The sequence below is a fragment of the Sorghum bicolor genome, chromosome 2, assembly GCF_000003195.3.
Source record: "Sorghum bicolor cultivar BTx623 chromosome 2, Sorghum_bicolor_NCBIv3, whole genome shotgun sequence".
NCBI lineage: Eukaryota > Viridiplantae > Streptophyta > Magnoliopsida > Poales > Poaceae > Sorghum > Sorghum bicolor.
The window spans coordinates 19,812,741-19,883,977 of record NC_012871.2 but is presented as its reverse complement, the minus strand read 5'-3'; the positions used below and the strand labels follow the sequence as shown (position 1 = coordinate 19,883,977).

The following is a 71,237-nucleotide window of genomic DNA, read 5'->3' as shown; positions in this document are numbered from 1 at the left end:
TATTTCCTCGTATTATTTTCTCTTTTTTTTTAGAGCACTCATCTCTTGAGATAATATAGCAAGTGGTAGTAACAAGATAACTTGAGCATTTATTTCACAAGGGAAAACAGAAAATATTTTTGGTTATTCTCTCCCGGATTAGGAGTAGAATATTTTTAGGTGGTTCTGGAGATGGAATGGGTGGATATATGTGGATGGTACTTCCGGAGTAGAAGTAGCATAAATGAGTGAACGTGTAAGTGAAATCTTGATTTAACCACATGACAAGCTCTTAAGGGTCTACACAGCTTGACCACACTCAATGCTCATAAGCAGTAAATAATAAATGTGTGGCTCAAAGTCTAGCAAGCATGTATATATGGCTGTGGTAGGAATTTTAAGCTCTCATCATACAGGAACTCATCATGCAATATTTTAAAGATTTTCAAAGATAAAATTCTCCAGAATTCTAGCATCTCTAGGAACAGATAAATAGCAGCTCAACCTTCCCATATCGTATCCGTTAACAACTTAGACTTCAGATCAAGTTTTCATCCCACAAGTTTAGGTCTAGAGCAAGCCTTAAATTATAACTGTTATGTCTAAACTTGAGAGAGAACTTAAAATGTGCAAATTAGGCAGAGCAACTTTTCATCATATCCATGCTTAAGTTTTATTTAGATACAGATTAGCATAGCCACTTTATTTATTTATTAAACACACTAAGCAAAAGACATATATATAAGCATAAAATCTTTATTTGGTTTTCCCATAGTTATGTATTTTAATATTCTAAAATAATATAAGTATAAAAATAGATAAAAATACTTATCGGAATAAATGGGGGTGCTCTCCCCCAAGCTGAATTTTGACGTAATTTCTCTTGATGTAGCTAGCAGGTGGCAGAGGTGTAGTTGAAAGTCAGCAGCATTCTGACAGCGATTAGAATGTCCTCCGTCTGCTAGTCTTCTTGAATTCTGTGGAGCTCAAATAGACAACAAAGCTTGTGGAACTAATTAAGTGTTAGCTTAAATATATAGCCTTCATCATCTTGAGACTCCTTAATAATTATTACTCCCTGTTTTTATATTTTTTATTTTATAAAGCAGAAAAATATTTATTTTATTTTTATGCCACCACAGTGAATGTACGTATGGGTTTTATGCCACTCGTATACTCACATGGGGCTTACTGTTTTTCATATTTTTATTTTCTTTTTAGGATAGCATGAACATGTTTAACTAAATAACCTATTTGAAATAATTGAGAAGGAAAGGGTAACTACCAAGTTTACCTCTTGGTAAGGTGTTCGGTGTTTTTAAGTCCTCCGAACGGGACTCTCCAATTTCTTAATCGTCCTGAGGTTCGTTGAGTGGCGTAGTCGGTACTTCCGGCAGCGCCTCCTCTTCTTGTATAGTTAACTTCATTTTCCATACCTGACTCGGTGCTTCAATCTCCTCTGGATAATTTTGTTTAAACTCTACGTCTTCTGACCTTACAACTTCTCCTTCATAGTCTGCCCATCCGTCCTTGATGATCTGCCTCCTCTGGTTGCGGTTGCGTCTCTTTCTGACCTGCTTAGATTCTTCAACGATATAGTTAGGGTCAGTAAAATAACGGCGTACCTTCTCTGAGGGGAAGTGCATATGGACTTCTCTGGTTCCAATGTAGATAATTGCTTTAACGGTGCTGAGGAATGGCCTTCCAAGGATGATGGGTGGATCATACTCGTCTTCTCCCATGTCAACAACTTGAAAGTCTGTGTAGACAAAGTGATCGTCTATTTTGACTGGGACATCAGATACTATTCCTTGAACTTCTCGAAATGTCTGATCTGCCATCTGGAGCTGAATGTATGTTGGTCTTAATGGCATGGTCCCGAACAAGAGCCGATAGGTGACTGCGGCCATTATGTTGACGCCTGATCCGGTGTCGCAAATCGTCTTGTAGAAGTTGTATCCATTTATGGAGCAGTAAATGCTTGGCATTCCTGGGTCGTCCTTCTTGGTCAAAAACGGTGACTTCAGTTGGTGATCTTGGCCTCCATGGACTACAGTGACCATCTTAGCTGACTCGGTCCACACTTGCTTGTTCCTGTTCCTCCTGTTGGTCCTCTTCCTTGATTCACGTCTGGATTGATTTGGAATTTGTGTAGTCTTGTTCTTGAAGAAAAATGTCTCCTTCTTCCCTTTGACATAGAAACTGATCTTGGCAGCACTGGCGTAGATGATAGCTCCCGTGGTGTTCAAGAATGGCCTCCCTAAGATGATAGGTGCTCTCTCATCATTTCCGGTCTCTTCCACTACGAAGTCTGCTGGTGCATACAAGGTACCAACTCGGACACAAAGGTTCCTCACTATTCCTTTTGGAAAAGTTATCGTCTGATCTGCAAACTGCAAACACATGGTTGTCTCTAATAAAGGATATGTAAAGAATTTTTCATAGAGTACCCTGGGTATAATGTTGACGCTAGAGCCAAAGTCACAGAGTGCTTCTGGGAAGTCCACCATGCCGATGGAGATCGGGATGACGGGGCGTCCTGGATCGCCTCTCTTGACCGGCAGACGGTCAGTAGAAAATTCAGTGACGGGGTTACTCCAATTACCTACATCAAACGTGTCTACAAGATTTGCAGATTCTAATCCTTCCGGTTGTGATGGTATACCGGGGTTAGTAGTAGGAACAGCAGCAGCTATTTGATTTAACTGAGATTCAATCATTTTATTAAAGCTAATTTGATTCTTGATGGCAGTAGAAAAATTATCCATTCTATTATTTATATTTTCTAGTATTTTATCATTAGATGCCAATTTCTTAGATAGATTATCCATTAGCTTTCCTTGATTAGACACTAACTCTCTCAAAGGTGGAAAATTATTATTATTGTTGTAAGAATTGTTACCTTGATAATTACCTGAGTAGTTAGGCCTCTGTTGATTCCAACCTTGATTTTGTTGAGGACGGTTGTAGTAGTTGTTGTTGTTGTTGTTGATGTAGTTCACATCCTCAAGTATCTCAGGGCAGTGGTTGCCTGAGTGTCCAGTGTCTCCACACTCCTCACAAGTCATGTGAGAGTCGTAGATGTGCATAACTTCTTTCTTGTCTCCAGCTCTATCATCGAGCTTCTTCATGAGCAGGTCTAGCTTTGCAGACAGCATGTCTACCTCCTTCAGCTGATGCATACCTCCACCTCTCTTGCGTGTCTGGGTCCTCTCTTCATTCCAGCTTCGGTTGGACGCCATCTTCTCCACAAGAGCTGTGGCTTGTGGTATAGTAAGTGATAAGAATGCTCCTCCAGCTGCAGCATCCATGGTCTCTCGGGCACTGTTGCTGAGCCCATGATAAAACGTCTGCATCAATAGCCAACTCTCCATTCCATGATGGGGACATTCTAGGATGTAGTCTTGAAAGCGCTCCCATGCTTCTGGAACAGATTCATCATTTTGTTGCTGAAAACTTGTAATCTTCCCACGGAGAGCATTGGTCTTGCCCATGGGAAAGAATTTTGCCAGGAAGTTTGTTGAGCAGAGTGCCCACGTAGTATTCTTCTCCTTTGTAGCGTAGAACCACTGCTTCGCTCTTCCTAACAGTGAGAATGGGAAGAGGCGAAGTAGTATAGCGTCTTTGGAAACTCCTGCTATGGTGAATGTGTTGCAAATCTCCAGGAAGTGTTGTAAATGAGCACTAGCATCTTCGTGTGCCTTCCCACAGAACTGGTTGGATTGCACCATGTTGATAAGTCCAGGCTTGAGCTCAAAGTTGCCATCGATCTCTGCAGCAGGTCCAGTGCGGATGTTGTCCGTAGTGGGAGCTGAGAACTCGTGGATTGATTTGTTCGCCATGGCTTCGAACTCTGAAGACAAGTTCCGGTGATCTTCTTGATTGGATGAAGCTTCTTCATGAAGTGTTGATGATCTCTTCTTGAGCTTGGCCCTCGTCTTCTTGAATAATGCTTCAGGATCGTCAACAAAATTCCCTGGAAGATGTCTTCTATTCATACATTCCCCTGCATAAGATAAAATAGAAAAATATCAGGGTAAAACTGTATGAGAGAATAGATAAGCTCAATCATATTAGTGATGCGAATGATAACTCAAAATCTTTTATTCCATTCCTGATTAGTAATCAACCTTCCCCGGCAACGGCGCCAAAAATGCTTGTTGGGTATTCTTAACATCATTACTAAAAGTAGACTAAGTTCTAAATCTAGCAACGGTGCCAAAAATGCCAAACCTATCCCTCACACCACTTAAGCCAAGTTGTCATCCCCAGCATGATATGAGAGACGCGGTATTGAAATATGCAATTGCTCTTCTAAATAAATAATGAATGGGATCTGCAAGCGCACAGATTAATACCGATGTAGCATTTTAACCGGGAAGTATTCCAGATATCGTTATTTATATTTTTACCACTGGAAGGGATTAGCAATCATCACTATTGCTTACAGAATAGAATATGAGATTGAGCATCTATCATTGCATGTATAATTGAGAACATTATCTATAACTCATCATACAGGGATAAATGTCACATAAAAGATATATGAAATAATAATAGTGACAAGGATAACTAATCTGATCTAGCCACATAATAAATATGATAAGCACCTCAATTAGATACTCTAGAAAGTCATTAGCATGGTATTAGAACGAACTACAAGAATACTCCCTAAGTTATTCTTAACTATATAGTCTAGCATATCATAGTTAGTGCAAGCATACTTAGCAATCATTGTGAGACAAGACTACGCCCATGCATAGTGATATTAGCAAGGAATATGAGAAACATAACAATCACTCCACTGTAATAATGTTGCTCTGCCAGCCCAATACACGAGAGGGGGACTATATAAGAATCAATAAAGCTGTCACTATCACGAACTACCCCACGATCTGGCATATTGGGTACAATCGCAGATAAATACGGTATAAGCACCACGCCTACACAATATCTATCATTTACCCATGGATCCGATGGATAAACGCTATACGATCCTAAGCATGTATATAGATCGTATCTAACTAAGCCAAGTACATAACTATGATAAACTAAGAACAATATAATCTTGAATATGAGCAAATAGAGCAAAGTCATAAGCAATATATTGAAGTAGAACAAAGTCATATTCATAATATTGAAGAACAAAGATAATTAGAAAGTAATTAGAAACACAATTAGAGAATTACCAAGAATCCTCTTGACAGATCCGGAAACCAATCGAAGATTGACTCCTTCTAGTTCTGATCCTATGTAGCTATGCTAATCTAGATATCTAATTGATGTGGTGGCTCTAATCTTGATCAGAGGCTTCTTCTCCCTTGATGGAACAATGAATTAGGGTTGAGAGGCTCCCTCCTCCAGGGGCCAGGGGGTCTGGTTTTATAGTCCCTTCAAGTGAATATGGGCCCTTGGATCAAACCGACATAGATTGTATGGTTTAGATTCATCCTTTAGGTCGGTGGAGACTTCCCGCAAAGCAGAGTCCTGATTGGACTTGGACAGGGGGCGGGCGCCCAGTAGGACAGGGCGGGCGCCCTGTCTCTGGCCCCGTTTCGCCTCCGCTTCGGTCTCGTGGCTTCTGGAGTCTTCTAGATGTAAGATAATTGCGCAGCACGTTAATATCTTTACGTAATCCTGACATGTGGGTCTTTCTTCCATATTTCCTGATAACCCCCTGCAGAAATAGACAAACACCAAAACTCGTGGAATTCTGTCAGATAAAACCCTAAGTCTAGATCTTGATTTCATTTGGATCCTTTTCTTTATTTATTTGATAATTAAATTTGATACTTAAGGACCGTCAACACACATCTCGAACCACCAAAATCTTCAAAGCCTATCATAGCATCTAGTTTTGAGATAGACCCCGAATACATAGAATTTATTCAAAAACAACCTTTCTCAGGAGAAGGTGAGGAAAACCCATACACACACTTAAGAGAGTTTTATCGAGTCTGTGACCTCCTTCGCATAGAAGGAATGTCCGATGAGACCCTCAAATGGAAGCTCTTTCCGTTCTCTTTAACGGGAAAAGCTAGACATTGGTATAAACTCAAAGTAGGGAGTGTTCATGGAGATTGGAAGGAGTTATATAGTATTTTTCTTTCTAAATATTTTCCAATCTCCAAAGTGGTGGAACTTCGGCGTGAGATTCTTTCTTTTAGACAACTGGAAGAAGAATCTCTTGGCAAATCATGGGACCGCTTTATTAACCTTACTCTCACTGGCCCAAAACTTTCTATTCCAGAAGAAGTTCTTCTAATTCACTTTTTTGAGGGCCTTAGTAGGAAAAATAAGCAAACCCTTCATGCGGCCTCTGGAGGATCTTTCCACCACCTATCTGCTAGTGAAGCTTGGAATTTGATTGATTTAATGAGCGGAAAGTCTCCTAGCTTTTATATCCCTGAGAAAAAGAAAGAACCAGTTCCTAGACAAGAAGAAGAAGTTTCGATAGCCAGATCACAACCATTTCAATCCCAAACTTTAGCTATCGATCCTAAACCATCAATACCCCAAAATTCTCCAAGGGAGGAAGGAATTCCGACCTTAAATCTTTTAGATGCTGATGATTTAGACTTCTGGTTCTATAAGAGACCTTCAAGCAGGGATAATTCAAATCATTGCAATAATGTTTCTCTTAGAGAATGTCCTGGTTCCTATCATGAAGAAGTCGGGGATGACATATCAAGTGAAGGAGAGCAAAGCCATATAGACAATTCTATCTACTCCCCTTCCATGTTCACAAGTTCTAAATCCATCCTTGACCTTAGAGATCCCTCTTATCCCTCTTCTTTTCAGTCTCATGATGATCCTAGCAATTCACCAAGACGACCAAACCATAGGAGTCATGAAGACCATAAGGATGGCATGTCAAGTAATGCCATAGAAGGAGAGCTAAGCCATATAGAAAATTCTAACACCTCCCCTATTTTGATCACAAGTTCTAAATGGCTAGAATGTGTAAAATGGATGGATAAGGAAGAAGCCTTAATGGGTTCTGACTTTGGCTCAATTTCAAATGGTGAGTTCTTGACTCCCTTTGAAGATGAGATTCATCCAACTACAGAATAGGACATAGGTGAGACCAATCCAGGAGAAACTCCGAACATTCAGATTGGAGACGAAGATAACATTAATGAGCATGGAATTTATTTCATAGCCACTTCGTTTACTCCATGCTCATATGCAACATCTTCCCAATCTATTGGTCTCTCCGACATCACCACACTTGAGATCTCCAACCCCCTCTTCCTTTCTATTTATAAAAACTTTAAAAGGGCGGTTGTCGATGCATATGTCTATAATAAATATTGCAGATCTCGTTGAGTTGATCTAGATATAGGTTGGCGTCGGAGGGGAAACCACTTCGCCAACATAAACTGATGGTTTCCCAAGGACAAGCTTAGTGTCTTAAAATAAGCATTGATCAGATCGTAACATAAGCTTTTAATTATTTGCAACATTACCTTGTGTATTGAGCATATAAGGATAGTTGTAAAAAAATATTCCTTCGGGTATTCTTGTCACTAACCTTTCTAAGATTGGAGCAAGAAGATCGGATGAATGACAAGCACAAGGTATGTCCAACCAATCATCATAAAACATTGAATTAAATTCATCCAAACTTGAATTTTGCAAAATTCAAGCTTGGGGGAGTACTTTACATAAAAACATCCTTTGCCATGTTGCTATGCTGGTTGTCCCTACCTTTGAGACATGCTCAATTTGTTAAATACTAATCACACTACTTCATCTCTACTTGAGTAAATCTCCATAAATGCTGTCATGCTACCTTTGTCTATTTACTAGCAAGTGTTGGTTTGGAAGTACTCGCCATACTTCCATTGGCATTTAAATTAAGCATGGTGCTTAGGTTGAATAGCCTTCCTTAATCTGATTAGACATGGAGTCTAGTTTGGTTATTGAACTAAAAAAACTGCTTGAGTAGATATTGGTATATTTTGTCGGACTAACCCCTGCAGAAAAACTTTCGATATCGATTTGGGAAGTCCTAAGATAAACTCACATCAGAGACGAAGAAAGTGACACATGAAGTTCAACAATTAGCACAAGAAGGACATAGCTCATTCATCATAGAGAGATGATCCATGGAGGGTGCCACAAACACGATGCACAACCGCTAAGAAAGGAAAGCTTCCACAAGGTGATACTGTACCATCACTTTTCAAGCAAGGTAACATCCTAAGGTACTTGACTATCACTTTTATAAGCTTCTCCTTGGTTCTGGCGTTCATATAAATAAAAGAGACAAACGTGTATGATTTACAACTCTAGATTAACCAACCCAACTGATTCAACATGTTTAGTCCTTTAATCCTTGTTCTTAGTACTACCTCCATGATCCCACACTCCTAATCATATGAGCTAAAATGTTACACATTCAATCATTGAGAGATGTAAAGAAAAAGACATATACATAAATAGATTATCTTTCCATAAGGTTGAGCGATCTGATCTGACAAATGTTATAAGTGCTACACTCATGAACTTATCATCCATCAACTTTGTCTTGCTCACTATGCATAAGGTTAGAGAAGAACAAATACACTTTTGGTTCTGTTGGTGTTTTCCACCAACAGGGCCCATGCACTTGATCTCTGCCTTGTCTCTATGAGCAGGTACACTACGAGCACAAACACACTGAGCAAGATACTGCTAACACCTCACTTCGAACTGCTGGGCAAACGAAGAACATGGGTGACACCGTATTAAAAGGTGCAGACGTCAAGGTCCGCACCTGAATCAAATGACGCACCTAAAGAATGAACACGGTGAGAAGTCTTGTCAAGAAGACTTAAAACATTGAACCCTCGCTGAAAGGTAAGATTGGTAGTTATCCATATTTATCCTTTCTGCATTCCCTTTTCCCTTTAATTATTTACTTTCCTTAAATAGATTTTTAGTTAATCATGCTATCTTGAAAAGAAAATAAAAATGTTAAAAAATACTAAGCCCCATGTGAGTATACAAGTGGCATAAAACCCATAAGTACCTTCACTGTGGTGGCATAAAAATAAAATAAATATTTCTTTTCTACTTTATAAAATAAAAATATAAAAATAGGGAGTAATATTTATTGAGGAAGCTCAACGTGATGAAGGCTAGATATTTATGCTAACACTTAATTAGTTCCACAAGCTTTGTTGTCTATTTGAGCTCCACCGAATTTAAGAGTCAAGAAGACTAGCAGACGGAGGACATTCTAATCGCTGTCAGAATGCTGCTGACTTTCAAATACACCTCTGCCACCTGCTAGCTACATCAAGAGAAATTACGTCAAAATTCAGCTTGGGGGAGAGCACCCCTATTTATCTCGCTAAGTATTTCTACATATCTTTATACTTATATTATATTAGAATATTAAAATACATAAACTATGAAAAACCAAATAAAGATTTTATGCTTATATATATATACATCTTTTCTTAGTTTGCTAAATAAATAAATAAAGTTTGCTATGAATCTTAATAATAAAACTCTAGCATGGATATGATGAATAGTTGCTCTGCCTAATTTGCAAATTTGAAGTTCTCTCTCAAGTTTAGACATAACTGTTATAATTTAAAGCTTGCTCTAGATCTAAACTTGAGGGATGAAAACTTGATCTGAAATCTAAGTTGTTAACGGATATGATATGGGAAGGTTGAGCTGCTGTTTATCTATTCCTAGAGATGCTAGAATTCTGGAGAATTTTATCTTTAAAAAATCTTTAAAATATTGCATGATGAGTTCCTGTATGATGAAAGTTTAAATTCCTACCACAGCCATATATACATGCTTGCTAGACTTTGAGCCACACATTTATTTACTGCTTATGAGCATTGAGTGTGGTCAAGCTGTGTAGACCCTTAGGAGCTTGTCATGTGGTTAAATCAAGATTCACTTGCACATTCACTCATATATGCTACTTCTACTCCGGAAGTACCATCCACATATATCCATCCATTTCCATCTCCAGTTTCACCCAAAATCATTCTACTCCTAATCCGGGAGAGAATAGCCAAAAACATTTTCCTATCCCTGTTATTCCCTGTGAAATAAATGTTCCAGTTATTTTGGTTACTACCACTTGCCACATTATTTCAGGAGATGAGTGCTCTGAAAAAAAGAAGAAAAGAGAAGAAAAGAGAAAAAATAATAATAATAAACGAGGAAATAAAAAGGGGCAAGTGCCCGGAACCTCGAAAGAAAGAAAAAGTGAGACGAGAGGTAAAAATTGACAAGTGTCCGACAGTAGAATTAGGGGTACAAGATACCCACCTGAGAGGAAAGAAAAAGAAGAGCATCTCATTCTCCTCATAAAGTTTCAAAAAACAAGGAAGGTATGTATCCCCTCATAAGAGCAAAAGTAGAATTAGACTTTCACCATTGTTATCACCATCATCACTATACACCATTCATTCGCCACACATGCACATCTTGATTTGACTTATTGACTTGTTTTCTGGATCCATGGTTTGACTATGCAATAAATGTCTTGTAAGTATGTATTAGATGTCTCCCACCTATGAGCTCCAGATATTAAAGCCTTATTAGAGTAGGGTGAGAGAGAAGGCAATGTCACTATGCCTTATACCACAAATACCACATATCTTGAGAGAAGGCATATACCATCACTGCCTTGGTAAGGATCCAGAAATACCACAAAAGAGAGATTTAGAGAGTCATACAAGAAATCTCTGAATTTTATTTGGAAATCTACAAAAAACTCCAGAGCTATAGCTGATCAAGAATAAGCGACATGGCACTTGACTGGACTGTTCTATCTTTTAACCACTCAAGACAGAAGTGACGGTTACAAGTCCCATGGTGAAAGGTAAAGTAAGTAAGTTTTAAGTCTTGACAGTTTACTCTAACTCAGAGATGAGACCTCATTTAAAAGCATGTGTACCATCAATTTTTAAAGATATTGCAACAACTTATGATCCATAGCTGAGTCTATCCTTGCTCAGGGACGAGCAAGAGGTAAGCTTGGGGGAGTTTGTTGACGGTCCTTAAGTATCAAATTTAACTATCAAATAAACAAAGAAAAGGATCCAAATGAAATCAACATCGAGACTTAGGGTTTTATCTGACAGAATTCCACGAGTTTTGGTGTTTGTCTATTTCTGCAGGGGGTTATCAGGAAATAAGGAAGAAAGGCCCACACGTCGGGATTACATAGAGATATCAACGTGCCGCGCAATTATCTTACATCTAGAAGACTCCAGAAGCCACGGGAAGGAAGCGGAGACCGAACGGAGTCAGGGACAGGGCGCCCGCCCAAGTCCTTAGGGCGCCCGCCCACCTTTTTCGGCCAATCACGCTCAATCTCGCGGATTATGCTCCACCGACCTAAAGGATCAAGAATAACCGTTCAATCAATGTCGGTTTGATCCGACGGCCCAGGTTCACTTGAGGGGACTATAAAACCAGACCCCCTGGCCCCTGGAGGAGGCACCCCCTTGATCATTATTCATTATTCATAGACAGAGCAAAAGCTAGGGTTTAGAGATGAGAGCTCTCCTCTCTTCTCTAAACTAGAGTAGATCTAGATAGTAGCGAGATGGAGAGCGAAGGAGGATTAGAGGAGAGGCCGGCCTGTCGGTTCTTCCTCCGGTTGTACCTCGCCATGATCAAGCTCTAATCAAGCTTGCTCATGGGATGACTCTGGTAATCTACTTCTAATTCATTATGCAATTACTAATCATGTATGTTCTGGTTCACAACGCTTTTGAGTACTTCTAATCTATAGGACCCTATAGGCTAGAGTTGTAGTATAGGTGTAAGCGTGGTGCTTAGACCTAGATTACTTGTGGATATCCCCTGACTAGCTGGATCGTGTGGTAGGCCGCGTAGGTGACAGTTACGTTGGTCCCCTGTAGTCACCTCTCGTTAGCAGGACGGGTAGGGTTTATCGGCATATGGATAAGCATCCTTTGTGGTGTACTCTTATCACGTGGTTCGTCCCAGACATAGACATACCCCTTTAAAGTAGAGAAACCATAGTTATCCTCTCTATTCTGCTACCATCGCCCATATACTAGAATTGCTCTATTCTCTATTCCCATATTATCACTCACTGTTATCTTACCTTTAATATTGTTCTTATTCGATTCTATCATCTTTCCTATTTACACCTATCTATCTATCTTGGTTAAGTTAGAGCGTAGTTGGTTCTCCCGTTTCCCTGTGGATACGATAAAACCTTTAACCGGGTAAAAGCTTCAACGGTATCCGTGCGCTTGCTGATTATCTGTGTGCGTATAAATACCATAGTACACTCTAGTGCCATGCTGGGGATGACAACCTAGTATTCAAGTGATGTTAGCAAGTGTCAACACCGGCGTGCTGGAGGCCGGGCGCCAGGCCGGCGAGGAGCTGAAGAACAAGAGTCGGGAGGTGGCCGGTAAGAGCCGTTTCGCCCTTTTTAACTATGCAGTGTTCCTTTTCTCATGTTTGTACTAACTTCTTGCTTGGTTTTCTTTGAAAATTCGGTTATAGTGCTTAAAGTCAACACTAAGAAGCACCTCGACGAGCTGGTCAAGGATCGGGACTCCTGGAAGACCAACTATATCAAAATCTAGAAAGGAGTAGCCCCGGTGCTCGACTTGATCAGCCCCGAGCTCCCCGAGGACCAGCCCCGCGCACCGAGGCTGACCCCGGTCGAAAAGGCGCAGCAAGCGTGGGGTTGGCTTCAGCAGTTCGTCAAGGACGCCGGGGAGTTCGCCGGAGGCACGTCCTCAGCATGGTATGTGCCCACTACCCCCTGGTCGACTTGTCCCGGCTGGAAAGGGGATATCCCAAGGAGGTTGGTCCGCAGGAGGCAGATAACCTTCGTGTCGGCCTGCTCGATCTGTTGTCGACAGTGATCGGCGACATAAATCTCTGTGGGACGTCAACTCCCCCCAACCAGCCTGGATCAGATAGGTCAGCGAGGGAGTTGTCGGGGGCGTCCATTGCAGGAGATGGGCGGTCGACGCCTGCGGTCTCGACCAGCCAGACGCCGGTGGCCTCGACCCCTTCGGCGGGACAGGAGAGCCGTGCGGGTGATCAGCCCGAGCAGTAGGTCTGTAAAGTAGTCTGTAGGAGTAGACTAGAGGCCACCCGGAGGGGTGTTTATTGTAAACTTTGTGTATAAAGTTTGTAATAAAGCTTGATTTATGATGACCATGGGTTTTGAGCAATGTAAATTTGTTTGAGTGATGTATCACCGAGTCAAGTTGATGGCCCTTGAGGACCTTGTCGTGGAAAGTAATTGTGGCACTTGTCGAATGTTCTGTGTAACAAAAGGTATATAGCAAGAAAGACAAATTTAATTATTATTCATCACAAAAGATTTACAAATGAAATATACTGGAACATAGGGGTAGAAACGGCGCAGTTTGTTTATGTGCCAGGAGTTGGGCAAGCGTGTTCCGTCTAGGTACGCCAGTCTGTAAGATGTAGGGCGTGTAACTTCGGCGACCACAAAGGGTCCTTCCCAAGGTGTAGATAACTTATGCATTCCTTCCTGGCTTGTTTTCCATTTGAGTACCAAATCATCGACCACGAAGGAGCGGTCTTTGACGTTCCTGTTGTGGTATCGCCTAATAGCTTCGAGATACTTCGCTGTTTGAAGGCACGAAGTTAGGCGCTTTTCTTCTGTGCAGTTGATTTCGAGCTCTCTAGCGAGGTCGGCTGAAGACTGGTCAAAATGTTCGACTATTGGAGATCCAAAGACCACATCCGAAGGGAGCACCGCCTCGGCACCGTAAACCATGAAGTAGGGCGACACACCCGTGTTGCGACTAGGCTGTGTTCGGAGACCCCAGACCACAACCGGTAATTCTTTCATCCATCGTCCTGGTGCCCTATCATTTTTCGTATACAGCCTTTTCTTTAGAGCATCGATGATCATTCTATTCACTCGCTCGACTTGACCGTTGGCCCGCGGATGGGCTACCGACACGTACTTTATGACTATGCCTCTGTCATCGCAGAAGTCTTAGAATGTAGTGCCGGTGAACTGAATGCCCAGGTAAGTGATTATGCTGTTGGGAACCCCAAATCTATGTATGATTTGGTTGAGGAACTCCACAGCCTTCTCGGAAGTTGCTTTGACCACTGGCATGTACTCGATCCACTTCGAGAATTTGTCGATTAGCATGAACACGAATTTGAAGTTGCCGGGAGCGGGTTTGAATGGCCTGATCATGTCAAGACCCCAACAGGCGAAAGGCCAGGACGACGGAATCGTCTGGATCTCGTGAGCAGGTACGTGGGTCCGCTTGGCAAAGAACTGGCATCCTTCACAATGTCGGACAAGTTTCTCAGCGTCAGCGACTGCGGTTGGCCAATAAAAACCTGCTCGGAAAGCCTTCCCGACCAGTGTTCTAGAAGCGGCGTGGTTACCACAGGACCCAGCATGTATGTCATCCAGAAGCTTGACGCCATCATCTTGGGATATGCATTTCAGCAAGACTTCTGAACTTGCGTTCTTAAGCATAAGTTTGCCATCGACCAGTATGTAATTTCTAGATCGCCGGATAAGGCGCTCGTTCTCCGTTTTATCTTGAAACCCTAAACCGTCCGAGAGATACTTGATGAAAGGAGTGCGCCAGTCGTGGCTGCTGGTTGTCGGAGTGGTATCGTCGATGAGCAATGCTTCGTTGGGTGGCTTGTCGACCAGGTCTGTGCTGATGCTTGGCGTGTGAATGTCCTGGACGAAAACGCCTTGCGGAATCTGGGCCCGTGATGATCCTATCTTTGACAATGCATCTGCTGCTTGATTCCTATCCCAGACTACGTGGATGTATTCTATGCTATAAAAATTGGATTCCCACTTCTGGATTTCTTTGCAGTAGAGGTCCATCTTCTCATGAGTCGTGTCCCACTCCTTGTTTAGCTGATTGATGACTAGAGCAGAATCACCGTGGACATAAAGGCGTTTGACTCCCATTTCGACAGCCAGTCGGATGCCATGCAAACATGCTTCGTATTCGGCGACATTGTTGGATGCTGGAAAGAGGATCCTAAGGACGTAACGGAGTTTGTCCTTGTTTGGTGAGACAAAAAGTATTCCGGCACCAGCTCCATTGATATTCAAGGATCCGTCGAAGAACATTGACCAGTGTCAGAGACATCTGGGGAGGAGGGTTCGTTTAGATCCGTCCATTCTGCAATGAAGTCAACCAGGGCCTGAGATTTGACGGTAGTGTGGCTCTGAAAATCTAAGGAAAATGGGCATAACTCCATTCACTTCACAATTCTTCCATTGGCATCTTTGTTGCACAGAATGTCCCCCAATAGAAAACTGGTAGTAACTAGCACCCGATGTCCGTCGAAGTAGTGCTTCAGCTTTCTTGAGGTGATTAAGATGGCGTAGATTAGCTTTTGTATCTAAGGGTACCTGGTCTTAGATTCGTTTAGGACTTCGCTTATGAAGTATACGGGCCTCTAGACTTTGTAGACGTGGCCTGGTTTCGTCTCGCTCGACGACGAGCACCGTGGAGACGACCCAATCAGTTGCTGCTATATAAAGGAGCAGTTCCTCGTTAGGTTGACGTGCGGTGAGAACGGGTGGTGAGGTGAGGAAAGCCTTGAGCTGGGTGAACGCCGTGTTGGCCTCTTCTATCCAGGAGAATTTTTCTGACGCCTTTAGCAGTTTGAAAAAGGGGAGGCCTTTTTCCCAGTCTAGAGATGAACCGGCTGAGAGCGGCCATGCATCCGGTGAGCTTTTGAATGTCTTTGACGTTTTTGGGTGGTAGCATATAGAGCACTGCTTTAACTTTTGAAGGGTTCGGCCGTATGTCGACGCGGCTGACGACGTTGCCGAGTAGTAAACCGGAGGGGACCCCAAAGATGCATTTTTTGGGGTTAAGCTTCCATTTGTACTTATTCAGCGCTTTAAAAGTCCGATCTAAGTTGTCGATCAGGGTGCCTGCGTCCCTAGTTTTGATGACAACGTCGTCGACGTAAGCCTCGACGAGGTCATCACGTATCTCGTCGTGGAGGCATTGCTGAATGGCACGTTGATAAGTGGCTCTAGCATTTTTGAGTCCAAAGGACATGGTGGTGTAGCAATATGCACTGAAAGGAGTGATAAAGGAGGTTTTGATCTGGTCGTCTTCCTTTAGCGAGATCTGGTGATAACCAGAGTAACAGTCTAGAAAAGAAAAGAGTTCACATCCGGCCGTTGAGTCGACCACCTCGTCGATACGAGGGAGAACGAAAGGATCTTTAGGACAGCGTTTATTGAGATCAGTGTAATCAACGCACATTCTCCATTCATTATTCTTTTTTCTTACAAGGACTGGATTGGTAAGCCAATCTGGATGATACACCTCTTTAATGAATCCGGCTGCTAGTAGCCGTGTTATTTCTGTCCTAGTAGCCTCCTTTTTGTCACGAGCGAACCGTCGTAGTTTCTGCTTGATAGGTCTTGCGGTCTTTGAGACGTTTAAGGAGTGCTCGATCAGGTTTCGTGGGACGCCGGGCATGTCTGCGGGTTTCCATGCGAAAATACTTACGTTGTCCCTTAGAAACCTGACGAGCGCGTCTTCCTATCTGGGGTCTAGGTTGGCCCCGATGAGAGCTGTCTTCTCAGGGCTGCCGTCGACCAGTTGTACTTCCTTGTGCTCTTTGGACTTAGAGTTTTTCCTGGGAGTCTTGAAGCTGGTTGGAGGGAATTTATGTGGCTTGAGCTGCAGTTTCTGCCATCCGAATCGAGAGATCGATTGCCTCAGTGATCTTGAAGCTTTCTTCCTCACAAGTGTATGCGGTGTAGACGTTACCTCTGACGGTTAAGACGCCCTTCTCGGTTGGCATCTTGAGGACCAGGTATGAGTAGTGCGGGACTGCCATGAACTTGGTCAGCGAGGGGTGGCCTAGAATTGCGTGATAGTTACCGTCGAAGTCGGCGACTACAAAGTTGACGAACTCTGTGCGGAAGTGGTCTAGCGTTCCAAACTGGACGGGCAGCGTTATCTGCCCGAGGGGTACTGAACTTTGACCTGGTAGGACACCCCAAAACTGAGCATCATACGGCTTCAGTTGCGCCGGGGTTAGCTTGAGAGCAGGTAAGCTGTTGCGGAAAAGGATGTCAATAGAACTACCCCCGTCAACGAGCACGCGCTCGAACCGGACGTTGTTGACGCACGGGTCTAGGATCAGAGGGAAACACCCTGGTTCTAGGATGGCAGCCCACTGGTCTTGCCTGTTGAAAGAGATCTCTCTATGTTACCAGGGAGGAATTTCGGATTAGCAATCAGGCCATCGGTGCTGTCCACGTTGAGCTTTCTTTCTCATTTGGATTCGATGAAAACTTTGCCTCCAAAGATGGAATGTACCACGTTGGTGGGACTGACATATTGATGCCGTGGGTCCCTATCCTGGTCGTCGTCTTCGTCTTCGTGTCTATCCTGTTTCCCGTTTTTCTTGACAGAGTCTCCCTGAGCGGCCCGCTGAGTGTAGATGCTTTTGAGGACACGACAGTCTTCCATCGTGTGGTTGGACTTGGGATGAAGTTGGCACGGTCCTTTTAGTGTCTTGTTGTAGTCTTCCTGGTAATCTCGCCGTCCATTAGGGCGCTTGACTGTGTTCACCTCGTGATCGTTGTCACGATGTCGCTTGCCTCTGAAATCGTCGTGGTTGTCGCGACGGCTGTCCCACCCTTCTCGGTGGTCGCGGTTGTCACCGCGGCGAGGGTTCCGGTTGTCGAAGCGTCCACGACTGTCGTCTCGTCGGGGAGGCTGGTCGGCGCCTCTCGCATCTTCTCGGATGAGTTTTTCTGCGTCATCGGCATCGGCGTAGTTTTTGGCTGTGGTGAGGAGCTCGGTGACCGTGGTCGGCCTTTTGCGCAGTAGGTTGTTTCTCAATGCTTCATGGAAGCGTAGGTCCTTGATGAAGGCCGATATAGCCTCATCGTGAGAAATCTTCGGTATCTTGATGCGCATATCCGAGAAACGTCGAATGTAATCGCGCAAGGGCTCATTCTTCCTGTCCCTTATCCTCTCGAGATCATATTTGTTTCCAGGCTGCTCGCAGGTAGTAATGAAATTGTCAATGAACGCTTGGCGCAGTTCCTCCCAAGAATCAAAGGAGTCCTCGGGTAGGCCGAGGAGCCATTGATGGCCACCTTGGTCGAGGACAACTGGGAAGTAATTTGCCATGACGTGCTCGTCTCCCGCTGCTGACCGGACTGCGATCTCGTAAAGAGTGATCCAATTTTCAGGGTTTTCCTTGCCGTCATATTTTTTAAGCTTCTCGAGCTTAAAGTTGCGGGGCCATACGACTTGGCGAAGGTGTGAAGAGAACTGTCTTAGGCCAGGGGGCCATATGCTGCATCGTACTCAATGCATCGCACATTTTCGTATACCGCTCTTTCTGTAGCGCGTCTGTTGATGCGGTCGCGGGCATCCTTAGGAGGGATGTTGTAGCGTAGATCCCTGTACTGGTTTACTTCCTGACCACGCCCGCGCCTCTGCTCGCGGTAACTGCCCGTGTCCTGACCCTGGTTGTCGCGTCCAGCGTCCTTCCTGCGACCGTTGGGGGAGCGGCTATGATGGCGCCCGCTGGGTCGTGGTGAAGTCCGACTGCGATGAGTCTGGTCGGAGGAAACCTCCGCGTAGGAGACGGCTTGGACCCTTTTGAGCAAAGTGGCTGTCTACCCCATCGCGGCGATCAGATGCGCTCGTATACTGGATCGGATGCCCTGGTACTCTGGGGTATCGGGGAGTCGGTCCACGTTTGCCATGGCAACAGCCACGTTGGCGCTTGGCGTCTTGTTGACTGGCTGATTCCCGACCATGTGGAAGGCATCGCTGAGGTTGTGTGGCGCAAGTTGTCATTCCTCATCCGCTCGCCGCTGAGCACAGTCGGCGTTGCGCTACTCGCGGAGTTGTTTTTGCTCGTCGGTTTCACCATCGACAACTGGTTCGTCGTTGCTGACGTTGAAGATCAGATCTCCTCGCCGGGGTGGAAAGACTGGAAAACGAGAAAAACCCGGGGGGTATGGTGGTAGATCCAGGTCGTAGTCTTCGTCCTCGGGGTGTAAAACCTCGGTAGGGACAGATCCTGTGCAGGAGTTCGTATTGGTAGCCTTATTGTGTGGCAGGACTCGGATGGATACCATGTTGACGTAATGACGAGCTGCTCGGCTGATCTGGCCCAGCGACAAGCCCGCCTTGCTGAATAGAGATCGGGTATGCCGCGAATACTGGTCGGCCGCGTTGTTCAGACCATAAAGGCAGTTCTGGTCTGGGGAGGCTGTCTTGAGCTTGACAGATCATCCCGTGGGGTCGACGTTATTGCCAGGGACGTCTCCAGTTGTTCGTGCGTGGTGACACGAGTTGGTCGACGGGAGTCGAAAAAATTTGTTGATGCCGCATGATCGGGTTTGCGCGAGATCGAATCCACCAGGTTCGAGGGCTTGAAGAAGGTCCGAGTTGTCGACTCGCTTTTGCCTTGTAGCGAGGGAGTGGAGGTCGAGTCCTCGGAGTTGGCGTGATGGAAGTCGACGCCTCTGCCGCCCGGATCTGGGTTTCTTCCGAGGTCGTGGTCGTGAGGCCGTCGCCACGAGTAGTCCAAGTGATCTGGCCGACGGTGAACGTGAGGCCTTCAGCCACGGCCGCGGAAACTGGAACGATGACCATCTTGTTCGTCGAGAGAACTGTACGCACACCCCCTACCTGGCGCGCCACTGTCGACGAAAGCTGGTCAGCAGTCTACCTTGGGGTATGCCCAGGGTAGTAGTTTATCGGTAGACGGTGCGCAAGCTACGAACTTGATGGTGACGCAAGACACGGACAAGGTTTTTATCTAGGTTCGGCCGCCGTGTGGGCGTAATACCTACGTCCTGCGTCTGATTGTATTGTTGTGGATTGTGTTGAGTTGGAATTAATTTTCTAGGGGGGTCTCTTGCCTCTCCTTATATAGTCCAGAGGGCAGGGTTACAGATCTGGAAACTAATCCTAGTCGGTTACAATTGCCATAGATAGTACGATATCAATTCCTATTCTAACCGACTAGAATCCTGCTTGATCTCCACATCTTGTTTCCTTGCGTGAAACTCCAAACAGTCGGATCAAGCCTCGAACTCGTCTCGTAATGAGCCAAGCCTTCTGGCCCAAGTCTAGCCGTAAGGGTATAGGGGTTTATACCCGTGCCGGAGGAGAGCAGACGCCTGGAGGACAAGGGGGCCTTGCGCCGCTTGGAGGACGAGGGGGCCGCTTGCCACGCCGGAGGAGAGTGACGAGGGCACCGGGGGCCATGCTGCCGCCCAGCTCCAAGCCCTACGCACCGGAGGGAGGAAGGGCACGTGCGCCGTCGGCTTGCCTGTCGTTATTACTACGCTCTTCAGCCACTACTTCTTCGCCCGCTGTTGACTGCTACTACTACTCCGCCACTAGTAGTCGAGGAGGAGAGAGAGAGGAGGAGGAGGAAGAGCGATCGGAGAGAGGGAGGGGCAGTGGTCAGGCTCGTGCGGGAGAGGGAGGAGTTGCACTCATGAGGAGAAAGATGTGTCTCTTGGTCGGTCTCAGAACGAGAAGTGGTGAATGAGAAACCCTAAGTTGTTGTATTTATATTTGAAGATGTTTATTGGGTCTCTCCTGGCCTGTTGGACCTCGGCCTTTCTGGAGGCGGGCATCATAGTGTCCCCGCCTCTAGAAATGGTTTTATGTAGGTGGTCATCTTTAGGCAACCGCCTTCGAAAATATATTATTTTTTGGAGGCAATTGACTTAAGAAGACTTCCTCGGTAAATTAAAAAAGCCCATCCCCGTTAATCATAGGCATTAATCGAGACGGTTGGACTTCATTACCGCCTTTGTTAATAAAAAATACCGTTTTGTAAAATGATTTGTGTAGTAATGGTTGATGCGGAAGAACATGCATGATTATTGTCGCTGGCATCATGCGCCCGATATCGATGCATGGATCACACTGAACTAGAAAAGGCGGCAGCAGCGGATGGCAACGACCACGTTCCCATGTGGCAACTTGCATTGCCGTCTCAAGCAGGTCTCACGACTCACGGTTGGCAAAATGGCAAACCCAATGTAGGTACATGCTCGTCTCTTGATTTGTCCGCTTGGCGTTGGGATCAACCATTACCTAGCCACAAACTTAATTATCCTGCCCATCCACTTTTAATTTGGGAGCGCCGTATAGCCTAATAAGATAAGAGTCCATTGGCCTTGTTTAGATCCAAAAATATTTTGGATTTTGACACTATAGCACTTTCGTTTTTATTTGACAAACATTATCCAATCATAGAGTAAGGCCTTGTTTAGATACACCCAAAAATCCAAAACTTTACAAGATTCTCCGTCACATCGAATCTTACGGCATATGCATGAAGTATTAAATATAAATAAAAAGAATAACTAATTGCACAGTTTACTTGTAAATCACGAGACGAACCTTTTAAGCCTAGTTACTTCATAATTGGACAATGTTTGTCAAATAAAAACGAAAATGCTACAGTGTCAAAATCCAAAAACTTTTTGCATCTAAACAAGAACTAGACTTAAAAGATTCGTATCGTGTGCAATTAGTTATCTTTTTTATCCATATTTAATGTTCCATGCAAGTGCCACAAAATTCGATGTGATGGAAAATCTTGTAAAGTTTTGGGGTTTTTTTTTGTTGTATCTAAACAAGGCCATGTCGGCGCTGGCTAATTGTAACTGCTTACATCATGCTCAGTAAACAGTAGTTGTACGTAAACTGATGATGCAATATCAATATCCATGGCCGGTGAAGCTGAAGTTTAAACATCGAGAGGGCGTGCATTTAATTTTTCTTACTTTACACGTCGGTCGTCAGGAAAGCGGACACACCTGCCGCTGACGTACGTGGTATTTCAGTCGTCGGCGACGGTGATAATCGTCCGCCGCGCATTGCAAGGAAAAAAAAAAGGATCGGAGATGATGGGAGGCAGAGAGCGAAAGCGGTGCATCATTTCTCACGCACGCGTTGGCGTTGGGTTGGTGCTGAGTAGCACCCGTGCACGTCACCCTCACCCTCACCCTCACGCGTCCCGACCTCCGATCCGCCGTGCCGTCCGTCGGTTTCTGATCGGACGGCTAGCCGACGCCATGAGCCAGCAGTGCACGACGGCCAGTAGTTCATTCGGTCGCCATCACAATCACATGCGTTTGCTTCTTCATTCACCAACCAACACACGACGAGAGAGTATATAGCACAATTCATGTGCCTGGGCAGTTGGCCTTGCTTACTTGTCGATCGAGTGAGACTACTGCAGCCGCCGCCGCCGCCACCTCCTCTCCGATCCGTTTCCTCCTCCTCCCTCGAAATCGATTCGATCGATCAATCAATCAATCATTGTCGTCTGCACCATCTCCAATCCCCTACCTTGCTAGATAGTCTAGTCAGGCCGCCTGCTGCCTGCCTCAAACGGATCGACGGGACTGGAGGGAGGAAGAAGACGACGATCGGAGTCTTGGAGATGGAGGGCGGCAACGGGCAGATCGACCGCAGCGACGAGCGGGAGGAGATGAAGCTCATCATCGACACAGATCCCGGCATCGGTGCGCAAAACTCTCCTCTCTTTCCCTCGCTATAAATTACTCATTCAGATTCAGATTATGCTACTAGGTCGATCGATGCTAGTTGCCATGCCTTGCTTCATTCCTTGGTGAACTTTGACACCTCTGCTCTCTCTCTCTCTCTCTCTCTCTCTCTCTCTCTCTATATATATATATATATATATATATATATATATATATATATATATATATATATATATATATATATATATATATATATATATCCCTGGTTGATTTACTTGCTGACCCCTGGACTTGGACCAGTTCTGATTCGTGGGAATTCTCACCGCTTCTGTCTGCTCCCACTGGGGAATTGCTAACTGAACATTTGAGATGTGTTGCAAAATTCCTTCACCTTTTCTTCCCACTAAATTGCTTATCTGGTAGTTTAGGATCATATTTTTATGCCTGTGCATTGCATCATATACTTTCTGCATCAGAGTCCACGAATATCCGCTCATAGTCTACGAATATCCGTACAGCAGAGGGGCCAAAGATGTCACTCTTTCGGATTCTGTATTTTGAAAAGATGCCTCTCTTTCTTAAAGAGGTCTCCAAGTATACTTTAAACTTTAGCGAAATCGTCATGGAGAATTTGCAGACCTGGACAGTGGACACTGACAAGTGACCACCATTATATATTCGTCCATCTAGATTAACCTGCAAACATCTAAACTTTTGTGATGACATCATGGAGAATTTGCGTGCCTGGACACTGACCAGTGACCAGCATCACATATTCACCTTAGATTAACCTCCGAACATTTAAACTTTTGTGATGTCATCATGGAGAATTTGCAATATTCATCCTCTGATTCCAGATGACAGCGTGGCGATCATGATGGCTTTCCAGTTGCCGGGAGTGCAAGTCCTAGGGCTCACCACCATTTTCGGCAACTGCACCACGGAGCACGCCACACGCAACGCCTTGATCCTGGCGAGTAGTATTAGATGTATTCATGACAAATGCTCCTTTTCCACTTCGTTTCTTCAGCTTTACTTACACTTGCAATTCTACTTCATCTGCAATGCTAACAGTGCGAGAAGGCAGGCCATCCTGAGGTTCCAGTAGCAGAGGGCAGCCATGAGCCTCTCAAGGTATTGGTCACACTACCTAGTTTGCAATTTGCTGCTACATGTCTTAGGAACGGTTGTTGGACCAGAGAAAATTTCGTGTAGCTTTAGGTGGCACATTAGTAGTTCTAATATGTTTTTTCCCGACAGCTAGTTCACAGGCATAATGAAAGAATCAATGTAACTAAACAATCTACAATATTAAAATGTGTTCAGTAGAGTCTCCATTTCAATCATTATTTTTCCCACTAAAAGAAGTGATAGTTCAACCAGGAAGTCAACCAGGTCAAGTTTCAAAATTTCGTATATCACACGAAACGGCATTGCCTGCTGTCTATATCGTTTGATGCCAAGTCCATTGAAAGTGACTTTATGCATCCTGCTGAGTTGGGTAATTAATTCAGCTATGTGTCATTGAAATATTGAATGTTTCAAATTTTTGTGTTGTGAATAGGGAGGAAAGCCGCATGTTGCCGACTTTGTTCATGGATCTGATGGCCTCGGGAACATAGTTCTTCCTGATCCCACTATCAAGAAAGTTGAGGAAAGCGCTGCTGACTTCTTGGTTGATAAGGTCTCGCAATTTCCTGGAGAGGTCTCTGTGCTTGCCTTGGGTCCTCTGACAAACATAGCATTGGTATGTTCTTTCCGTAGAATTTTGGGAGCGATAGTATATGATTGATTGCTGAGGTAAAGATATGCTATAATGTTTCTCAGGCCATCAAGAAGGATCCCTCCTTTGTGAAAAATGTTAAGAAGATTGTTGTGCTGGGTGGAGCATTCTTTGCAGCTGGAAATGCCACCCCTTCTGCTGAAGCAAATGTAATGCCAATCATGTGAGCCGGTGTGCTACCAGAAGTCTGAACCGTGATTTGTCGGGCCTAATGTAATGTCTTAATTTACCCTTTGCAGATCCACAGCGACCCGGAGGCAGCCGATATAGTTTTCACTTCTGGGGCAGACATCTATGTCGTTGGCCTCAACATCACAACGCAAGTTAGCTTCACAGGTACTTGATCTTCCCTGAAATCCTGAAGAAATATGAATATGGTCATCCTTTCTCATTTCAGTTACCATGTGTATGTGAGGTACTGAACCTGCTGATACTTGCAGATAAGGATCTCCTGGAGCTAAGAAACTCAAAAGGGAAGCACGCGCAATTCCTATGTGATGTATGCAAGTTCTACTTGGACTGGCACATCAAGTCTTATGGTGCTCCTGGTACGCTGCAACAATACATAGCTTTGTGTTATATACATACACTGCCATCTTCAGAGTCATGACACTTTGAGCTCATGTTTCTGGTTTCGGTCAGTGATTTTCCTACATGATCCGGTGAGCTTTGCCGCGCTGGTTTGTCCGGAGATGTTCACGTTCAAGAAGGGTGTGGTGAGGGTGGAGACACAGGGCATCTGCGTCGGGCATACTTCCATGGACATGTTGCTGAAGAAGTAAGCGGTTGTTGCATTTTTTTCTTGCACCTTAGAGATTGTAACTCATCGTCAATTGTTGCTGCATCACGTTGGTTGGTGCAGGTGGAATTCAGAGAACCCATGGACTGGCTACTCGCCGATTTCGGTCGCATGGACGGTCGATGTGCCCAAAGTGGTCGCATTTGTGAAGGAGCTCGTCATCAAACAGTGAACGGAATTAACTAACATGTTATGAGCACTGCGTTCTCGCACACCAGATGTGCACCAAATTTGAGATGTAGATATTTATTCACATTTGACGCACTGCAAACACTATTATGTCAATCATTGGTTCCTTTGGAGGACTTCAAATCAATTTGAGATTTTTTAAATTGCAGCATATGTGTCTTAATTTGGCTATTAAACTGGTATGGTGTTTTTTTTTCATTGCATATACTCCATAGACACATGAGTAATAATTTCATCAGAAACAATATGCACCGTACGCGCAGCGATGGAAGGTGAACGATGGGTGCGAGACATTTCTGGTTCCAGGACATAGCAGATCAGGTGGACGACGGGCTGCGTGCGGTGACCCTCACGCCAGGCGTCGCCGACAAGTTCACATGGAAATGGACCTCTGATGGGCAGTACTCCAGCTCTTCTGCATACCGCGCCTTCTTTGTGGGCTCGACCACACTTCTGGGTGCCAAGGAGCTGTGGCAGACCAAGGCGTCGCCCAAGGTCAAGTTCTTCTGGCTGGCTCTTCATGGACGGCTTTGGACAGCAGCTAGAAGGGCACGCCATGGACTACAGCAGACGGCGGTATGTTCACTCTGTGGACAGCAGGACGAGACTTCCGACCACCTTCTCCTCGCTTGCGTCTACAGTAGGGAGGTATGATTCCGCCTACTGAGCATCGCGAACCTTCAGCAACATGCCCCGGGTACGGAAGGCACACTCGCGGATTGGTGGCTGGAAACAAGGAGTGTCATTCATGCCGATGTGCGCAAGCCGTTTGACTCCATTGTTCTTTTGGTCACCTGGGAGATCTAGAAGGAGCGCAACCGGCGGACGTTCGACGGCGCCTACCGTTCCTGCTCCTTGCTTCTAAAGCGCGCATCCAGGAAGAGATGGAATCGTGGGTGGCAGCAGGATACCGGCTCCTCTCGCCGCTCGTTCACCTAATCTCCTAGAGTGTCCCCCTCCCCCTCTCTCTTTGAGCGGAATAGTTCTTTTCCTTAGTATACCGGTTAAGCTCCACCGTTAAAGCCGGTGCTCTGTGTTAGTGTGTTTGGCCGTCAGCTCATGGCATCTCACCATGGTTCTTTACGTGCTTGTACTCAGACTCCCCTTTTCCCTTAAAGCAACACGTGCCAATGCACGCTTTCGAAAAAAATGCTTCACTGCTTCGTAGAGTGTTGACATCATTCACGTGTACACAGCCTGTTCCAATGCAAACTGGTAACAATAGTAACCCTGGTGGTGACTTCTCATTGTTTGGGAAACAGAAGACCATATACACAATTGCAATTGATTGAGGCTATGGAGTCTCTTTCAACTCACACTTCTTCTCAAACCCACCACTAAGGCAGTGAGGTTGAGGTTTTCTCCAAGTCACAAAGGTACCTAATTAGAAGCTCCTAGGCAACCTCTAGCTGGCTAAGAGTCCAAGATCCAAGAGTAACAAACACAGTGGACGGCTAGGGCTTCACCAAGCACTCGTCGGGTGGATCTTATCTTCTCTACCTTTTCCTCTCTCTAGGAGCCTATCACTTCAAAGGGTCACATAGCTTTTAGACAAAAGTGATTAGGAGCATCAATGGAGGAGAGAAGAGAGTTGTTGGTCAGATGGGAGTGACTAAAGTAGAAAAATGACCATTAGGAGCATCTTCTCTAGCCCATTGAGGTTCCAAGCTATCCTTTTGAGTTGGCGGGTCTCCATTAATGTTTCATATGCCTATGATAAATAATATGCTGTCAATATCTAGCAAAATCATTAGTCCTTTAATTATATGGTCAACAAAATCAAAATCCACCTAGGACTTGATTGTACTTTGTCCTGGAGTACCGCCAACTTTTTGTTGTGGAAGACCTTTGGATGTGGTTCTTCTTTCTCCTTGTATTAACCCTCTAGTGATATTGGAGATGCCAAAGGCATGTTTGGTTCTAGTTCTAAGAACGCAGGACTAAGAGTTCAATTTTTTAAGCTTGGCTCTAAGGTCAAACTCACACGAGGATATGTTCCTACTTTCTTCTGCGTGGTCGAGGCGAAGGGTCACTCTAAGATCCATGTGGGGCTTCGTTTTGGCGTCTAGGGTGAGTTCCTCTAAGCTCTTAGTTTTTGCGAAAAGCTTGTGGTAAAGGTTGTGAAATGCTATACTATGATACGAGTGCGTACAAAAAGTGGAGGGTACAATGGTACAAAAAGCGACTTTTACTCAAATGACTTTCTAAATGGTAATTCAAAGAGTAAATTTTAGAAAGATTTTTTGCAGATGTTCTTATATGCTGATCTAACCACTCTCAACAACCAATATATGACTAACCCTCACCCTAAGCTCACATAAATATAGCAAAAGGGCATGCATGCCTCAATAGCACATTAGGTCTGAGTTCGACTCTCCGTGGGAACAGATATTTTAGGATTTAACAACGTTGTGCTTTCAGTAGTAGGCGACGTTCTTGTCGACTTTGTGGTGACTTCGTCAAGCTCGAGGATTTTTGTTGGTCTAGTCTTCAAAGATGCTAATAGGGGTAGGGTTTGTGTACGTTCATTCACATGAGCGAGCGTGATGTCAATGTTTGGCACCTATCATTTGTCGTTGGGATGCACTCTGTGTCAGCTCAGCCAAGAATCTGGGTCTTCTTTAGTTCATGAATTTTTTGGTTTTAGTTACAGTAGTACTTTCGTTTGTATTTGGCAATTATTGTCCAACTATAGACTAACTAGGGTTAAAAGATTCGTCTTGACCATCCCCATCCTTAGCATCATCGCTTGGCTTGCTGGAAGCATCACACCACAGAACAATGCAAGGTGCAAACACAAGGCATTGCAGTGTAGAAAGCCAAAAGGAGATGCAAAGGTGGATCATACAACAACACAAGTTACCACCGCATCCGAACATAATGAGCGATGGCAAAAGAAACATCGTCACAGATTCTGAACGGTGCAGTAGCTTTAGTTCGCTTTACGACTGTAGATGACCGGAATCAGGAGGTGCTTATGCTTAGCATTACACCAAGATTCCCCAACCCTTATGTTTGTTTATATACTGCTACAATAGCCACTAGCAGTAAGCAATTACAATTAGCCAGCGCCGACATTCCGCTGCTAGAAAAATCAGAAATTCGTGTGGCCAAGGAGATAGGATGCAGCAGCAGAGTTTGGAAGCTTGTTTTCCTTGGCCTTTGCAGCGCAGGAGTATATTTCTCTGCCAATTTGGCACGCCTGCACGCTGCAGTGGTACGGTAGCCCCAGAGGATTCTACTCCAGATTACTAGCCAATCAGACAGAACAAACTAACCACCACGTTGCTTAATTGTAGTAGTAATAGTAGTTGTAGTACTGCTAGTACTCTTGTTAAGGGCTAGTCACATGCATGAATGGGTCTAACAAAAAGTTACAGCCTTATGAACAACAAATAAAGCCAATTCAGGCACGTATAGTATCCTTAACTTCTTAAGCACGTATGAATGCGCTACAAAGACGAACTTGCAGTCTGGATACATATGGTTGCTAGTAGTATTATAGTTGGTCATGCAGCCCGTGACCCGTTGGCCCGGCCCGCGGCCCGACATTTTGGCCATACCTCCGGCACGAGGCACGGTCTGTAGTATAAAGTACTGGTGTTTCTTTGCCGTGTTTCTTTCTTGGCAAGTGCTGAATCTGACTGGGGCATTATTGTCTCCCATAGTCCCATGTCGTGAAGCTGTTACAAATTGCAGAGTGAATGACGCACACATCAAGTAGCATGCCCTCAGAACGTAATTAAGAGCAATGGCACAAGAATGATCGGTGCTCTGACGACTCTTGTATTCTTTTTTGTCTGCGTGTTCTGACTGTAGATGCAACGATCTCGCTTTTCTTTCTAACAGCAGTTTATGCATTCCGTGATTCAGTACTAGTATCGCCTGTTTATTTTTATTATGTTTTTAAAAAAAATTCAGGGAACAGGTTCTGCTTGAGCATGGCCTATATTGTTCGTTTGCTGTTGAAGCTAGCAGTAGCGGCTGCTTGCAGCTTTATTAGCTGCATGCCTGTACGACTATGACTGTGTTGAGCGAGTGTATATGCTTGACTTGCATTCCTCAAAGCCAAGATTCTGCCACTAGATATCCATCCGATATTGTTTACTATGATTCTACTAATCCTACGACTACGAGTTAACCAAACAGATACTACTGTTACTGTATGTACTTCATCTGAAGGTGGATGATGCGCCGTCTCTGTGTGTCAGCTCAGTTCATGCATGGACGACGGTCGACGGGGCAGCGCGCCAGCGCAGCCAGCGACGCAAAAGTTGAAATGCTAGCTGCTGATGCAGTGGCGCAGTGGCACTGCAGGGCACGCGAGCTCGATTGACGAAATGGTGCGTTGCTATTGTTAATGCAGCAGTGGCCACAGCCGGCCAGGGTTGGTGCCTGGTGGCAGTTGGCCATCGAGTCGTGGGCAATCGAGACGGCCGGGGATTAATTGCATAACATGCATGGCGGCCACCGGCAGGCAGGCTGCAAGGAAGGAAAGGAAAATGGCGCCAAATCGGTTGACCAATGGACTACACTAGTGTACTGTGCTGAACTTCTCTAATCAAGTGTTCCCTTCGTTCCAAATTATAAAATATTTTTGATTTTTTTAATATATTGTTTTTACCATATAAGCTTGTTTGGGTCTAAGCTAAAAAATAGCTCATCTTGTAAAAATTAATTAAACATGAGCTAATTATTAGCTAAGAAGGCTAATGGAACTCTAACCACAAATTAGCTCATTTAGGCGTTCTAATTGGCATCCAAAAACATGGGCTAATCCTTAGCTGTGGGATCCAAACATCCCCCATATATCTAAGTGCATACTAAAAGATATGTATCTAGAAAGGTTAAAAAGTTTTATAATTTGGAATAGAGTGAGTATCTTTAATTTTTGGCTCTAACTTCTCTGATTAGAAAATGTTTCATAAACCAGTTTGTAATAGTTGTTCAAAAGAGCAAAATGCTCATAATACTCTTTTCTTCTCTCCCTCTCTCTCCCTTCTATTTTTTATTTTGTCTCCCTTAGTTCTTTTTTCCCACCCTTCTAGTGCCTTCCACACCCCCTCCTATCCCAATCTCGGTGATCGATGCCCTTTAATGAGCTCGATATGTCATTTGAGGATGGTGTCGACTTTATCCCGAGGACATCTTTGCCCTCATCTCCTCGCACCTCTACCCCTATGACATCCTCACGCTCTTCGCCGTCTCCATTGTATACGCGCTCTACCGACAAGGCTTGGCTCGCAAAGTGACGCCGCCATAGGCTCCTCCCTCGCCGTCTGCTGCTTCCTCCACTCCATCACCTAGGATTCCTCTCTATTGTTGCCGCTCGCCCATCAAGCAAGTGTTTGCTAGGACGGAGCCGGTGGCGGAGCAGACCCCATTTGGCTATGTAGATATTGGAGCAGCTTCAAGAGCCGATCAAGATTCTCCATCAAACGAACCCAACCTTTTTCCTAAAGAATGTAATTTTAAGTTTAGATTTAGTCAAATTTATTTAAGATTGATTAGTTTTATATTAAAATATAATTATTGTTACTCCAAACAGGTATATAGTATTTCATAATTAACACTACTGGAATTCCCTTCTTTGCCGACTACCAAAAGCAGTTGGCAAAGGCCCTAAAACAGGTGGCAAAGGCTTTGCCGACTGCTTTACACGTGGCAGTCGGCAAAGAACGGCAAAGAACACGTGGCAAAGAATTTGTCGGCAAAGAAACCTTTGCCACTTGCCAAGAGGAAAGCAGTCGGAAAAGCCTTTGCCACCTGCCAGTATGGCAGTCGGCAAAGGGAACGTACGCCGTTGTGAGATGACGGAGCGCATCCCGTTTGCCGACTGCCACGCGGCAGTCGGCAAAGTCGGCAAAGGCTTTTCTTATTTTCTTTATAACAGAATTTCTTTGCCGACTGTCTTTATTGGCAGGTGGCAAAGGCTTTTTTAATTTTTTTTAAAAAAATTTTCAAAACAAAAATTCTTTGCCGACTGCCTTTGTTGGCAGGTGGCAAAGGATTCTTTGTCAATGTCTTTATTAGCAAAGGAATCTATAATGTTTATTTAATATCATAAATGCTAGTACTATATTTATATATAGATTTGGTCAGACTTAAAAACAACTTGACTCCTCGAGTATATGCTATAATTAAGCTATACCATATATATGGTCTATATTTTGAGAGTACGTATGATCGGCACGCAGTCTCAGTGTTAACCGAGGGAAGGAGTTGGCAAAAGGAGTTTGTGTGGTGAGGTGTGTGCATGTGCTGCCACACGCGCAGCGCAGCCCTGCCGGCTGTCACCCAGATCAGAAGATAGCTAGTCAGGGACAGAGGGAGGCGATCAAGACGCAGGCTCCTCACGATATATATATATATACTCTTACATGGGAGCATCATCGCCCATCCCCGCGGAGAGGCACTGAGGCAGTGGAGGCCATCCCTTTAGGTACGTAGCGGCCGGAGCGCGCGAGAGCAAAGACGATCCGCCGCCGATGGGTCTCCCACCGACGCTGCTTATCCTTCTATGTAAGGCTGCTTATCCTAGCTAGCTACATCTCTCTCTTACTGTTACTTCCCATCTGATTCATTCGATTATTGCACTTTCACACCCCCAATCCTGTTCCTGTGAAGGTCTGCTGGTGCTTACGGTGCTGCTGATGACGCCGGCTGCAGAGGCAGCGCGCAAGCACAGTCACAGGGCCGCCGGCGATCATAGTACTGATGATACTAGCATCGGCAGCGGCGTCGGCGGCGGCAGCAACGGGTCGTTTGCTTCGCCATCGCCAACAACGGCCCAGCAGCAGCAGCTGTGGGTGTTTGGTGACTCGTACGCGGACACCGGGAACCTCGGCGACCTCGGGCGGGAGCTGACGCACGCGTGGTACGACCCCTACGGCGCCACCTTCCCAGGACGCCCCACCGGCCGCTTCTCCGACGGCCGCGTCCTCACCGACTTCATAGGTACTGTACGTCTGTACGTCCCAATTCATTCCTTCCCGTTCCCATCTGAACCTGATCCAACTGCCTGCCTGCTGCAACGATTCAGTTTCAGTTCAGTTGGTAATAACCGATCGAATTATATATGCACATCATGGGATATGGGTTGGCCTGCGCCCAATGCAATGCCCCATTAATGGTGTAGATAGAGGACGATCGGGAGCGTGACACCTCGCATTATTCATGGGCGTGATTAGCTTAATTCCCCCTGGCTGCTGCCGCTGCTGGCCTCACAAAATCACATCACATAGTACACTGGTGAGTGATGACGATACAGCGGGGAAGCCGACAATGCAGTTGGTTCTGGTTGCAGAGAATTTGGCACGCACAGTACGTCTCCATTGCATGGTCTAGTGCCTGCAAACTTCCAAGGCCTTGTTTACTTCTAAATTTTTTTTATAAAATAAGAATTGTAGCACTTTCGTTTGTATTTGACAAATATTGTCCAATTATATACTAACTAAGAGCTCAAAAGATTCGTCTCGTCAATTCCGACCAAACTGTGTAATTAGTTTTTATTTTCTTCTATAATTAATACTCCATGCATACATTTAAAGATTCGATGTGACGGAAATTTGAAAAATTTTGCAAAATTTTTCAGGAACTAAACAAGGCCCAAATAAAGTTGCAGATAGCCTCACAAAATTGACTAAAATCTGCCGTAGGACATCCACACCGTCTGTCCGCCATCCTGCGCGCCTGCAGTACCACACACACACAGCAGTACCACCAGAAGTCCAGAACACATGCACCGACGTGTCTGTGTCATGACGATTCATTTTGACCAAATTCAGGCCGTCTGTGAGGAGAGAAATACATATAGCATCATCCATCTGGATGGGTTCTCTTTTGGTTTTTGTGCATGCTCTGGTGCGTGCCTAAACGATGCATGGGTGGTCGTGGTAGAGACGTGGAGTGCACATGCGCCGCGCGCCATGCCCTGCAACGTGCTAGCTAGTGTGGTAGTGGTACGTACTGATCGACTTGCCTCCAGTACCGTATCTCAGATTCTCAGAATATATCTGTATGCCCCCCGTCGATCGATCGATCAGAGTTTTCTTTTTTCTTTTTTGCGTGCGAATGATCCATCAGCTACATATTTCAATTTTACTTGGCTGGCAGATGACATGTTTACGGTATTAACTCAATTGTAGATATCAGAATCAGAGAGGTGGCAGCACCACATATTTCTGAATTATTACAGCCGTATAATATGTATTATATGTGGTCTAGAGGACGGCTAGCTATGTACTGGACCGCTATATATATGTCTTGTGTTGCGTAGTCAAGATGCGTCCAAAACATATTTCTCAACCCGACAGGCTTTTCTGCTCGGCATAAAGTGATCATCAAATATTTTGCATATCTAGCTTACTAGCAAGGTGGTGGTGCGTCACCATCAAGAGCAATATACTGCTACTGTCCTAGTCCTAAACAAAAAGAGGGAAACAGATAACATGCAGTGGCAGCATGGCATTCCTTCCTACAAGAGCAAACTACATGCATTGGTATTTATTTTCCGCGTATATATGCATATATACATATATGCTTATTATTATTGCACGGTGCGCAAATTAAAGTAAAGCTGCTAGTGAATTCGATCTTCTTGCACGATCTCCGCTGATGATCACAGTCACACTGCTATAATATGTAGTATAAATGGCTAATTTGAATCTACATCTGCGGCTAATGGCATGCTACACGGTGTCATTACTCACTAGTTAAACACCCAGCACATGCACGCGTGCATCTCAAATCCTCTAGTGTCCTAGTAAAAGTTGTACTATTTATGATTTTATACTATATACTAGAGTGGTAAAGGTTTTTTTTTTATTTTTTCCCCTGCTACTAGTCAAGTGCTAGCTACTAACTTTGTGTCCGTTTGCTGCTTGGAAATTGGAATTGGAACCATGCGGCATGCAGCTTCGGCCATGAGAATGCCAACGCCGGTGGCGTACAAGCTGCGCCGGGGCGCTGCCCGCAGGCTGTTGGCGCGCGGCATGAACTTCGCCGTTGGCGGCGCGGGCGTCCTTGACACCGGCAACTTCCAGCGCAATATCAGCGCGCAGATCGACCTGTTCCAGGCGCAGCAGCAGCACCCTGTGGCGGCAGCAGCCCACGGCAACGGGGTGGCGCTCGTCGTCGTCTCCGGCAACGATTACTCCTACGCCGCCGACAAGGACAACAGCACAAGCGTACGTGAGCTACTACATACTATACAAACAACAATTACCATCTGATATCTGAAGTTGGCACTTGCACTGGCACGTACGCAGGCCGCGATCGCGTACATCCCGACGGTGGTGCGCGAGCTCGGGGAGCAGCTCCGGCGGCTGCGCGACGACGTCGGGATGCGCAGGGTGGTGGTCACCAACCTGCACCCGCTGGGGTGCACGCCGCTCTTCACCCAGGCGCTCAACTACAGCGGCTGCGACCCGCTGGCCAACGCGGGAGCCGCGCAGCACAACGCGGCGCTCCAGTCCGTGCTCGCCGCGCTCGACCCGGCCAACCGCACCTTCCTCCTCCTCGACCTCAACGCGCCCTTCGCGGCTTTCGCCGACGCGCCAGCGGCGGCAAGCAGGTTCGCTGAGCCGAGGCGCCCGTGCTGCGAGACCGCCGCCGGCGGATACTGCGGCCAGCAGGACGACGACGGGAGGAGGCAGTACGCGCTGTGCGACGACCCCAGCAAACACTTCTACTGGGACAACGTCCACCCCACGCAGGCCGCCTGGGCCGCAGTCGCCGAGACATTCAGGCCCAAGATCCGCGAGTTCCTACTCTCCAGTTGATCGTTTGATCGATCACTTCCAACCTTTTTGAGATTCTGTTTACACATATAAAAGCTGCTCTATCTAAAGGATCACTCAAATTAAAGCTAACCAGATGTTTATGCTCTGCCCGCCCGATTATGCTTACTGAAATGATCATGTTGCTGTTCCTCTAAAAAAATGTCAGTGTCAGTTTTTCTTGGAACAATGTAAACCTGATCGAGTTATGACGACGAAAGTTTTCGCCAAAATACACGCGGTCAATGGGCCAGCACTGCATATTTAACCAACAATCCTTGGGAAAACAAAAAGGGCATGAGTTTATCCGGCATTCTACATTTTTTTAACTGTTACACAATAATCACCAGGCGATCTCAGCCTTTTTTCTACTGTTACTTGCAGCTAACGGGTTCAAAATCAGTGTTTGCCTGGGGTCGCCTCCCTCGCTAAACAATCTACCAGTTACAAGCACAACTAATTGATTGGTTCATATGAGAACTTATCAAAACTGCTATCCTATCGTACTTACCGAGAGGTCAGTAAGTCACCAGCAACTGGGGCCGCTACGAGGTGACCTGTCGTCATTGACTTCTGGCGCTGGTTGCTCTTAGCAGCTTCATACTCTGATAGGAGGTCCATAAACTCGTTGAGCAGCCGCTAGACTTTAGGGTATGATGCCATCGATGGAAGTATGTCTTCCCTGAGAAGTTTGTGCTTCTTCATCCCCTGTAAAGTTGCCATCAATTATTTTACAAACTGGAGAACATGAGAACTGGAGTGTCATCTATTTACGGTTCATGAACCCCCATGGTTATCTAGAAAGAGGATGGGTCTAGTATGCACATGGTGAGGGAAAGAGAGACTTAAGAGAACATCAGGATCCACGATGGATTTTTGGGTTCCGTAGATGATGCAGATCCAAGCATGCCCATCGGAGATTCGTCTGCTTCTCTGCATATAAACAAGAAAAATAAAATAAAATAAAATAAAATAAAATAAAATAAAATAAATGTGCAAGTAATTTATCACCAACTAATTTCCATCTGACAAAGATATTGGCATATTTTGTCGGTCAGTTCAACAGGCACAGCTGAGTCCCCACATAACTAACCTTGCCAGAAACCGGATGTATAGGATAGAAGTCATTGGCGACTTCAAAGCCAGAGAAGCTGCCAACTGGGACTCTAAATGGGCACGTGTATGCAAACCATCATCTGTAACCCTGAAACAGAAACTCCCACATCAGTATGTTTTGAGCAAACTCTGATATCCTATACAGACCTGCTCCATATAGGCTTTCTAGCCATGAACTCCAGACAAGCCAGAGAAGCTTTCTAGCCATGAACTCCCAAATCAGTACATTAGAATCCCAGACATAATTTCAAGTGTTCATAAATACTAAAGCAATCAAAGCGCCATGCAGACCTGCTCCATATAGGCTTTCTAGCCATGAACTTGCCTAGATCAATCTGCAACTTGCCTACAGTGGCAGTCAGGATTTCAAAAGTTGGGTATTCCCATTTACTAAGAAAAAAATTTCCATTCTACGACTGTATATAACGACACCGATAACTAAAGGTATAAATTGCTCAAATCTAAGGTACCTATAGAATAAATGGAAATTACAACATAGGAATATTAATGAGAAACGGTTTAGTGTAGAAGACGGTTCCTCTCTGATGCTTTGAGAAGAAATATTAGGATAATACCTAGCAAGCTTAACCTATTGTCTTTATCAATTTTTATTTGTTATGCGTACTCTAGGATCTACATACAAGAAGGATGTACACACTAGTATTAATTGAAAAGTTGTAATAGTCATACTACAAATAATCCTAAATTAAGGCAATAGGATTTACGATTCTACGAAAGATCCTCACCACGTCATGTCTTCATCCATGCTAACAGCTAGTAACTAGGAATTATGTGCTACCGCCTGCTATAGTTGGCAGCTCATTGTTGTTCTCGGCCGATGGCCCTTGGCTTCACGCAGTTGTGCATGGTGTCACGGCCAGCCCTAGGGCCTGCCCAGCTGGCCAACACCCCAATGCAATATAGGGGCACTTGGCACCGGTGGGTAAGCGCCAGCCGCCCTAGCATAGCGCAGTCACGAGCCGTGCAACCATCACAGGGAATCCAAGTGGGATTGGGCAAGAACCGGATCACTTTCCTACTTTCTTGGGCCATCAGGTAGGGGCTTTCAGATGGGCCATGAGAGTGGATGCGTGCACATCGGATGGGAGTGGGTGTTTTGATTTGAGAAATGGAGAATAAAGCCCAATACAACATATACATGTTGCCCAAACATCACAAGCAAGGGTAGAGAAATCCTAGAGGTCAGCTTGACCAATGGGTCACTTGGATTGAATCTAAAAGTTGCGAAGCATTGTTTTACAAAAGGATGGTTGTTGCTTATATAGAGCAGGACCTCTACCAATTACTCAGCATATTCTTACATAAAGCAAGATGCTCTAGGCTTCTTGGTTACCAAGGCTTCTCATGATCAACTTGAGGGATGATCGCCGGCAGCCCGCGTGCCATACCACCCTTAGAGAGCTGGTAAAGAGCGTCGAAGTGGAGGTGGTTGTACCACTCGTGCCAGCGCTAGGCTTCATCTTCCTTGCGAGCGGCGAGGCAGAGCAGCTTGGCCGTGTTGATGTGGAGGACGTAGAGGCGGTTGGCACCGCGGTGAACCTTGAGGAGCCGCTTGCACTAGTCCTAAATCCTCGAAACGCCATCTTCAATCTCCACCTTGGAGCCTCCTTCGTTGAGCTAGCCGAGACTCATGATCATGTTTCGGAGTGCCGGGATGAAGTACACGCCATAAAGTACCCAGTGCTCACCGTTCTTCACCTCGAAGATGATGGAGCCGATGCCTGACATCTCCACCTGACTCATCACCGAACTTCACCGTACCTTTGGTCGTCGTGTCCAGGTCGATGAAGAGCTCCCGACGTCTAGTCATGTGATGGGTGGCACCGCTGTCTAGGTACTAGCCGCCGATCTTGTCGCAGCTGTCGGAGTCGGTGTTGAGGAAGATGCACGCCCGCAGCTCTTCGACGTTGAGCTCGAAGTTCTTGGCGTAGGAGGAAGCTTGAACCTTGCCACGGCTCTCCTCCGGATCTAGGTCCAAGAACCTGTGCACGAGGTACAGGGCATGGTCCTCCTCTGCTTACGCCATGCGCGCAGCGCCGCCACACTCCTGGTCACGACGAGGATGGGGGGCAATCGTGTGCCCAGTGTACAGCACGATTGCAATTGAGGCAGTTGTCGCCGCGGTTAGCTCGATGATTGCCGCCGCCGACCCCTGGCTTGTCTCCTCCACCGCCTCAATCCACTGCGCCACCATGATTGCCGCCTTTAGACTTGTTCTTCTTGCCGCCACGGGGACGTCGACGACGATCTCCTTGATCCTTGAAAGCCACCTCCTTGTCGAAGGCTCGCCATTGCTCGGCGGTGTAGAGGAGCTTGCCAGCGACCGGCACCCCCTCCGGCGCGCTCATATCCTGGACCGCTTTGAGCCGCTCGATGACGTCCTCGATCGGGAGCTGCCTAAAGTCGAGCAGAGTCTCAATGGAGAACACCATATGCTCGTCCTTCTTCAGCATGCATCGGAGAAACTTCTCCACGGTGCACTCCTCGTCGAGGTCGGTGTCGCCGTTACGCGCCATCTGCTCCATGAGGTTGGTGAGGCGCAGCGCAAACTCCTCGACTTGCTCCCCTGGCCGAAAGGTGAGAGCTTCCCACTCGCCTCGAAGCTGCTACAGAGTGGCGTGTTGAACGCGCTCGTCGCCGACGCGCCTGGTCGTGATCGCCTCCCAGACAAGCTTGGTGGTCCCCTTGTTGGCGATGGCAGCGCCCAACTCTGGTGGAACAGCGGCGCGGAGAGCCTCCAAGGCGCGCCGATCGTCCTCGTACAGCGTGTCGCCGTAGCGGACCGCCTCCCAGAGCCCTCACGCCTGAAGCTTGACCTTCATTAGTAGGCTCCACTCGTGGTAATTGGAGCAGGTGAGCTACAACCATGCGCCGCCGGCATTGCGGTAGACCTGCACCACCGGGGAGCGCTCACGCGTCCGCGACGGCGCTCTGGGGACGACGACGCGTGACTGCGACGCTCTGAGCTGGTCGATTGTCCAGCGGATCCGCCCGGCTCCTCATTCTACTCCGCGCGTAGAGCAACGACCGTGATCACCGCGGCCTGAGCCACGGCTGCCGCTGCAGCAGCTGCCTGTGCTGCCTCCGCGGCCGCTGCTACGGCAAGACAAGCCTCAGGGCTGCCAGGATCGACGGCCTTGCTGTCCCTCCTTGGCGAGCTATCGCTCTTTCTCCTGATGGATGCGGCGGCCAAACGCGCTCTCTCGACAGAGTTGGAAGACATGTTGAAGGCGGCAGATGGGTAGGGGCATTGCTAACCCTAGGCTCTAGATACCAATTGTTGCCCAAACATAACAAGTAGAGAAATCCCAGAGGTCAGCTTGACCAATGGGTCGCTTGGATTGAATCTGAAAGTTGCAAAGCATTGTTTTACAAAAGAATGATTGTTGTTTATATAGAGCAGGGCCTCTACCAACTACTCAGCATATTCTTGCATAAAGCAAGATGCTCTAGGCTACTTCGTTGCCAAGGCTTCTCATGATCAACTTGAGGGCCAAGGAACCCCTAATTCAAAAAGTAAAAAATGCTGAAAAGTAAGATACATGTGCTAGTTTAATACTGACAATGCATATATGTATAATTGATGTATAAGTATTTTTTTTGGCATAAAAGTTGGGTAGTCCTAGATATACCCAGGCATCAACGTGGCTCCGCCCATGCTTGCCTAGCTCTCCACCTTGGGGGAACTAAATGAGCTAGAAAAATTTGATGCTGCAAAACAATCATCACCAATCTTAACCAGCACTTCATGCTCATGTCAAAAAGAAAAGCATGGCGACTGGCAAAGACAACTAAGGGAAAACCACATCTTGAAAATTTAGCAGATATAACCTATCCTGCACGGCAAAGGGCCTCTAGTCGATTTGGTTAGAGGAACTCGGCGGCGGCACTTCTTAGTGGGTTTGACTCCCCGTGGGAGAGAATTTTAGGCTAAGGATAAAAAAAATCAGCTCGTCTGTCCCTTGCCAAAGCACAGGTCTAAGTCCCGGTCATGGTCGTTCTCACATGGGCTACGGTGCCGCTGTGTAAGGGTGGGGCAGGGGTTCGGGGGTTTTCACGGCCTGTGTGAGAAGGTCTTCTTGATACAATGCCCTGAGGATGTCTTACCCCCGCAGATCGAGTTTTTTTTAACCTATACTGCACCTATCAACATGGCAAAGATAACTAAGCACCAACTATTTAAGAAAACACTAAGATGCAGCAAATTCAGAATAGCCATCTCAGGCTGTACATGAGAACTGAAGAGTGGATGTACAAATAGTTACCAGCATAATTTGCTGACGACTCATCTGGAGATGCAACCAAAGAAACCAATGAGGCCTGCAAAATGCAGGTCCTGTTACAGAGATCCCATATGTACATTAGACCTCTTCTTGTGACGAGAAGCAATTTCCAGCAGTTGTCACAGTCTATAAAAACAGCTGTGGATTCTATCATCATTGCTGGCATTGCTCGACTTCCACATTTTGTGTAAACCTAGTTAATTAAGAGCATTCGATTGTGAGAACACAGAAGTCTATTCCAATAACAAATGACTGGGGTTACATAGTACTCCCTCGTTTTCAAAATGGAAGGAGCAGTTTGACCTGACATGGTCTCTTTGACCATCAATATCTCATATATATTATAATGTTTATGACCATGAAATTTGAAATCATACTTAATCTGCATGGTATAATCGACAATTCTTGGAGTAATTGTTACTCAACACTTAAAAGTTCAAATCTTCAGTTGTGTGCGCGCCTTAAAAAAAGGGAGGGGCAGCAGCATCCTCTTTTTTTTTAGAAAAAGCAATATCAATCTAAAAGAAATTCAGATAAGAAAATATAACTCACCTGCAGGTAACCATCTTCACAGCCAACAGCCCAGAAATTTGCACTGCCTGCCAAGACAGTAACCTTTGCAGATATACGATCCAACCAAAGAGTTTCTGTTCCTCTTGTACACCTTATCTCAGTTTCTTTTGTTGAAAAGGCACCACCAACACCAATCTTCACCTGCAGCTCGTTCTACAAGCTTTGCTTAAAGGCAGACTGGCAAGGAATCCTCATTATCTTTCTTATTTAACACATGTATAGAAAGCATGGAGCAGGTCAAAGAGCCTGAAACAGCAGATCCAGTGCGTTCTACACTCAACATTCCATCACTGCCAGCACTGGTTGAAGCTTTTTGAATAACAAGACTCTCTGTAATGTTTGCCCTTGCTGTGACCTTAACTCCAGAGTTGTTACAGTTACTGTTACTACCATAAGATGGTCTTATCCCATTCATTCGCTGATCTAGGGATGAAAAATCCACAGCCTAGTTCTGAGAACGGCTGGGTATGTTATCTTGGCTGGAAGGAAATCCAACAGCCTCTGGGATTATTCTTTTCCGGCCATCAGGACACCGGTATTCCCCCTGCTTCACTGGACTAGGTAACCGAATAAATTTATTCATATCATCAGAAGCAGGACCTGATCTTTTCTTCTGAGCTTCAGGTAAAGCTTCGAGACCTTTTTGACTTTGCACAACCGGCGCTGGGTTAGGCACATCAGCAGAAACCTTTGGGGGTACTTGAAATTGCTGGACAATGGGAGTCACCCTCCCCCCCCCCCCTGCTTTGCTGATGATTCTTCTAGCAGTAACTGTGCAAGGGTTTCCGCCAGATTTGACTGTTGTCCTCTGACATCACCATATCTACTCCTCTTCAATCCATCCAGTTCAGAATCACTTGAACTTGTATCCAACCTCCTTTGCTTCAAAGTGAAAGTTGGCGACAGATCCATCCTAGGAGCATGCAAAAAGTGAATAACGATCAGGGCTTGTCAGGTGAAAAGCACATCACCACCGTGAGCTTGGGTATATGGGTAATATTAACTATAGAGAGGAACAAAAGAGATGCCTTACCAAGATAAATCAACCACACTTTGAGAGAGAAAAAAATGCTTAGCAACAAACAATGGCCTCGCACTCACTGTCGTCCAGACAGTAATTGTTCTGTCCTGACTACCAATAGCAATAACATAACATTATACGGTTTCTGTTCTTTTGATGATGTCTTTGATGTTCCATTGGCCCAACAAGCTGGTGCAGCTTTAGTGTCTTGAACATTTGAGAAATTCTTACGGAACAATGAGTTATTAAACTTAACCACCATGATAGGTGCGCTATGCCCTAGAAAGTCAAATGTAGCAGACCACTCGTCTCTTTCAAGCACAGGGGCTGAATGCCTAGGTTTCTGGAAGCCGTGAGTCGTAGTAATGAAGTGGCCACAAGGTGACCATGCAAGTTGCCTAAAAAATATTGAACCAAGCTGCAGGAAGGAAAGCAAAACAGGGTTGCATTTAGGGCATGTTGATCATAGTAAATTATAAAATTCAGGAAACATAACATACAGATTTTTCCCAATGGCCTTCTGTCTTGTGAGCAAGACTCCAGTCGATTGTACGCCATATTATAACAGTCTTATCATCTGATTGGCTTGCAATGAAAGAGCCAATAGGATCCCAGGTAACACCTTTGACCAAGCGAATGCCCTCTCAAGACGGCAGTGCACATACCATTGGCCATGTTCCATATGTGAACAATATTATCCAAGCTGCCACTAGCCAATGTTGGGGACCAATTAAGATCCACCTACTTTAGGCATAGGAAAAGAAAATGGTGTTCAATAGTTAGGCAGTAACAATAACAGAAGGTAATTAAATAAGAGCTAAAGAAAGAGTAACAGCACAAATTCTGCAAATGCTTATGTAAGAAAAACAAGGGAAGATGTACAGCATGGGTGCAATTATGGAAGATAATTACCACGTCTGCATTATGCACTCTTAAGGTCATAACAACCTTCCAATTCTCTACATCTGGAGGTTCCCCACTACCAAACTCAGATGTTCCAGAACAAGATTTTCAGTCATGGATTAGGATAACCTGATCATCTGGTCCAAAAGCCAGATAGCGGCCATGGGCTAACGTCCACCCCATGCATGCCGCCTGGGCCACGATCGCCGAGACTTTCAGGCCCAAGATCCGCGAGTTCCTCTCCAACTGATCACTTCATCGATTAATTCAAACCTTTTTCAGTTTCTGTTGACACATATAAAAGCTGCTCTATCTAAAGGATCACCCAACTTAAAGCTAACCAGATGTTTATGGTCTGCCCGCCCGATCATGATTACTGAAATGCTCATGTTCTGTTCCTCTAAGAAATGTTAGTGTCCGTTTTTCTTGGAACAATGTAAAGCTGATACGAGTTATGACGACGTTAGTTTTCGCCAAAATACACACGACCAATGGGCCAGCACTGCATACGGAACAATCATCAAAGACCAATATTGCTTTCGAAACAAAAAAGGGAATGAGTTTAACCAGCCTTTACTGTTACACAATAATCACCAGGCGACCTCAGCCTCCTTTTTCTACTGTTACACAGCGTTACAGCTAACGGGTTCAAAATCAGTGTTTGCGAGGTCACCTCCCTCGCTAAACAATCTACCAGTTACAAGCACAACTAATTGATTGGTTCATATAACGACTTATCAAGATTGCTATCCTATCATACTTACTGAGAGATCAGCAAGTCGCCAGCAACCAGACTGGGGGCGCTACGAGGTGACCATGTCGTCATTGACTTCAGGCGCTGGTTGTGGTGCTGGTGTGACATCTATTGGGTCAACTTTGCTCTTAGCAGCTTCATACTCTGATAGGAGGTCCATAAACTCATTGAGAAGCCGCTGGACTTTCCGGTTCGATGCCATCGATGGAAGTATGTCTTCCCTGAGGAGTTTGTGCTTCTTCATTCCCTGTACAATTGCCATTGGTTACTTTTACAAACTGAAGATCATGTACACTAAGAATATGAGAACTGGAGCATCATCTATTTACAGTTCACGAACCCTCATGGTTATCTAGAAAGTGGATGAGTCTATTATGCACATGGCAAGACAAAGAAATACTTACGAGAACATCAGGATCCCAGGCTGGATTTTTGGGATCCATAGATGACGCATATCCAAGCATGCCCATGGGAGGACCTAGGAAGCTCTCACAAAGCTCACGTAGACGAGATTCGTCTGCTTCTCTGCATGTAAAGAAGAAAAATAAATAAAGAAAAAGAAAAGAAACATGTCAGTAAATTGTCACCAACTAATTTCCATCAGACAAGGATATACATTGACATTTTCTCAGACAGTTCAACAGACACAGCTGAACCCCACATAACTAACCTTGCCAGAAACCGTATGTAGGATAGGAGGCACTGGCGGTACTCCTGTGGTGACTTCAAAGCCAAAGAAGCTGCCAACTGGGTCTCTAAATGGGCACGTGTCTGCAAACCATCATCTGTAACCCTGAAACAAAAACTGTTTTGAGAAAACTCTGATATGCAGTGCATTAGCATGCCACAGGCATAATACTAAGGCAATCGAAGCTGCATGCAGACCTGCTCCATATAGGCTTTCTAGCCATGAACTTGCTTATATCAACCTGCAACTTGCCTAGCTCTCCACCTTGGGGGGAACTAAATGAGCTAGCAAAATTTGATGCTGGAAAACAATCATCAGCAATCCTTAACCAGCACTTCATGCTCATGTCAAAAAGAAACGCATGGCGGCTGGCAAGGACAACTAAGGGAAAACCACATCTTGAGAATTTAGCAGATATAACCTTTACTGCACCTGTCAACATGGCAAACATAACTACTAAGCACCAAGTATTTCAGAAAACACTAAGATGCAGCAAATTCAGAATAGCCATCTCAGGCTGTACATGAGAACTGAAGAGTGGATGTACAAATAGTTACCAGCATGATTTGCTGACGACTCATCTGGGGATGCAACCAAAGAAGCCAATGAATCCTGCAAAATGCAGGTCCTGTTATAGAGGTCCCATATGTACATTAGACCTCTTCTTGTGACAAGAAGCAATTTCCAGCAGTCGTCACAGTCTATAAAAATGGCTGCAGATCCCATCATCATTGCTGGCATTGCTCGTCTTCCACATTTTGTGTAAACCTAGTAAATGAAGTGCAGTCGATTGTGAGAACACAAAAGCCTATTGCAATAATAATTGACTGGGGTTACATAGTACTCCCTCATTTTCAAAATGGAAGGAGCAGTTTGACCTGGTGTGGTCTCCAATGCCACACTTTGACCGTCAATATCTCATATATATTATAATGTTTATAACCATGAAATTTGAAATCATACTTAATTTGCATGGTATAATCTAATCTACAAGTTCTTGGAGTTGTTACTCAACAATTAAAAGTTCAAATCTTCAGTTGTGTATGCGACTTAAAAAGGAGGGGCGGTAGCATCCATTTTTTAAAAAAAAATAATATCAATCTAAAAGAAATTCAGATAAGAAAACATTACTCACCTGGAGGTAACCATCTTCACAGCCAACAGCCCAGAAATTTGCATTGCCTGCCAAGACAGTAACCTTTGCCGATATACGATCCAACCAAAGAGTTTCTGCTCCTCTTGTACACCTTATCTCAGTTTCTTTTGTTGAATAGGCACCACCGACACCAGTCATATCACCTGCAGCGTGTTCTACAGGCTTTGCTTCAAGGCAGACTGGCAAGGAATCCTCATTGCCTTTCTTATCTAACACATGTATAGAAAGTGCGGAGCAGGTCAAAGAGCCCGGAACAACAGATCCAGTGCGTTCTACACTCAAAATTCTATCACTAGTTAAAGCCTTTTGAATAACAAGACTCTCTGTAATGTTCGCCCTTGCTGTGACACCAGAGCGATCCTTAACTCCAGAGTTGTTACAGTTACTGTTACTACCATAAGATGGTCGTATCCCATTCATTCGCTGATCTAGGGATGAAAAATCCACAACCTGGTTGTGAGAACGGCTGGGTATGTTATCCTGGTTGGAAGGAAATCCAACAGCCTCTGGGATTATTCTTTTCCGGCCATCAGGACGCCGGTATTCCTTCTGCTTCACTGGACTTGATAACTGAGTAACTTTACTCATATCATCAGCAGCAGGACCTGATGTTTTCTTCTCAGCTTCAGGTAAAGCTTCTGGAGCTTTCTGACTTTGCACAACAGGAGCTGGGTTAGGCACATCTGCAGAAACTTTTGGAGGCGCTTGAAATTGCTGGACAATGGAAGTCCCCTTTTTGCTAGCCGATTGCTTTGCTGATGCTTCTTCTAGCAGTAACTGTGCAGGGCTTTCAGCCAGATTTGATTGCCGTCCTCTGACATCACCATATCTACTCCTCTTCAATTCATCCAGTTCAGAATCACTTAACTTGTATCCAAGCTCCTTTGCTTCAAAGTGAAAGTTGGCGACAGATCCATCCAAGGAGCATGCAAAAAGTGAATAACCATCAGGGCTCCTGTCAAGTGAAAAGCAGATTATCACCATGAGCTTGGGTATATGGGTAATATTAACTACATAAAGGAACAAACGTGATGCCTTACCAAGACAAATCAACCACACTTTGAGAAAAAAAATGTTTAGCAACAAACAATGGCCGCGCACTCGCTGTTGTCCAAACAGTAATTGTTCTGTCCTGACTTCCAATAGCAATAACATTATATGGTTGCTGTTCTTTTGAAGATGTCTTTGATGTTCCATTGGCCCAACCAGCTGGTGCAACTTTTGTGTCTTGACCATTTGAGAAATTCTTGCGGAACATTGAATTATTAAACTTAACCACCACAATAGGAGCGTTATGCCCTAGAAAGTCAAATGTAGCAGACCATTCGCCTCTTTCAAGCACAGGGGCTGAATGCCTAGGTTTCTGGAAGCCGTGAGTCGTAGTAATGTAGTGTCCGCATGGTGACCATGCAAGTCGCCTAAAAAATGTAGAACCAAGCTGCAGGAAGAAGGAAAGTAAGAAAGTTTTGCATTGAGGGCATGTTGATCACAATAAATTATAAAATTCAGGAAACAACATACAGATTTTTCCCAATGGCCTTCAGCCTTGTGAGCAAGACTCCAGTCACTTGTACGCCATATTATAACGGTCTTATCATCTGATTGGCTTGCAATGAAAGAGCCAATAGGATCCCAGGTAACACCTTTGACCAAGCTGGAATGCCCTCTCAAGACAGCAGTGCACATACCATTGGTCATGTTCCATATGTGAATAGTATTATCCAAGCTGCCACTAGCCAATGTTGAATCATCAGGAGACCAATTAAGATCTACCTACTTTAGGCATAGGAAAAGAAATGGGTGTTCAGTAGTTAGACAGTAACAATAACAAAGGTAATAATAAGAGCTAATGAAAGAGTAACAGAACTCTACACATGCTTATTTAAGAAAAACTAGGGCCAATATACAGCATGGGTGCAATTTTAGAAGATAATTACCACATCTGCAGTATGCCCTCTTAAGGTCATAATAACCTTCCAATTTTCTACATCCGGAGGTTCCCCACTACCAAACTCAGATCTCCCAGAACCAGCTTTTCGCTCATGAATTAGGATAACCTGATCATCTGATCCAGAAGCCAGATAGCGGCCATGCCTTGCCCATCTCACACAGTTTACTGATCCAAAATGGTCACACATTGTAGCTAGCAACCCTTGGCTGGAATCATTGTCAGTATTATTCTTATCCACAGATTTCATGCTCCATATTCGAACCTATTGCAACAACGCAGAAAATAAAAGGAACTTAAAGAGATCACTTATGAATGATAAAAGGATAATATGAAACAGTGGTTACACTTACACCTCAGTGTCACATAACAAGTTACAAACAAATATGTGTTAACATGACAAGAAATCACAACCAACTAAATCTTAAAATTTTCAATTATCACCCAACAACGAAATTACCAATATTCTCAGTAAAGAATCACATCAATGCCAGACCTTGAGTTTGACGAACACTCAGTCAGCTATTAAATTATAATGCAGCATGATAGATAATATGGACTAAAAACAACACAGTGAACCCTATGACATTAAAATTTGGCATGATGAATAGTGACCTCACAATAAGTCCCAGTTGAAAATCCAGTCACTAACTAAATCGCTAATTCTAAAATTACATCAGGTATACTCACTAATTGCAAGGTTATGTACGAGCAGAGAATTGTTAGCCAAAGATGTGTTCTAATGAAACAAAATACGCCTTATATTTTTTGGATGGATGAACTATGGAGTACCCCACCCACCCACCCAATTAGGTAGCCAATAACCTAAAATAATACCTTAACCAAACAAGAAGGAGCCAAGAATGCAAACGAATGCTCAGAAGTTACTAGCAGTGGTGGACTCAAAAGAGTTCTAGAGCCTAGCCAAATCTAACTATGATGAATGTTTGCTATAAAAAATCTCCAAATAATTTCAGCTGGGGATATCACTGAAGCACAATTAGCACGCAAATGTTAAGCTATTATAGCACTGAGAAAGGCGACAAGGTAAAACAGGAAAAAAAATCGATGGAAAAGATAAAAGGGAAAGGGAAAAATACAGTGCTGAGCTCGGATTAAACTAGAAGCAAGTAAAGGAAAAACAACAACACTGGATACCTTTTGGTCGCCGCCGCCAGTGGCGAAGCGGAGGCCGCCGGGCTGGATGTCGATGGAGAACATCTGTAGGCCCTCGTGGCGAATCCAGCTTGGCTTCTCCGCAATCATCTCCTCAAGCCTTAGATTTCTCCACGTAGCTATTAGATTAAACTGCCCGTCGATCGCACTCCCAAACCCACGAGGCCATGCCCAAAACCCTAGAATTTGGTAGTGAAAACCCTATCTGGGGGAGCGCGACTGAAGGGAATCGAGGGGGCAAATCGAACGGGACGAGATGTACTGAAGCTTGGAGGAGTAGGGATCCGGAGGTTACTCGGCGGCGGCGGCGGGCGGATTCGATCGGCTCGGCGGCGGCGGCGGCGGCGGCGGCGGCGGCGGCGCGAAGAACACGACGATGGGACGAACGTGTTCGTCCTGTTCGCGTGACAGAGACGAGAAAAAAAACAAAAACCAACGAAAAACAAAAATTAATTCGAACGAAAATTGTACTGGATCGGTAAGTGTGAACTTGTGAAGGAAAGGCAGAGATGTGTGAGAATTAAATTTGCTCTTGTCTCTTTTTCTCTCTTGTAAATCATATATACCGTACAATGAAGTTGCATGCTTTAAGATTGGCACTTTAGAGATGGAAACATTAGATGGCAGTAACTACATTGCAATGTACTACTAGTAGAGCACGTGTACTGTCGTGTCAAAAAAAACACGTGTACTGTTTGCTTGACCTCTACTGTCTTTACAAAAGTTCAAGTTGATTTATATACTTAAAACATCATACCATACCAAAGCTTGAATTCACAAGCTGTGCAACTGGCACTGTTCACAGGAAATAAATTGTAAGGGAGCTGACCGAGAAATTCAGTGCTAGCAAAAGCAATAATGCAATATACTTGCTCAAAAGATTATCGGGCATGATGCATCATATTATTCTCCATGACGTATCTTTTTTTTTCTTTTTGCCGTTTCTATAGTAACATTAAGACCTGTACCTACGTGTTGATAAAATAAAGTATAGTTACAAAAAGAAGAATAAAACAAAACAAAATCTGTAGGTAGCCAATAGCCGCTGCTGATTTCTTAAGCCGGTGGCAGGCAAAACAGAAAGGAACCAAACAGAAACGGGGAGTGGAAAGCGGTGAAGGCTGTATTGGGCCCTGTGTCATGCTGGGCCTCTTTCAGTTTCGACGTCTTCTGCGTGCTACCCCTCTGGAGCGGTCTAATCACCAAAGGTTTGGCAATTGATACGCAATCCAACTCAAAAATACCAGAGCATTATTTAGAAGATCTTTAAAGTCTTTTTCAAACACAAACCGAGCAGCAGAGCTACCGATTTTATTAATAAATAAATATTATTATATATATATAAGGTAACCCACAAACATTCTCATAAGAAAAAAAAGCAATAACAATTAACCACACCACGCCATAAACACTTTTAAAACCACAGCTCACACCTCTCAATAATAAGGCCTTGTTTAGATCCAAATTTTTTTTGGATTTTGACACTGTAGCACTTTCGTTTTTATTTGACAAACGTTATCCAATCATGGAGCAACTAGGCTTAAAAGTTTTGTCTCGTGATTTACAAGTAAATTGTGTAATTAGTTATCTTTTTTATCTATATTTAATGTTCTATGCATGTGCCGCAAGATTCGATGTGATGGAGAATCTTGTAAAGTTTTGGGTTTTTGGGTGTATCTAAACAAGGCCTGAAGACCCAAACAACACATCTAAGAGCATCTCCAAGAGTTTTGCATTTGAGGTTTGCATTTGAATAATTTGCCAAAAAGCTCTAAAAGAGGTATCCAACGGTTTTGCATTTGGAGTTTGCAATTTGGGCAACTTGGCAAATGAGGGAGCAAACTTGGCAAAAATGTCAAGTTGTGGATGGCTTTGCAAACCCAATCGCGCGAGCAAAGTCACGCGCACGCCTGGAGACCTTCTATTTTTATCATTTGCCAAGTCCAAATGCTAATTCCCTTGAAGATGACCTATTTTTATCTTTTACATTTTGTTATGGGAGTTTGTAAATAACAACAAATGTCAAGTCAATTTGACAAAGCCTTTGGAGATACTCTTTGGCACGCACACCACAGACAAAAAAAAAACCAAGAACTCCACCTCTGGTTCTCTTTATCGACCGCCAGCCGCTAAACAATTACACATGAATGGTTTCAATCCCCCATGAGTCTTTACACCTTCAATGGCCTCGCAAATCCGTGTCAAATGTTGAGTTTCTCAATGCTAATTCATACGCCGACAAGCATTGTTAGGGCCATGGCCGTCGCTACCATGCCACAAGATGTCTGCACAAAAAGTGGCATCTCTAACTTCACTGCTATGCAATATATGTCATCGAATCTCTGCTAAATAATCTTTTAGGTTTTTTATAAAAAATAGGTTTTAGATGCATTTTCTTGTGCTAATAATATCTTTATTTTTAAACAAAGATTGCCTAGTCCTAAATTCATTCTCGTCTCTTTTTTTTTTTTGAAAATGTCTCCTTTTTGTAATTTTATGACTTAGTTTAGTGCGAGATGCCCACATTTTTTTGTCTAAACAATAAATGAAGCACAAATTTAAATCTGAAAAAAAAACTCTAAAGACCTAAATTTTCTGAACGTGATTTAAGAAAAAAAATAGTGTTTGGAAGAGTTTCGCATTAGATAAAAAAAGGTGCTTGTAACTTTGTAAGCATCAGGTGAAAAAAATTCCTTCTTCACACCTGATTTTTAGTTATAGAACTCTATCTAAAAATTACATGAAAATAATCGCCATAACTCTAATATGAGTCAAGTATAAATCCAACATATATAGGTTGATAAGCAATAAAATTGGGGTGGGGGAGGAGAAAATTTTCCCAAAAATATTGGTTTTATTCCATTCTAGCATGCTATAAGAAAGGGAAAGCAAAGGAAAGGGGAAAAAATCAGGTGTAAGATATAGTAAAACTATTCAAAGATAGATGGTACAATATATTGGTGGGAAATCGGCAATAATCCATAACCAGAGAGGAGCACCAGAACTAAGAACCCCAACCTGCAATTAGAGGGAGACTTGAGAGAATCTGTAGTTCGGAACACCATATGAGCAAGATTGTGGCCCCGTTTGGCAACCAGAAACGTTTCTGATTCTTGCAAGTATGTTCGCTTGAGCTTATGTGTCGAATCTGTCAGTCATTCAACAACGTTTTTCTCTTACAATAAATCATCAAACAGTACTTTCAGCCATGTCTTTTCTGTCAAGCGAACAGGTTAGATGAGAAACATTTTCATATGAGAATCACTACAAACGTTTCTCATTTCTATGCCTAGCAAGGAGAAACACCGGATAGCTAGTTTCACATGAATCTGATTCTTGTCCTCCTTTTGTATTAGCAACAACAATTTTTCATTTAATTATTTTTAAGTGAAATTTATGAATTTATTCAAGTTCTACCCAAAAAATTTATGAATTTTCTTAACGAATATTTTTATTTTATTTTTTTATGAAAAAAATATTTTGAGCTTACTAGCTAAACGATTTCACGATGATTCTAATTCATTACCAGAAACATTTTTGGAGAGAATCAAGCTGGATCTAAAATGTTTATATAAGAATTTAGATCCCTACAAAATACACTGATATAGCACACACAGCCACGGTGTAGTAATTCAATCATTGCACATAGCACACCACAAACAAGCTAGGCACACAAGGTTTGTGAAGATGATGCCGATCTGACCTGGTCACCAAGAAACACAAGAATGTTTTTTTTTTCAAAAATCATGCATTGCGCGTGTCTCACTAAGGGAAGATAGAGTTTATGTTACACAATTGGTCGCGTTCCATGGCGAGGTGTCGTGGTTTGCGGACTGGGGCACACGACAAGAATTACCGGCTTAAATGACGCAGCTAGAAAGTTTTTCTTAGGCTATTCTCAATGATGTTTTATTATAGTTTTATGGACATTAAATATATTGATGTGACACTATGTTAAAGAAGAGAAAGATGATGAAAGTTTTATGGAAGTAGAAAGAGTTTTATGGGGATAAAATTTTTCTACACTGTTTTAAAAAAAACTCTTGTACACTAAGGATGGCCTAAAAAAAACAATTCTGCGACGATAGAGCATGCTGGGGAGAAGTGCATAGTACCTCGCTACCGAGAAGAGCGACGCCAAGCACCAGTAGCCCGCACCACCAATGTAGGCGTTGACTTCAGCGGTGATCGCGTCCAGCACCTGTGACGTCGTTCTGGTTTTGGAGTCGAATGTAGGCGTAGAATGTTTGTTGTATACGAGTACTATCTTACAATGAACCACTAACAATGAATATGCAACAACCTGCTTAAGTATAATTAAATTAATTAACCAACAGTGACTGATACGAGGAACATGTGATTAATAGTATGGGGTATCACCATTTCATCAGGTCCAACTAAATCAACACAAATAAACAAGCTAGGAGTGGGAGTACGTACTCCGTACTAATTAGAGCAGCTGCTGACTGGATACATTTCGATTTCTCCTCATGGTTAGTGAGGAGTCGAGGATGGATGGATGAAGGTAGAGCAACAATAACAATGTGTATATACACACACGCACGCCGACGCCGATTGATTTAATTAATTAATAACAACATAATCCTTGGATGAACGTGGCAACAATAATAACAATGTGAGTCGTCGTGACTAGCTAGCTAGCTAGCTAGCAGCTGCTAGTTGAGGACGTACTTCATGACCCCTGGGATGTGGATCTTGTAGAAGTAATCGTCCCAATCGACGGTCTTTGGGTCGAAATTGAACTCCACCCGGTCAGCGACGGGCATGGCGATCCTGAGCCTCTCCATGTTGGCGTCGTCGAAGATGCCCTTGAAGAGCGCGAAGGGCCCGTAGAGGTCGACGAGGCGCATGACGAACCTGTACTTGCGGTCCAGCTCCGCGTAGAGGCGCGAGAAGAGGAGGCCGCAGCAGAGCAGGCTGAGCAGGCGCAGCAGCTCCAGCGGCAGCCTGTAGCGGAGCACCATGTAGGCGGTGAAGCCCGCCACGGTGCCGAAGAAGTGCACCTTGCGCGTGCGCACCGCGCGCCCGTCCTTGCCCACCCGCGGGTGCTCGCTGAAGTACCGGATCCCCGTCCGGTACAGCACCGCGTACGGCGCCGGGTTGCGCAGGGACGACGTCGCGTGGTACACCGTCGGCGGCGGCGCCGGCGGCGTCTTCTTCTTCTGGTCGGCCGGGGCCGCCGCCGCCGTCGACGCGTGCGCCACCGTCGCGGCCATCATCGCGTTCACCACCATGTCCCCGGGGATCTGCATGCATGTCATGTCGTTGTCTTCATTAAAGTGCGCGGCGGATCGATCGGGTAGCACAGCTAGCAGTTAATGAATGAATGAATTACCACGTCCATGGTGAGCTGGAGGTCGGCGAGGAAGCAGGAGAGGCTCTGCTTGGCGTAGCCGATGAGGATGGCGTCGATGGTCCTGGTGCCTTCGATCCACCCGGGGAGCGGCTCCTTCTGGACGCTGGTGATGATGCTGGGCCGCACGATGACGCCGGGGACGCCAACGCCGGCGAGCTCCCGCGCCAGCGTCATCTCCCCGAGCGCCTTGGTGAAGACGTAGGTGTTGGGCCAGCCGAACTCCCGGGCCCTGGCGAGGCCCAGCTCCTTCATGGCCTTCCGCTCGTTCTTCTGCTCCGCGTCGTCGCCGGCGACCTGCCGCTGGTAGTCACTGGCCAGCCGCAGCTCGGCGTCGATGTCCAGCTCCGCCTCCGTCTCCCGCAGCGTCTCGCCCTGCTTGAACGCCCGCTCCTGGATCACCCCTTGCTTCTCGCCCACCACATAGGCTGCCATGCATGGCCGATTGCAGTTTCAGTTTCTTTAATTTTTCTTCACTTAATCGATCATCAGCAAATTATTAACAACACAGTTCTACTAATTACCCGTGGACACATGGAGGACGACCTCGAGATTGGGGCACTGCTTGGCGAGCTGGCAAATATGTTTCACTCCCATCACGTTCACATCCAGGGCCACGTCGTACCTGCACACAGCACACACATCATCAATCACAGTACCTTCTTGATTGCAGATTTCAGTTACCATTTGCAGTTGCAAGGCAGGAGCGTCAGTCAGAACTCAGAACAGAGCATTGACGACCACCCAGTTCTCCATATGGAAAGAATATATACCGTATACACGTACGTATCGGGTAAGTAGTAGTATTCTCAGAGTAAAAGTAAATACGTACCTCTCGTAGAAGTTTGTTGTGGCAGCTCCATTGACGATGACGTTGAGCTCCTGAGTCATCTGGCTCAGCTGGGGCTCCTCCACGCCGAGGTTCTCGTGGATGATGTCTCCGGCCAACGGGATGACCTTCTCCTCGATGAAGGACTGGAACCCCTTGCCGTGCGTTTCCCGAAGCCGCCCAAACAGCTCCTTCCCGATCACCTGCATGCATGCCAATCACATTAGTATCGAGATCGTTATATCAAATTTAATTTGTGTTGGTAACTATGCCAATAAGTTTCATCCCATGAAACTCTCTCTCTCCCTCACTCTCTAAGGTCTTGTTTAGTTATGAAAAGTTTTTGGATTTTGGTACTGTAGCATTTTCATTTTCGTTTGTGACAAATATTGTCCAATCATGGACTAATTATAATTAAAAGATTCGTCTCACGATTTATAGACAAACTGTTCAATTATTTTTTGTTTTCGTCTATATTTAGTGCTTCATGTATGTGCCGCAAGATTCGATGTGACGAAAAATCTTAAAAACTTTTTGGTTTTTGATGTGAACTAAACAAGGCCTAAATTTTCATAATTAACCTATCAACTCATCAAATTTTCTGGGGCTTGTTTAGTCCGCAAAAATTTTCAAGATTCTCCGTCACATCGAATCTTTGGTCGCATGCATGGAGCATTAAATAAAGATAAAAATAAAAACTAATTATACAGTTTACCTAAAATTTGTAAGATGAATCTTTTGAGCCTAGTTACTCCGTGATTGGACAATGTTTGTCAAATAAAAACGAAAATGTTACAGTAGCCAAAAAACCAAAATTTTACGAACTAAACAAGGCATAAGATGTCACACTATCAATGACCGCCGTTTAGTATGGCACTATAGCAGCACAAGTGGTGCTACTGGCCCTGTTAAGTTTCCTACCTAAAATTTTTTCATCCATCCCATCGAATCTTTGACACATGCATGAAACATTAAATGTACATAAAAAATAAACTAATTACACAGTTTGGTTGAAAATCACGAGACGAATCTTTTAAGAGCAACTCCAACCATTATGCAAATAGACTTGGCATTTACCAAAATGCATAAAACTCTAAAAAAAAACCCTCCAATCGTTATGCATTTGGACTTTGCATTTTACATAGCTATGCATTTGGAGGGGGAAACTTGGCATATATGCCAAAGGAGTCCGGCTATGCAAATAGAGATCACGGGATTCTCGGTTCCACCTCGCGGGCTTTTTTCTTCCCTTCGCGTGATTTCCCTTCGCGCCGCCACCACTTCGCGCGATAGGAGAAGCATTGCGCGTCCTCCTTCGCCAGCTTGGCGATGCGCTGTGCAATACGGCTAGATCCATTCTCCGGTACCCTCGATCCCATGTTGGCTTCACGAAATTCTGCTGCTCGCGAGCTGCAACGGCTTGACTGATGGCGGCGACCTGCCTTGACGACGAATTGATGGCGGCGACCGGAAATTGATGGGGAACAGGACCTGATGGAGATCGGTACTGGAGCCAAGGGGCGAACCTGTACGACGACGAACTGATGGCCAACAGACGACGAACTGGTACGGTGAACGGGAACTAACGGAACGGGAGATCGGTAATGCGATCGGTACTGCGAACGAGAACGACGAACTGCGCAGCTCACGATCGGTACTGCGCGGCTGTTTGGCGCGGGAATTGGTGAAGGGGAGACGACGGCGGGCTGTTTGGCGCGGGATCGATTGGCCGCGCGGGAAGGAGTGCCGCGAAATAAAATTTCCGGGAAAAAAAGATGATGGACTTGGCATTTTGCATAACGGTTGGAGATCAACCGATTTTAGCCTTGCCATTTTCATTTAGGGGTTTGCAATTTGCCTAAAATGCATAACTTCAAATGCATAATAGTTGGAGATGCTCTAAGCCTAGTTACTCCATGATTAGCCTTAAGTGCTACAGTAACTCACATGTGCTAATGGCAGATTAATTATACTTAATAAATTTGTCTTGCAGTTTCCCGACGAACTATGTAATTTGTTTTTTTATTAGTATGTAAAAACTCCTTCCGACATCCTTCCGACACATCCGATGTGACACTCGAAAAATTTTCATCTCCAATCTAAACAGGCCGCGGGAGCCACCCAGCTCCGCTGTTGTCTCTGCCAAGCCGAAGCCGCTACATGACCTACTACAAAAATGCACAATGTAGCACAGTACACTACAAGACTTCAGCCTGCATGTCTTGCATCTAATTAAATAATTAATGGTCCATGGACGACGTGTCTGGCGATTAATATAAATATACTCCGTATTATTGTCCACCAAAGACTTAGATGGCAGTTTTCAATAAAAGAAAAAGATTTTATGGGCCCACATGCAATGGAGAGATGGATCCCGCAGTATGATCTCGCTTCAGCTGTGCAGTGCACGGTTTGTTCCGGGTAGGAGGCCCTGCTATAGGTCCATTTCTGTGCCAATCTTATGGTTTCCATATTAGGCCTTGTTTAGATATCAAAAGTTTTTTAAGATTGACATTGTATCACTTTCGTTTGTATTTGATAATTATTGTTCAACTATAGACTAACTAGGCTCAAAAAATTTGTCTCAAAAATTACAAACAAACTATATAATTAGTTATTTTTTAATCTATATTTAATATTTCATGCATACATCTAGGCCTTGTTTAGTTCCAAAATATTTTGCAAAATCGACACTGTAGCTTTTTCGTTTGTATTTGACAAATATTGTCCAATCATAGACTAACTAGGCTCAAAAGATTCGTCTCGTCAATTTCGACCAAACTGTGCAATTAGTTTTTATTTTTGTCTATATTTAATACTTCATGCATGTGTCTAAAGATTCGATGTGACGGGGAATCTGAAAAATTTTGCAAAATTTTTTTGAAACTAAACAAGGCCCTAACGAAAAATCTTATAGAAACAAGCGCCTTAGTACTCCGTAGTTTCTGTCAGCTTTGCAGGTGCGTGAAACGTCAAAAACTGAAAATTTTTGTGTACAGTAGACAGACAGATCTGATGGACCCTCTTGCATCGAACTTTTTTTTACAAGAACATTCATTGAACTTTGGCCGCTACATGGGTACCCCCTTGCATTGCATTGCATGGTCCTTTCTGTACACACAACAGTTCGTTTTATGGTTACAACACTGTTCTATCACGACGGTTGCATTGCCCTTTAATTGGAGTGTTGATACGCACTCACTCAGTTTCATAAAAATGTCGCTACGACAATGACACCGGTCAAACTTTACTAAATTTTGACTATGTATAAAAATTGTTAGCGATATTTATATCTTTAAATAAGTTTATTAAAAAATACGTTTACGATTTATTTAATAATACTAATTATGTACCGTAAGGAGTTTGACTTATTGAGAAGTGAGAATGATGTTTTTTATAGGACTGAGGGAGTACTTCTATGATCTATCCCAAGTAAAACCAAACAAACAACACATGCTGCAGTTCTATATTATATACGCAGTACTCCCTCCGTCTCACAAATAATTACATTCTCTTTAACTTCTATGATTCATCTTTGACTATTTGTCTTATTCAAAAAAATTAATAAATATTATTTATTTTTTCATGACTTATTTTATTGTTAGATATATTTTTATAATGATTTATTTATTTTATTATTTTTTAAAAAAAATAAATAAGACGAATGGTGAAACATAAATCGTAGTAGTCAAAGAAATGCATTTATTTATGGGACGGAGGGAGTAACTTATAGTTAAATAAAATTGAGAAATATTGCAAAGACGTTTAGGCAAATTCAGGGGAATAGAGAGGTTGTCTGAATTTCAGATTTCGTGCATGTCATAAGTGGCTGCAATACGTATCACAGTATATCACAGATCGATCGGCTGCATTTTGCAGCTGTGGCTGCTGTTTTTACAAGAATTCACGCCTTGTTTAGTTGGTAAAAAATTTTAAGTTTAGCTACTGTAGCATTTTATTTATATTTAACAATTATTATTCAATTTAGACTAATTAGGCTCTAAAGATTCGTCTCACAAATTACAAATAAATTGTGTAATTAGTTATTTTTTTATCTATATTTGATGCTCCATACATACGTCTAAAGATTTAATGTGATGAAAAATCTTAAAAAAATTAACATTTGAGTGAACTAAACAAGACCTTAATGCAATAGTAGCTAGTAAGGCCTTGTTTAGTTCGCAAAAATTTTCAAGATTCCCCGTCACATCGAATCTTTGGTCGTATGCATGAAGCATTAAATATAGACGAAAATAAAAACTAACTGCACAGTTTAGCTGTAATTTGTGAGATGAATCTTTTGAGCCTAGTTACTCCGTAATTGGACAATGTTTGTCAAATAAAAACGAAATGCTACAGTATCCAAAAACGAAAAATTTTGCGAACTAAACAAGGCCTAAGACGAGCTTGGCTTTCCCTTTCCCAGCAGGCTAGGGCCTTGTCTAGATGTGAAATTTATTTGAATTTCGTTACCGTAGTACTTTCGTTTGTTTGTGGTAAATATTGTTCAATTATAGATTAACTAGAATCAAAAGATTTATCTCGCGATTTACAAACAAACTATGTAATTAGTTTTTGTTTTTGTCTATATTTAATGCTCTATGCAAAAAGATTCGTCTCGTGATTTACAGATAAACTGTGCAATTAATTTTTATTTTCATCTATATTTAATGCTCTATGTATGTGCCGTAAGATTCGATGTAACGGGGCACCCCGAAAACCAAAAACTTTTCAAGATTTCCCGTCACATCGAATCTTAGGCACATGCATAGAGTAGATGAAAATAAAAATTAATTGTACAGTTTATCTGTAAATCACGAGACGAATCTTTTAAGGCTAGTTGCTCTATAATTAGACAATATTTATCAAAGTACTACGGTCCAAAAAATGTTCGCTAGTACGTTTTCCCAGCAATCACGCATCAAGAGTACAGTAGGCAGCTCATGTCGCTGCACATTGAATTGGGCATGCATGCAGTACAAGTGCCGAGGAGTCTCATGCAATTTACTCGTTGCTCCTGACCAAACCTACCACCAGCCCACTCTACTCTCGCCATAACTGCTAAAACATGTAGTACGTATACTGTACCTAGTATACTAGAATACTGTAACGTGCTGCACTTACAGCTGCAGCTGGCTCCTTGGCTCTCTGATCCGATCCGAAGCATGCAAGTTTCAGATCTACAGCTGCTGCACTCAAGGGGGGGCTGGCTGATCTTTCTTGTGGTACTGTAACTTGCTCCATGCTTGATTGCAGTTTTCTAGGTTGGCTAATTCATTTCCTCAATAAGGATTACTATTATAGAACTGGGCATGTCAGCCTAATATGGATCTAACTTTGATTTCAGCATCATAATAGTAGTTGTCATCGGAATATATTGGCAGCCTAATATATGGATTTTGGCTAACTCTTATTAGTAGTCATCGGAATTGGATGAACTGTTCTCAGGGATTGGAGTAGTTTGCTTGCGCATGCATATATAGCTACACCAACCTTGGCACAGATCAGAGCACGATTTGAAATCCGGATGACCACTTGTAAAGATTGTAGTATGTAATTAATTAATCTGCACCTATGTCTATGTGATGCAACTGATCCGAAGAAAGCCTTCAGTAGCAACAACAGCAGCAGAATAAATAATGTTGATTGATTGTCAATAGTTTGTTCTGACTTCCATATGTAGTGATTGTGTTACACACACATACTACCATGTTCAGTAGTGTGTTTTTTCACTTTAAAAAAAAATCTGAAATTGTTAGGTGACCTAAATATGTTTGCATCACCGGTAGCTGTTCGAGGATGTACTATTGGTGATCTCCATCCCCTATGATTAGGACTTCAGTGGTGGACTACGATGTATATACATCTGGAGTAGGACATGCATACTGTACATCGTACCTTATTTTCATGTACCACTTTATAATAAATTAATTGAAGAAGAAAATATATAGTACTTGAAACAAGCACACACGCACCAAGACGCAGTGGGAGCAACTTGCAGCTGGTTTGTTAATTATTTTATCTGAAGACTATTTATTTTCAGGTTTTCAAGCACACTAGGCTACTGCTTGTTTAATCATCAGTGCGTGGTGGTTACTTGAAGATAAGTGAAAAAAGAACCCCAAATAATAGAAATGAACTTATTAGAACCGAACTAGAGAAGAAGGTATCGGATTTACTAGCTAGCTAGCTAGAAGTGAATGGAGCAAAGTGTCGTCACCTCAGTCTCCAGCCGTTTCTTGGCCGATGCTGCGTCCGGCGCACGCACGGGGAGGTAGATCCTCTTGACGTCCGGCTGGACCCTCAGTATCTTCTCCACGAGTACTGCAGCAAGCACGGCATGGCGAAGGTCAGCACAATGCATGCAGGACAGGGGAGTGAAGCAGTGAAGCTCAGCACAATGCATGCATGCATGCAAATTAAGAGAGACATCAACAGCAAGAGAGACATGCTTGCACAGCTAGCTGCTTACTCTTTCCAAGGAAGCCTGTTGCGCCAGTGATGAGGATGCCCTTGTTCTTGAAGTACCCAGGGATCCTCCTGCTTGTTTCCTCCATTGTTCCAACCATCTTATTTCTTCAATCGATACCTTCCTGTGTTTGTGTGTGAGAAAGAGAGGAGTGATGCGAGAGAGAAAGCAGGAAGGGAGAAAGACGCTGCTAGCTTGGTGCTAGACAAAAAGTTTATGTGGTCACTGATGAGAGGCACCGCGCGCACCAAAAAAGAGGGTCCTGATGTGGGTATTTATGGCGCACAATGCAGCCGGCCGCCCACCAAAAGCAGGGTTGAGTACACGAAATCTATGGCCTTGTTTAGTTCGCAAGGGACAGCACAATGCAACCAGCTCAGCGCTCACTGTCAGGGGGCAGACGAGGCGCCGCTCCATCACAGTAAACACTGTATTACTACTGTTGATCTTAAATGTATAGCCGCCGTGTGTGGGAACACATGAACAACCCGGTCTAGGATCGATCAAGCTTGCTCTGTCATGTGATATTCAGGTCTTGTTTATAGATCACCTAAAATCTAAAATTTTTTTAAGATTTTTCATCACATCAAATCTTGCAACACATGTATGTAGCACTAAATATAAACAAAAATAAAAATTAATTACACAGTTTGTTTATAATTTACGAGACGAATTTTTTAAATCTACCTAGTTTATAGTTAAATAGTAATTATTAAATACAAATAAAAATACTACAATATAAAAATTCAAAAACTTTTGAAAACTAAATAAGGCCTTAGAATAAAGAAATTTAACCCCCAAGTGGCCAGGTGCTTTGACATCTGAATGCTGATAAAGTTGTTTATTTGTTGCTGCCGAGAGGCTAGCGATACAGCCGTGACATGCATGCATGCATGTCATCATGCAGTAGGGTATACAACAAGGACTTGTTTAGCTGAGGAGATAAAAAGATTTTGGATACTATAGTGTTTTTGTTTATTTTATTTAGCAATAATTGTCTAATCATAAATTAAGTAGACTCAAAAAATTTTATATAGACAAATTGTATAATTAATTAGTTATTATTTATATTTAATGTTTCATACATGTACCAACGGAAAATCTTGAAAAAATTTTAAATTTTAAAGTGAACTAAACAAGAGGCTAAAATAAAAGTAGGTGAGAAAAGAAGACGAGCTAGATTTGACCATGCATATTGTCAAATCTTCTGTCTTCTGTGCCAGTCGATGACAAATGATACGTACTCTTTGTTTACGCATTGTTGGCTTCACTCGGTCACAACTAATCCTTTCCTAACCATTTCGTTCCATCCATCCTTCCCCTTATAAGGCCTTGTTTATTTTGCAAAATTTTTGGGTTTTGGCTACTGTAGCACTTTCGTTTTTATTTGACAAACATTGTCCAATCATGGAGTAACTAGACTCAAAAGATTTATCTCACAAATTACAGTTAAACTGTGCAATTAGTTTTTATTTTCATCTATATTTAATGCTCCATGCATGCGACCAAAAATTCGATGTGACGGGAAATCTTGAAAATTTTTGCCAACTAAACAAGGCCTAAGTACTCGTCAGGATGCGTGATCCAATGGTTGTGTCCGAGAATTTCCCACACGTACTACGTACCAGCCCACAAATAAATGCATTTCTTTGATGTTTATGTTTGATCATTCATCTTATTTAAAATTTTTATGCAAATAATAAAATAAATATATTATTATAAAAATATATCTAACAATAAAATAAGTCATAAAAAATAAATAATATTTATTAAAATTTTTTAAATAAGACGAACGGTCAAAAATAAATTATACAAGTCAAAGAAATACGTTTATTTATGGAACGAAAGGAGTACTACGGGACATGTTCGGTAGGCTAATAAAAACCAGTACTAGAAAAAAGAGGGCCGGGTGAGTTACCTCAACTACAATGCCACGCCGCCACGCTTTGGAGTAATTGATTTGCTGCTGACCCATGAACAAAGTTGGTGACCAGTATATATTCATTCATTCCCTTAATATAGTAGTATATATGGACAAACAAAATTGCTTCTGTCTTCTTCTCGGGTCCAGAGAGGCCGGGATAATTTTGTTAATTATGTATATCTCATTCTAAAGAAGTTGCTCACCGAACAAAAGGGGTAACTATATGTATTATTGTTATTACTTCCTTCGTCTAGAAAAAATCAATTTCTAAAATCCGTACTAGTCAAATTTTTCTAAATTTAACTAACTTTATAGAAAAAAACAACATCTTTCATGACATAAAATACGCACCTTATGAAATATATTCTATGATAAATTTAATGTTACTAGTTTGATACTATAAATTTTAGTATTTTTTCATGAGATTTGATTAAAGTATAAAAAACTTAACTTACGACGACTCTGGGATCTAATTGATGACAGAGCGAGTATATTTCTTGAGAGGGAGTGAGAAACAATGAGGCAAAATCGAATTTGAAGTGTCTGGAATTAAGGAGGGTTGAAGGGCCTGTCTAGTTAGCCGCAGCTCTTTCAATGCCTTTAAATTTGCAATGCATGCAATGGTCCCTTCCCTCTTCTGTTTGGGGACCGCCCGGGTGAAGGATTGGGGTGAATGTGTTGGTTCTATGATATGTTTGGATCATTGGGTTATATATATTGCTATATGCTTCTTTCATTTTAAATTATAAGACGTTTGATTTTTTTACCTAAAATTTAACCACTTGTTTTATTCAAAAAATTATGCAAATATAGTCAAATTAAATCATTCTTGAAGAACTTTTATTAATAAACTAGGCCATAACAAAAGAAGTGATTTTTTATATAATTTTTTAATAAGACGAGTGGTTAAATTTAGCGTTAAAAAGTTAAATATCTTATAATTTAGGATAGATTGAGTACCATATTTCCTTACCAAATTTTGATCAGACATGACTAACAATTTGTTCACCACACCTAAATAGGTCTGGTTACCTATCAAGAAACCAAACATTAGAGTAAGGAGTTGTAGCAAGGCCTTGTTTAGTTCCTGAAAAATTTTGCAAAATTTTTCAGATTCTCTGTCACATCGAATCTTGAGACGTATGCATGAAGTATTAAATATAGATAAAAATTAAAACTAATTGTACAGTTTAGTCGAAATTGACTAGACGAATCTTTCGAGCCTAGTTAGTCTATAATGGGACAATATTTGTCAAATACAAACGAAAGTGGTACTATTCCTATTTTGCAAAATTTTTGGAAAGTAAACAAGGCCTTAAGCCTGAACATATTCTGTGAGGGTGTCCTCAATGGCAACTTACAAAAAGCTAGCTATATGAGGGACTTAGAAATAATAAAAAACACTGTAGTGTAGGGTTGCACGAGCTGTGACAAAGTTGTTTCTGAGAAATCATGCTAGACTAGCTATTTTGGAGTCACTAACTGTTTGATCTCTCCCTCCTTGATAGCCAGTATAATTTTTTATAGACTAGTTATTTGCAAACCATTAGAGACACCCTGATAAGTTGTGACCTGCTGGAGCCAGGAGAGTAAAAAACACTGTAGTATAGGGTTGCACGAGCTGTGACAAAGTTGTTTCTGAGAAATCATGCTAGACTAGCTATTTTGGAGTCACTAACTGTTTGATCTCTCCCTCCTTGATAGCCAATATAATTTTTTATGGACTAGTTATTTGCAAACCATTAGAGACACTCTGATAAGTTGTGACCTGCTGGAGCCAGGAGAGGGTAGCAATGCTCAGAACTATCTTTTGAATTGTGTTAGACCCAAAGCCGTGCAGTGGAGTTGGGCTTAACAGGTATAACAACAAGCCTGTTCGCTTTGTCAGAAAAACCTATGGCTGAGAAAGTATTGTTCACTAATTTATTGTGAGAGAGAAACACTGCTGAATGACTGACAGATTCGATAGATAAACTCAAACGAGTATAGTGAGCCAAGCGTACCATATAATGGTGTGATGATTGTAACTTTTCAGATGTAACATGCCTTTTTCTGGCATAACCTTGTTTAGTTCCTCCTCAAAAAGTTTACATCCTATATCCTATCGAATGTTTCGACACATGCATGGAGTATTAAATATAGACTAAAAATAACTAATTATACAGATTGTGAATACTTGGTGAGACGAATCTTTTAAGCTTAATTAGTTGCTAATGGTGGGTTAATTAGGATCAAAAAATTTGTCATGCGATTTACTGATGGATTTTGTAATTTGTTTTTTATTAGTGTCGAACACTCTATGCGACACCCCTACATGAAACCCAACACATGACACTCCCAAAACAAACCGGTTTGAAGTTGTGTCCTACCATGTGAAACAATATTTACCGCAGCAACAAAATGCTAGGGATTTACGGGCCTTGACGATCTTTCTTCTTCCTGAAACATGTGAATGCACTGGCCTCTACAATTAAGCACAGCTAGCTCATTCAGTACGTTTCTGAAAGTGATCATGGGAAAGTGATCATGTGCCTCTACAATTAAGCACAGCTAGCTCATTCAGTACGTTTCTGAATGCACTGGCCTCTACAATTAAGGATCAGGAAAGAGACCAAGTGTAATTTGCAATCTATCGCTTGTTCATGGGAAAGCAGAACAGAGAGGTGGCGCAAAATCAGCCAGCGATTTTTTTTTTAAAACAGTATGGCTTGTTTAGTTCTAAAAAATTTTACAAAATGGACACTACAACACTTTTGTTTGTATTTGACAAATATTATCCAATTATAGACTAACTAGGGTCAAAAGATTCGTCTCATAAATTACAATTAAATTGTACAATTAGTTATTTTTTTATTTATATTTAATGCTCTATACATGTGCCATAAGATTCGATGTAACAGAAATCTGAAAAATTTTACAAAACTTTTTTTAACTAAATAAAGCATTTCCTGAAGACTCAAAAGAGTCAAGAGTCAAAAGACTCATCAGGAGCTATATGTGTGCATGGAAGGAAATCTTAGTCACTGTCAGTTGGTCAGTCATCTGTCATGTTGGCCTTGTTTAATTTTCTAAAAATTTTATAAAAAGTTTCAGATTCTCTGTCACATCGAATTTTACGACACATGTATGAAGTATTAAATATAGATAAAAAATAACTAATTACACAGTGTAATTTGCGAAACGAATCTTTGAACCTATTTAGTCCATGATTAGACAATATTTATCAAATACAAATGAAAGTATTACTATTTCTACTTTGCAAAAATTTTTAGAAGTAAACAAGGCCTTAGATAATAGAGCAGCCAAGCAACAGATGCCAAAACTCCATAATGCTGTGCAAAGCAAAGCTGCAGGTCAGCTCAGGTAGCAAAGCAGGTGCACCTTCGTCACAGGCGCAGGGTGCCCTGAGTAGGTGCTCCGCGGCGACTAGACTCCAGGTAGCAAAGGTGCAGCTTTGTCACACGACACACATGCAATTGCAGCTGGAGTTGCCTGCACGACCATCAACCACGCAGCAGCCAGTAGGAGACCAGTCGAGAGTTGGGACATCATGCGCCGACTTCCATTATGATTATATCATACAGTACTTCATCCATTTATTAGTCATCTTACTCAAAAAATTCTCCAAGAATTAAAGTCATCTAAACTAGAGACCACTATTTTCACTTTTTTCCAAGCACATATGGCTCCTCTCAGAGCAAGTATTATAGTGGACTGTAAGCTGGCTAAATGCTGAGGTGGAGGAGAGAAGTGAGGAGAGAGAGGAGAAGCAGGCTGTAACTTTACAGCCAACTTCGGCACAGGAACCAAAAAACTTTGTAAGAGAGACAAGTGAGCCATATATTAATAGTGAATAACTCATTATTGTATGAGTGGGCTGTAAGTGTTGACACCGTTTTTGGGCACGTACCCAGAGATCAGCAAAGTATAGATCGGCAGGTGGAGCAAGAGTAAACTAGCTTGCAGAAGAGTTGCTGATGAGGATGGGTGCCGATGAAGAGAAGATTGAATATGACTAGATCCAAAGGTGGTGACGTGTTCTTGCCGATGATCAATATTGGTGTTTGCCGATGGCCATAACAGGAAGATTGCCTATGACTCTGAAGGAAAGCGTGGAGGTTGCCGATTGATCTGTGGCGGTGTCCCGGTCGGTTACAAGGGGGTGGTTTTATGTTTTCCTTAGTTGTTTAAATTCGTTTTGTATACGGATTCTGTTTAATTTAGAATTCGAGTCCTAGTCGTGTCTGATTCTAGCTCTTTGAGCAGGGTATAAATGTAGACCCTAGGGCTTTGTAATCTATCTATCAATCGATCAATCAATCAAACACCAGTTTTTACTCATATTCCAGTATCTACTATTTCGACGACTTCGTCATCTTTTTTTTTTACTACGAGTTCTTAGGAATTCGTCGATTTAAGCTCGGCGTGTTCTCAAGTTCCGCGTGAATACTTCTTGGCCGTGGCATCCGGGCGTATCGCTGTTGTCGGGACCAAAGTATTCGAGTTATCACCTTTGCCGATAGTAGGGTCAAATCGGCTGACACGCCTTAACGTTTAAATCGGGTATTAGCCCTTTGTGTTTGCAGATCTAGCTTTTGCATCAACACATCTTTTGGCACGCCCAGTGGGACAGATCCAAGATCAAGATCAACATGTCGACTTCCGAGTTTGATCAGGAGAACGTCATCCCCGTGACGGAAGCCAATCTCAAGGACGAGCAGAAGCAAGCTATTGCTAAAGCCATGGAGGATTACAAGCAGCAATGCCTGAGGTCCTTCAGCATAAACAGGAGCGGCGAGGTGATCCAGAAGGATGCACTGCCGGCGCCTCGGCAGGTTACTTTTGAAGCCAATCCTGGTAAACTTCAAGAGATGGTTGATAGTGCTATCAACCGTGCTTTGATCAACGAAGCTGGTGTGCTGTCCAATACGGTTTTCAATGCCGTGGCTACAACTTTCAAGGAAGGACAATTGCCACCAGATTATGTGGGCCCTTCTCATCATCAGCCAGGATCACCGGTGGTCACAGCTCCATCGGTTGCTACGGCCGTTGCGGGCATGGAGATTCCCGTTCCTCCAAGTACGATGGGAGCTACCAATGCACAATCTACGCCGATGACGACGAATCCTCCGACTTCAGAACAGATTAAGCTTACTACAGATTTATTGGCATCGGCAGTGTCAGGACCAGTTCCTCCTCCTAACTGGTGGGGTTTTGGTATGCCTCCGGAATACTTCAAGACACCCGGTACATCTCAAGCAACTGATATGAGAGGCAAGGCTCCTATGGCATCGGCACCTCCCAATATGCCGATGAACCAGAGTCTCCAGTATACTACAACTACTACTGCAAGACCTTACACTGGGAATTCTCAAGCTCCGACGTTCTAGATGCCTAATGTATCGGCAGACTCAATGCTGATGCAACAGAGATGCATGACTCAGCCTGGGTATGTCAATTCGATGATGATGCCCAATTACCAGTCATCGGCAGGACCTATGCCGATGAATGCTAATAGTGGATGGCTTGGGCAGCAAGTCTTTCCGCAAACACCCCAACAGAGTCATCAGGCTACAGGGTTCCAGCAAAGCCAGATCTATCTCGGATTCCAGAATCAGGGAATGCCCAACCAGACGGTGAATTTTGGGCAGCAGATCGGCGGACAGCAGATTGGCGGGCAACAGCTTGGTGGTCCACAGATTGGGGGCCAAATGATTAATCCAATGTTCCATGCAGATCGTATGCCGCACAGACACGTGGAAGCTTACCAGCAGGTGCCGGATTTGCAACCACCTCATCGGCAAGATGCCGATGCTTATTGGGCCGATAAGATTGCTGAAGTAATGAGAGATCAATTTGGGATAAAACCCAAAGTCAATACTTACTCTTATCGGACACCGTATCCTCCCGCATATGATTTGATCCCGCTTCCAAATCGGTACAAGGTACCGGATTTTACTAAGTTTTCTGGGCAGGATGACACGTCAACCATGGAGCACGTCAACAGGTTCATCATCCAGTGCGGGGAAGCTGCTAACAGGGACGAGTTAAGGGTTCGCTTATTCTCGTCGTCATTGTCTGGATCGGCTTTCACCTGGTTTATATCATTACCTCCCAACTCAGTGATTACTTGGGCCGATCTAGAGAAACAATTCCACAAATACTTCTTTTCTGGGGTCCATGAGAAGAAGATCACCGATTTGGTCAAATTGAGACAACGCAATGATGAATCGGTTGAAAGTTTTGTGCAGAGGATACGGGAGGTCAAGAACAAATGCTATAGCCTGGTTCTGGATGATCGGCAGCTAGCCGATTTGGCTTTCCAGGGTTTGTTGCCACACATCATTGACAAGTATGCGTCTCAGGAGTTTGAAAGCTTAAGTCACTTGGTGCAGAGGATTTCTGATCAAGATATCAAGCCGTTCGAGCCCAAGAGAGCATGGAACAAAAAGGTGTCGTTCGTTGATGAAGCAACAAGCTCGGACTCTGATGAAGAACCAGTCATCGGTTTGGCAGAATGGGTAAAAAATAAGAAGCCAATGTCTTGCCCTTTTGGACATAAAGAACTAGAGAAGTTTGCGTTTGACACCACTAAGGCCGATAGGATATTTGACTTTCTACTTCAGGAAGGTCAGATCAAGCTGTCACCTAATCATGTGATCCCATCGGCCGAAGAATTAAAAAGGATGAAATATTGCAAGTGGCACAATGCAACTTCTCACGACACTAATGAGTGCAAGGTTTTCATACAACAGCTGCAATCGGCTATAGAATCTGGAAGGATCAAATTTGACAGCTCCAAGACCCAGAAGCCGATGAAGATTGACCAACAACCTTTCCCGACAAACATGCTGGATGCTAAGGGAAAGGCCAAGGTCTTAACATCAGAAGCAGCTGAAAGAAGTGCATCGGTGGATCCTCAGCATTAAATCACTACTGCCGATGCGAAGGGGAAAGGCTTGATCCAGGAGGGAGCTAACTCAGGAAGGCCTCCCCGATCCGGCATTGTGATAACTCACAGAAGGCCCCGGGAGACTTGGCAGCAACGTGAAGATCGATGTCGGCGCCAGCAAGAGAATTATCGTCGGGAAAAGGAAAGACGCCGACAGGAGTGGAATCGGCATAGGGACCACTGGAATTGCCCGTTCTTCATTCATTGTTGGGAGGAAAATATCAAACTCCCCACTGTCAGAGATTGTCCTGAGTGCAACGGTTATGATCGGTATGACAGGTCCGACCGGTACTATCGTGAAAATGATCGGCGATTTGATGGGCCGATTAGGGGGAGAGCATCCGTTCATGATCGGTTGGGGGGCAGGCTCAGCGTGCACGACAGGCTTGGAGATCGTGTCGAGTATTTCCCCAGGAGCCAGGAAGAACTTGAAGAAATGGCTAATGCACGGGTTCCCGATGAGTTCATATTTTGCAGGGATGCCAACACTTATCGGATGGAGTCAAAGGAAAATCGTCGCCCAGCGGTAAGGCAGCAGCAACTTCCTCCATGGTGTCCAGAAGGATTGACCAGGACACAGAAAAGAAGGCTGCAGCGCGAAAGGCGAGAAGAGTTAAGCAAGGGGGAGAACTCTGGGCAGTCTGGGGATCAGCAACAACCAGATCCTAAGGGAAAAGGTCCATCGGCAGATGTCAACATGGTCTTTATGTTGCCGATGGAGTTCCTTGCGCCATCCAGTGATGATAAGTTGGAGTTTTCCGACCAGATAGCTCAGTTGGCTCTAGATCCGATGACAGCCATCTTTGAGAAGCCTGCCGATGATGAAAGGCAACATCTTAAGGCTCTGTTTGTCAAAGGAAGGGTTGATGGTCAGCCGATGAATAAGATTTTAATTGACGGTGGGGGTGCTATCAACATCATGCCTTATACAGTGTATTGGAAGCTTGGAAAAGGAGATCAGGATTTGACCAAGAGCGATATGATGCTCAAAGACTTTGAAGG

General features: G+C 43.8%; 4 protein-coding genes and 2 pseudogenes across 8 annotated transcripts; 2 read left to right on the top strand and 4 right to left on the bottom strand.

Moving 5' to 3' along the window:
* LOC8061693 (probable uridine nucleosidase 2) lies at window positions 22,137–25,420 on the top strand. The gene is made up of 9 exons (XM_002461943.2): window positions 22,137–22,516; window positions 23,356–23,471; window positions 23,573–23,632; window positions 24,063–24,245; window positions 24,326–24,430; window positions 24,521–24,617; window positions 24,722–24,829; window positions 24,924–25,059; window positions 25,144–25,420. The coding sequence occupies exons 1-9, from the start codon at window positions 22,177–22,179 to the stop codon at window positions 25,250–25,252; spliced, it is 1,254 nt and encodes a 417-aa protein (XP_002461988.1). The 5' UTR covers window positions 22,137–22,176; the 3' UTR covers window positions 25,253–25,420.
* LOC8062542 (GDSL esterase/lipase At5g03610) lies at window positions 31,494–35,211 on the top strand. The gene is made up of 4 exons (XM_002461942.2): window positions 31,494–31,791; window positions 31,897–32,226; window positions 34,186–34,457; window positions 34,539–35,211. The coding sequence occupies exons 1-4, from the start codon at window positions 31,758–31,760 to the stop codon at window positions 35,049–35,051; spliced, it is 1,149 nt and encodes a 382-aa protein (XP_002461987.1). The 5' UTR covers window positions 31,494–31,757; the 3' UTR covers window positions 35,052–35,211.
* On the bottom strand, window positions 35,312–41,954 carry LOC8062541 (annotated as a pseudogene).
* LOC110432643 lies at window positions 42,071–43,148 on the bottom strand (annotated as a pseudogene).
* LOC8062538 (protein HIRA) lies at window positions 42,666–49,215 on the bottom strand. 5 transcript variants are annotated; one of them, XM_021452700.1, is made up of 11 exons: window positions 48,670–49,215; window positions 47,501–47,776; window positions 47,085–47,336; window positions 46,604–47,001; window positions 45,543–46,518; window positions 44,965–45,175; window positions 44,605–44,839; window positions 44,390–44,512; window positions 44,124–44,244; window positions 43,730–43,966; window positions 42,666–42,803 (listed from the first exon to the last, which is right to left on the bottom strand). In XM_021452700.1, exons 1-10 carry the CDS (start codon window positions 48,775–48,777, stop codon window positions 43,769–43,771), a joined length of 2,898 nt encoding a protein of 965 aa, XP_021308375.1. In that variant the 5' UTR covers window positions 48,778–49,215; the 3' UTR covers window positions 42,666–42,803; window positions 43,730–43,768. The 5 variants fall into 5 exon arrangements, with proteins under 5 accessions (XP_021308375.1, XP_002459833.1, XP_021308373.1 ...); XM_002459788.2 differs by having other exon boundaries at window positions 42,671–42,806; XM_021452698.1 differs by lacking the exon at window positions 42,666–42,803 and having other exon boundaries at window positions 43,477–43,966; window positions 48,670–48,866; window positions 48,950–49,215.
* Window positions 53,029–61,623, bottom strand: LOC8062537 (fatty acyl-CoA reductase 1). Its single transcript, XM_002459787.2, has 6 exons — window positions 61,363–61,623; window positions 61,111–61,214; window positions 54,894–55,093; window positions 54,586–54,686; window positions 54,044–54,489; window positions 53,029–53,954 (listed from the first exon to the last, which is right to left on the bottom strand). The coding sequence occupies exons 1-6, from the start codon at window positions 61,457–61,459 to the stop codon at window positions 53,364–53,366; spliced, it is 1,539 nt and encodes a 512-aa protein (XP_002459832.1). The 5' UTR covers window positions 61,460–61,623; the 3' UTR covers window positions 53,029–53,363.

Coding starts and splice junctions, on each gene's coding strand:
- LOC8062542 (XM_002461942.2), top strand. CDS start 31,758: ATGGGTCTCCCACCGACGCTGCTTATCCTTCTAT. Junction 32,227..34,185: donor CGTCCTCACCGACTTCATAG/GTACTGTACGTC, acceptor TGCGGCATGCAG/CTTCGGCCATGAGAATGCCA. Junction 34,458..34,538: donor ACAAGGACAACAGCACAAGC/GTACGTGAGCTA, acceptor GCACGTACGCAG/GCCGCGATCGCGTACATCCC.
- LOC8062537 (XM_002459787.2), bottom strand. CDS start 61,459: ATGGTTGGAACAATGGAGGAAACAAGCAGGAGGATCCCTGGGTACTTC. Junction 54,490..54,585: donor CGTCCTCCATGTGTCCACGG/GTAATTAGTAGA, acceptor CATGCATGGCAG/CCTATGTGGTGGGCGAGAAG. Junction 53,955..54,043: donor TCCAGCTCACCATGGACGTG/GTAATTCATTCA, acceptor ACATGCATGCAG/ATCCCCGGGGACATGGTGGT.
- LOC8062538 (XM_021452700.1), bottom strand. CDS start 48,777: ATGATTGCGGAGAAGCCAAGCTGGATTCGCCACGAGGGCCTACAGATG. Junction 44,245..44,389: donor TACATACGGTTTCTGGCAAG/GTTAGTTATGTG, acceptor CTTTACATGCAG/AGAAGCAGACGAATCTCGTC. Junction 43,967..44,123: donor CCTGGGATCCTGATGTTCTC/GTAAGTATTTCT, acceptor GCAATTGTACAG/GGAATGAAGAAGCACAAACT.
- LOC8061693 (XM_002461943.2), top strand. CDS start 22,177: ATGTGCCTGGGCAGTTGGCCTTGCTTACTTGTCGATCGAGTGAGACTA. Junction 23,472..23,572: donor CACGCAACGCCTTGATCCTG/GCGAGTAGTATT, acceptor CAATGCTAACAG/TGCGAGAAGGCAGGCCATCC. Junction 23,633..24,062: donor GCAGCCATGAGCCTCTCAAG/GTATTGGTCACA, acceptor TGTTGTGAATAG/GGAGGAAAGCCGCATGTTGC.